General features: G+C 41.6%; 1 protein-coding gene and 2 long non-coding RNA genes across 4 annotated transcripts; 1 reads left to right on the top strand and 2 right to left on the bottom strand.

The window, feature by feature from the left end:
• Positions 1–13,396: 13,396 nt before the first annotated feature.
• On the bottom strand, positions 13,397–14,053 carry LOC134201682 (uncharacterized). The gene is made up of 2 exons (XR_009977023.1): positions 13,954–14,053; positions 13,397–13,545 (listed from the first exon to the last, which is right to left on the bottom strand). It is a non-coding gene; the product is annotated as an uncharacterized LOC134201682 (long non-coding RNA).
• A 28,980-nt stretch (positions 14,054–43,033) lies between these two features.
• On the bottom strand, positions 43,034–46,299 carry LOC134201666 (uncharacterized). 2 transcript variants are annotated; one of them, XM_062676912.1, is made up of 2 exons: positions 46,120–46,299; positions 43,034–43,974 (listed from the first exon to the last, which is right to left on the bottom strand). In XM_062676912.1, exon 2 carries the CDS (start codon positions 43,850–43,852, stop codon positions 43,049–43,051), a length of 804 nt encoding a protein of 267 aa, XP_062532896.1. In that variant the 5' UTR covers positions 43,853–43,974; positions 46,120–46,299; the 3' UTR covers positions 43,034–43,048. The 2 variants fall into 2 exon arrangements, with proteins under 2 accessions (XP_062532896.1, XP_062532897.1); XM_062676913.1 differs by having other exon boundaries at positions 43,034–43,970.
• A 22,397-nt stretch (positions 46,300–68,696) lies between these two features.
• On the top strand, positions 68,697–70,928 carry LOC134201776 (uncharacterized). Its single transcript, XR_009977036.1, has 2 exons — positions 68,697–68,791; positions 70,466–70,928. It is a non-coding gene; the product is annotated as an uncharacterized LOC134201776 (long non-coding RNA).
• The last annotated feature ends 1,161 nt before the right edge of the window (positions 70,929–72,089 follow it).

The following is a 72,089-nucleotide window of genomic DNA, read 5'->3' as shown; positions in this document are numbered from 1 at the left end:
ACTGACGCTGAAAAATACAATAAAGCTATCGAAATTCTAGAACGCAACGAAAATAAGTTAACATCTGTAATTAATGATAATGTTAGTTTCAATAAGGAGTGGATGAGCCAGCATACAACTTTGCTTACTAAAATAACAGAAAATCAAATTATGATTAATAACAGCTTCCAGTTAATATTGGAAAGTAATGCTCATGCCGACAGTAATCTTTTAAAATACGCGAAATTCGCTCAACTACTAGCTATTATTAGCGAGAACGCCGAGGACTTATTTGTAGAGTTAAGTAGAATAGAGAATGTTCTAGCTTTTATTCGTGCATCAAGCACTCATCATAGCATGTTAGGTATAGAAAACTTAAGGATTATGATTAATAAGCTTATATTAGTATACGGTCAGGAACAGGTGCTACAGGCAGAATTAAGGGAGTACTACGACGTGATAAAATCAGGATACTATTATGCAGGAAATAAAATAATCATTATATTCAAATTTCCTATTATCTCTCCTAGCAAATTTGAATTTTATAAGCTTTCACTTGTCCCAAATAGAAACTTAAAGACATATGTCCCACCTTACCCATTCCTAGCAACCAATGGTGTAACTTTCATGTACGTAGAATCAGAATGTCCGAAATTCAACCAAGAACATATATGCGAAGAAAAGATAAAACACATATCTAGAGGAGACCCAGATTGCGTCGAGAGCATCGTCAGCCACCAAACCCTGGATAATTCATGCCGACCTACCAAAGTAACTTTCGACAAGGAAGCGGTGGAACAGCTAGATGATCAGCACTATACACTCATCTTTCCCAAAACCACGAAGACAGAGCTTCAGTGTGAACGACAGCAGTTCATCAACCTCCATGGGAGTTACCTCGCCACCATACCACATAAATGCCTTTTGCGCACTGCAGAATTCACTATAATCAATATCAACGACCGAGTGAAAGGACAGCCACTACTGATAACTGAGATACCTCACAACTATGACGCCATCGATACTAAAGAAATTCAACACATAAAACTCAACTCCATCAATTTAAAAAGTCTACAGTCTATACAAGACAAAATTATAATGCAGCAGCCAATCCAAATGGACCACACGGATACAGCAATATACCATACAACCATTCCCTTGTACGGAGCTCTGGCCGTAGCAATCGTTATTATTTCTTCATTCATCCTGAAACGATACAAATTGAAACCGAAACCAATAAAGAAGATTCCTCCATCTCAAGTAATGACAGCTCGAAGCCATGAATCTGAAGATCTTGAAAATTCAGAACATCAAGATCCAAGGACAGCAACATTTGACCTCAAGGTGCTCAAATAGTCGCTGAGCTGAGGGGGGAGGTGTTATATACCCTAACTCTATGTAATATTCCGATATGCAATAGGAATTTTACCACATATATACATTGGCGTACGTGACTGTCGTGAAAGCTGAGACAGCATTTCAACACCCTAGAAACCGTGCATTGACGTAAATGGCACATTGACGCACATGAGTGCGGGGACGCCGATTCAGCACCTTTACCTCATGGAGCCTCGAAGCCAGCCACGGGGCCCGCACTTCTGAACTCACATCGTCGGAAGACAGACCAGTAGCAATAATTAAGTTTAAGTTTCATTGTAATCAATTTTATTTTAATAAACTTTAGAGTCAGTTTCGGTTTTTTTTAAGACCTTAGGCTGCGATCTCCGTAATTAACATGTCAATGTTCCGATTTGTTTATTGTTATGGGTTGTATTTGCTATTACTTATTATTATCATTATTAATCAATATTTTAATTGTTTTTCAAATCATTACAACGCAATGATTTGTGGCTTATCTTTTGAGTTTATATACGTTAATGATTATACTTCTACTGTGCGGAGTTATTGTGGTGTTCTCTGGTCTGGGTGGGTGTCTGGATTGAATTTGAATACTGATACCATTGCTTCTTTATCAGATTTTGATAGTTTGGTCTTGCTAGGCGTTTTGAATGAAAACTTTTTAAACAGTAATAGCTTTAAAACTGATAAATTAAAGGATTTTTTCCAGATACACCCACACATTCTGCGCACATTGTGCATGTCTCGTTGTGATTGCCTTACTTTTATAAATGGTACGTAACCGGAAAGTAGTGTTTGGTCTATTGAATGCAGGCTCTTTGTCTACAAATCGGGACGAATTTCTTTTGGCCATGGCTCGCCATTCTGTTGACGTTATGGCTATAAACGAAACTTGGCTTAGATTTGGGGAGGAGGGCCGTGCACCTTGTGTGCCAGGCTACAGGCTCAAGCATGTTCCTCGACCAGTTAGTATAAGGGGTGGTCGTGGTGGCGGGGTGGCCTTTTATCTCAGAGCTGATATAAGTGCTCGGGTGTGTATGCACCCCGGACATTTGGATGTTGAACAGTTGTGGATAACAGTGAATTTTTGCGGGAAAAAGCTATTAATAGGCACTGCATATCGCCCCTCTTGGTCTGATCTGGAAAATTTCCTAGAGGGATTGACCGAAAGTATTGGTGCTATGGCTCCTTATGACAATATAGTGCTTCTCGGAGATTTTAATGTAAACCTATTGGACTGTAATTGTTCTAGAACAAAAAAAAAAAAATGAATTTCTAAGCCACTTCAGTTTCTCGCAAATAGTAAGGACTGCAACACACTTTATGAGCGGTAGTAGTACTCTGTTGGATGTTATTTGTACTGACATTGGCATTAATGATGTCGGGGTTGATTATATTCCCGAGCTTGGCCACCATGCTTTTGTCACATGTGAGACTTTGATCCGAAAGGAAAGACCAATGTCTAGAATGATAACTTCGCGTCAATTTAAAAATATCTTGGAGGAGTTCTTTACTCAGGATCTAAATATAATACCCTGGTCGAACATCGCCCTCCTGGATGACATTGAAATCTGATGTGATTCCGTCACATCAGGAGAAAGCATTGCCTGAACACCTTAATGATGCTAATGCTATCAATGATGCTTTTCTGGATGTACCCGGGGTCTGTAGTTCTGACGTTTCAGGATACTCATTCTTTGAGTATTCTAACACATCTCCAAAGTTTACGCTTAAAACTGTCAACCAGGATACGGTTCTTAAGATTATTAACAGCATTAAATCCAACGCTCAGGGCACTGACGGGATAAGCGGTGAGATGATATCGCTCTCACTGCCTTCAACATTGAAGGCGATTACTAGCATTATCAATAAGTCCATTGATACAAATACGTTTCCTGCTCAGTGGCGATGTTCTGTGGTTAGCCCTATTCCGAAAGTCACGCACCCTCAAGCTTTTAAAGATCTTAGGCCTATTAGTGTGTTGCCTTTTCTGTCCAAGGTCTTGGAGAAGGTAGTTTATTCACAGGTAGCGGCATATATCGAATCAAATAACATTCTTCCAGTGTTTCAATCGGGTTTCAGAAAAAGCCGAGGAACGGCCGCTGCTCTTACTGACATTGTGGGTAATATTCTCGAGGCTCGGGACAGGAGCCAGGGTACGATACTGACGCTGCTGGATTTCTCACGGGCTTTTGATACAATTAACACTGCCTTAATCTTAGCAAAATTAACTCACTATGGGTTCTCTGATAATGCTGTGCAATGGTTTAGCAGTTATATGTCGAGTAGAACGCAATTTGTACAGATACGGAAAGAAGATGGAACTAAACTAACCTCTACTTCTAAGCCGATTACTAGAGGCGTTCCCCAAGGTTCTGTCCTGGGACCATTGTTGTTTATTTTGTACAGTGCAGATATCACTCAGTGTTTCAAGAATTGTAAATACCATGTTTATGCTGACGATGTACAATTATACCACTCTTTTGATGTTGGAGATCTTCTGTCAGTTGGAGATTCTGCTGTCAGTTTTATCAATCAGGATCTGCAGAGGATTATCTCTCGGTCTGAACAGAATTCCTTAGTATTGAACCCCTCTAAGTCTAAATACATGATACTAGGCAGTAAATCTCAGATAGCAAAGATTTTATCACTGGATCCTAAGGCGACTGTTTCGGGTAAGGAAATTGATCGGGTGGAGCTAGCATGCAGTTTGGGTTTGACAATTGATCCCGAATTGCGATTCGAGGCCCATATTACAAAGAATTTAAGAACTTGTTTTTACAGACTGAAGATTCTGTACTCGTTTAGACAGTACGTCAGTGTACCTGGGGTAGCAAGGGGGCGTGTAAATAGCCCTCCTGCGGCGGGAGCATATAAAGCGGGGTTGTAGAAAGGCGTGTAAATAGCCGTCCTAAGCGGTATGTGACAAATGTTTGTCACTTATAATTAGCGGAGCGGTAAAACTATATAGCGGTAAACAAAAGCTAGTAATCAAACTAAAGATATAAATTAAATACACATAAGCGAGCGGGCGGGCGAATGATTACACGGAAGCAGCAATAAAATGGCAATAAATTAAAAGAACTTGCACTCACCTGTAGACCTTGCCAGTGACTGTGGTGCGGGCTTCGGCGATGGAAGCACGCGGGCGGCGGGAGGGGGGCGAAGCTCACGTAGCTTTTCGTAAGCACAAGCACTACATGCACTACGGTACATGTGCCGCCATCTAGGCAGCTAGCGGTGAAGCGTTATCGATCGGGAGCTAACACCACGCTTTGGATTAAATTACGCTCGCGGTAATTAGTAACTGACAAACTCCAAAGGTGGCGCCATCCCAATAATTCATTAGCATCCCATTACTAAATCCGCGCGTGACCATCCTGCCCGCCTTGAAAGTTCGCAGGACTTTCAACAAATATATAAAGATACTAAGATAGGAAGCATAAAGCTTAAATAGCGGGAAGTTATTTGAAAAGAAACAAATTTTAATCAATAATAAGCCATCATGAATGTTTACGAGTAGAGTTGAAGCGGTTGATGACATGCGGTACTCTAATTTATTCTAGCGGTAGCGGATATAATTTTACAACTGGACGTTTAAGAAATCCAGATTTCGTTTTTACCAAAGCAACGCGTATAATGTTATCGACACCTGGATACACCTCTTGTATAACGCCAAGTGGCCAGCGGAGCGGTGGAATGTCATCTTGATGAATAAGAACTACTGTCCCAACCTTCACGGGGTTATCTGATGTACACCACTTCTGTCTGACTTGCAACGTATGCAGGTACTCTAATCTCCATTTCCTCCAATATGAATTAACCAAACCATCTAACAACGCTTTGCGATTAGTTAGACTCATCTGATTTGCGGACAATTCAGACGCGGGTAAATACTGCAAAGGAGTGGACAACAAAAAATGTGCGGGTGTGAGAATTTCGGGGTTGGGATCTGCGGATAAAAGACATAAAGGTCTGGAATTCATAAGACATTCTATTTGATTCAACACAGTTAACATCTCTTCGTAAGTGAGAATTTGTGCGCCTATTACTCTATTTAAATGGGTTTTAACGGATTTAATGTTTGATTCCCATAAACCTCCAAAATGTGGAGCCCGAGGCGGGATCATCTTCCAAATGATTCGGTATTTAGTTAATTCATCATTCCATGCGGATATAAAATTATTTGAAACTAGAAGTTTGTACATTTCATCTAACTGAGCCTTTGCGCCAACAAAATTAGTGCCATTATCTGAATACATGAAAGAAACTGGACCTCGACGAGATATAAAACGTTTGAAAGCGGCAAGAAATGAGTCCGTTGACAAATCCGAGGCTAACTCAATATGTATAGCCTTTGTCGTTAAGCATACGAACAGGCAAATGTAAGCCTTTTGTGAATGATGACCACGTTTGCGTACAAGCGTTATCTTAAATGGGCCCGCGTAATCTACTCCAGTGTGACAGAAAGCTTTGGCCTCCATTACACGGCTTGACGGAAGGTCAGCCATCATGGGAGTTGGGTGTGAAGGTGATACTCGAAAACATGATTTACACATATGCACTCTTTTTCTTATAACGTTTCTAGCGGACAATATCCAAAAGCGTTGACGAATAATGGACATCAAAAGGTCCGGACCAGTGTGCAAGTTTGTATTATGAAAATAATCAACAATAATATTTATTATGTGATCGTGTTTTGGCAATAAAGCGGGGTGTTGCGTTTCAAACGGTAAATCAGAGTTCGAAAGTCTACCCTGAATACGCAAAATTCCATCTTCGTCAATAAATGGACTAAGTTTACGAATATTTTTCGAAGGTAAATCTAATTTTCTAATGCTGGCAATATCATGACCAAAATATTTAGCTTGAAGAGCTCGAATAATAGCTTTCTCAGCAGTATTTAAATCGAATGCGGTTACAAACTTGTTTCGCGGTAATTTTCTTATAAATCGAAGTACATAAACAACACAGCGAAGAAGTTTTGACCATGACGAAATTCTCAACCCAAGTTGATATATTGGGGAATCTTCGACAACAGTTAAAGCGGTAAGTGTTACAGATTTTTTCATTTCAGGTATGTCACTTCCAGATTTACAAGGTACAAAAGGTTCAATAGGCCATTGTGAAATAGGATAGCAGGCCCAAGAAGGACCCTGCCACCAAAGCGAGTTATTAATAATTTGTGACGGTAAAAGACCTCGTGACACACAATCGCTAGGATTTTCCTTACCATTAATATGAAAAAAGCGGTCAGGTGATAAATTCTCCTGAATTTGAGCGATGCGGTTTCCTACAAATATTGACCATCTATGCGGGGAAGATTTAATCCAAGAAAGAGCAATTGTAGAATCTGAGAAAGCGTATATAGCGGTGATAGGATGTAAAGAATTATAAGCGTTATAAATAAGTTTAACTAATTTTGATAAAACAAGAGCGGCACAAAGCTCAAGGCGAGCTAATGTAGTTATCTTAACCGGAGAAACCTTTGATTTTGAGCACAATAATCTTAAAGTAATATTTCCTGTGGGATCTGTAATGTGTAAATAAACAACGCAACCGTAAGCGTTCAAGCTTGCATCACAAAATGCAACAATATTTACTTCACAGTCTTTGGAAACTCCAATATGGCGCGGTATTGCTATAGTTGAAAGCAATGGAAGCTCTTTCACAAGTGAAGAGTAGCGGTAAATAATTGTATCTGGAGGTGTATCATCCCAGTCTATTTTAGAATTCCAGAGTTCCTTAATAAGCAATTTAGCGAACAGTATAACTGGAGCAACTAAACCAAGCACGTCGAACAAGCGTGCGACTAAAGATAATATTGTTCTTTTAGTGCACTTTTCATTAGTGTTTGAGCTCGTCATAAAAAATGAGTCATTAGCGGGAAGCCATGCAAGGCCTAAAACTTTCATGGTATTATTAGCATCATCAGAGAAGCTTACAGAAGAGCGGTGCGTTTCTGGAAGGCTATTAAGAAAGGCAGTGGAGTTACTTGCCCATTTTGTTAAATTAAAACCTCCTGATTTAAAGAGTGAAATTAGTTGTTTCGATAGTTTGATAGCTGAAATATCTTCGTGTAGGGATGTGACGAGATCATCCATATATAATTGAGACTCAGCTACACTAGCGGCTTCTGGATAACGATAACATTCTTCTGATGCTAATTGACGTATAGTACGCATTGCTAAATAAGGTGATGATTTTAAACCAAAGGGCAGACAGTTAAAAGCGAAAATGCGAAGTTTATCATTTTTAAAGCGGTACAATATTTTTAAATATTTATGGTGGTCTGTGGTCACCCTAATGCGTAAGTACATTTGTTCCACATCAGCGCACAATGCCACAGGGAATAAACGAAAGCGGAGTAAAAGCAAAAATAAGTCTGCCTGTAAATTTGGACCAGTATGCAAGACGTCATTAAGTGACAGTCCACTAGATGTTTTAGCACTAGCATCAAGAACTACACGTAGTTTAGTGGTAGTCTTGCTTGGGCGGATAACTGCATGGTGCGGTATATAATAACCGTTATCGGTTTCCTTAGCGGTGTCGTTAATTTCAGTTAAATAACCTTTACTAATGTAATCCTGTATAACGATATCGTAATCATCGCGGAGTGAGGGTAATTGAACAAACTTACGTTCGAGCGAAAGAAAACGGCGGTGAGCAACAGTATAAGACTTGCCCAGGTCGGCGGGATTTCTACTAAATGGTAACTCAACCGTATATCGGCCATCATTATCGCGGGTAATTGTAGAAATATATTTGTTTTCACACTCGGCTTCCTCAGGGCTAAGATGACGCTCATGAGGAATCTCCTCTAATTCCCAAAATTTATGTAAAAATGACTCAAGGTCTTTATGCGTTATAGATGAGAAAGTTTTATTTAAAGTGAATGCAGAATGAATTTTAGTATTTTCGAAAGCGGGTGGATTATCAATATAAACTGTACTAGATAGTCACAAAGAGGTATTATTATCATTTATAACAGAAAAATTATCATGTTGCGGTTTCATAATGCCGGTGTAACTCACTTCAGGTACGTCACCCATAAGAACATAACCGAAGGTTGTTTCCACGGCAGGTGGCGCTAGTGAGCCAGTATCTATACGATTACCTAAGTATATATATGGAAATAACTGAGCACCTAACACCATATCAATCACACCTGGAACGTTCCAATTTGAATGGGCAAGCGGTAAATTACGTATATGATTCATATTTGAGGAATTTATAAAATAAGCGGGTAATTTATCTGTAATACAGTCTACTACTAAAGCGTGAATATAATATTTATTAGGAGAAAATCTAGATTCAATATTTAAATAAACATATCCGTGAATCGGGCGAGCGGTTAATCCAATACCTCTAATATAAGAATTATTTAAAGGTATAATCGGTAATTTAAGTAATTTACAACAATTGACAGTTATTAAATTATTTTGGGAACCATTATCTATTAAAGATCTAACTATTTTACGTTCCCCTTTATTCGAGTGAGCGTATATTTGAGCGGTTGATAATAAAATATTACTATTCGATTTTATTTCCGAACTGTGAGTCAACGTGGTAGCGGTCGTATTATTTTGTTGTTGTATCGCTTTGTTAGGGTGTGAACAAGTATTCGAAGCGGCATCATGATGATCGTAACACTGAACAACAGGTTGAGATTGAACCTGGGACCGACCGTAATCGGACCGCGCGGCATCACTCGGAATTCCATGTACCTGCGACCGACTGACCTGCCTGTCCATGTCAGCGTAGTCATTCGATGGACTGGGTACGCTTTTCCTATTTCGATTCGCCCGTTTATTACCAAAACACAATAAAGTATGATGATATTTCTTACAATTATTGCATGTTAACTTTGATTGACATGCTTTTAATGTATGCGATAAGCTTAAACAATTTATGCAACCCTTGTTCGATTTAATAAAATCATAACGTGCTTGCGGTGAAATCATATTTTTAAATTCATTACAACGATATAACTGCGTGTGGTGCGAGCTCGAGCAAAGATCGCACGTAGATAAGGATCTACCTGTGCACGAAACCGGTTTGTTAACCCTTTCAGTGCGGACTGGGTCATTATAACTATTAGAAATAAAAGATTTATGATTTTTAGATTTCTCTATGTTACATTTCGGTGCAGAGCGTTCTAATATTTTAATCTGATCCTGTATGAATTTAATAAACATTTCAGTTGTGGGTATTTCAATACCACGAACCGATGCTTCAAAAGAATGTAACGTTTGAGCATCCAACCTTCTCAGTGAGCATTGTAATAAAATAAAATCAGTTAAATTGAGTAAATTTAATTGTTTTAAAGCGGCAATCGAAGATGAAATTTTTTCAATGAACATATTTAAACTATTTGCGGTAGGTGAACAATTTTTTAAATCTAATATATTATTCAGATAATGACATCCTAAAGCTCGTTTATCCTGATATTTACTAATTAGATTCGACCAAATAATATTATAAGTTTCACCTGTGGGTATTATACCAGCGGTTAACTTTAATGCACTATGTGTTAATTTGTCCATTAAATACTGCACACGTTGCGCATCAGACAGTTGCGGGTTATCGTGAATGTTAGCTTTAAAAGCCTGGTAAAATGTTTCCCATCCTTCAAGAGAGCGTCCGTCAAAGGAAGGAAGTGAAATTGTTGGCAATGTTACATTTATGGCGGCGGTAGTTCTCATTACATTTGACGAATTACCAACTTTAATTTTGTTACGAGCGCGTCTTACGTAATTATATAACGTGTCAAAAGACGATAAAGCTGCGTATTCAGGCTCAACTTCGGGGTTTTGCTTTAAATTTAAATCATTGATATCATCCAAATTGCTTTCAAATCTAAAACGCATGTCATCAATCGATTCTGATTCGGCAAGAAAAGTTTCGATTAATTCCGAATCAAACTCCGAAATATTTTTTGATTTATTATATAAATCATTAATTTGTGCAAATACTAAATTATTCTTCGCGATAAGTTTCTTTAGTTGTCTATTTTCCATAATGAAGTTATGAAATAACTGACTAAAAAATAACACTAAATGAACTACGTTAATAAATATAATTCAATATGCGGTTACGAGTTATTATTAATAGCGATGAATGTAATTAACTTTTACATACAATACAATACTGTAACAAAATGGCGAATGGGGGTAATCATAAATTAATTCTAATTTTAATTAAAATTTAAGCTGGATCTAATCCAGGCTCGCAGGACCAAACTATGGGGTAGCAAGGGGGCGTGTAAATAGCCCTCCTGCGGCGGGAGCATATAAAGCGGGGTTGTAGAAAGGCGTGTAAATAGCCGTCCTAAGCGGTATGTGACAAATGTTTGTCACTTATAATTAGCGGAGCGGTAAAACTATATAGCGGTAAATAAAAGCTAGTAATCAAACTAAAGATATAAATTAAATACACATAAGCGAGCGGGCGGGCGAATGATTACACGGAAGCAGCAATAAAATGGCAATAAATTAAAAGAACTTGCACTCACCTGTAGACCTTGCCAGTGACTGTGGTGCGGGCTTCGGCGATGGAAGCACGCGGGCGGCGGGAGGGGGGCGAAGCTCACGTAGCTTTTCGTAAGCACAAGCACTACATGCACTACGGTACATGTGCCGCCATCTAGGCAGCTAGCGGTGAAGCGTTATCGATCGGGAGCTAACACCACGCTTTGGATTAAATTACGCTCGCGGTAATTAGTAACTGACAAACTCCAAAGGTGGCGCCATCCCAATAATTCATTAGCATCCCATTACTAAATCCGCGCGTGACCAGTACACATTAGGAAGTTGCGTATCGATAGTCTAGTTTTGTCGAAATTAAATTACTGTGATACTGTTTATGGTCCCTGTTTACTCTCGAGAACTGAAAAATTAATACAACGCATTCAAAATGCCTGTGCCAGGTATTGCTTTGACATTCCTGTGAGAGGACACATAACGCCCTATTTAAATGATCACAATATATTGAAAATGGCAGCTAGAAGAAGGTTGCACTTAGCAGTCTTACTGTTTGGAGTGATTTCGACACATGAACCTAGGTACTTGTATGAGAAGTTAGATTGGAGAAGCACTCAGTACAGGTATGGCTCACGAGCTGCTGTTAAGCCATTGTTGACGCCCAAATATAAAACAGCTGCTTTTCGGGGAGCGTTTAAATACGCAGCTACGCATTGCTGGAACGATCTCCCACCACCTATTCGTCACATTGTAACAAAGCATGGCTTTATTAATCGTTTAAAAACATTTCTTTTGGATTCACAAAAACTAATTTAATTTATAGTATTTATAGTAACTAGTTTAATTCTTGCTTGTGAAAACTTCCTTTTATTAAAGTTATTTTTATTTGTTTTTAATGTACACGTGTAAATGTTGTGTTGCTTGCCAGTATTAGTAATAGTATAATCGTGCTTTATTTTATTTTATTTTATTTGTTGTTTCGTTGTGGGCTGCCTACGGGGTGATGTTACTGTGTGCTTATTATGTTTTGTATTCGGGTTCACAATTTTATTTGATTTTTGTTTTGTTTTTTTTTCTTAAATTTTTATTATTTACTAGTTTTACTAATTTATACCATATTCTAAGTATGTACACACGTAATTAGCCTTCATTCCCGCAAAGAACCAGGGGGAAACGGGGGTGACTGAAAATCAGCGCTGTTCGATTTATCAACCTCGAACAGCAATAGCTGAGCCACCTCCTTTTGCCTTTTTCTCTTTTTTTTTTCTTTTCTTTTATTTGTATTCCATTTTATTTTCTGTGATGTGAAAGGCAATAAATGATTTTTATTATTATTATTATGGGTTATGGATATATTTTTTTCCTCAGCTAATGCTGGTAAGTGTGAACCTAGCACGGGCTTACGCCAAGTGAGTTGGTTCATTGTGTAGTGTTGTAGGGGTTTGAGTAGTGGATGTAAGGAATCGTCGCACTATGGAACAGGTGTCAATTTATTATTATTATTATTATTAATAATGATTACGTCCTAAAGGGTTTGGTTGGAGCATTAGTAACTCTAGGTAATTCAAATATTCCAATTAATTACGAGGCCATCAAAAATATTTTAATTAATAGTTTCAAACATGGACAAGTTTCTTTATTAGAATCTCACAATTTAATGTTGAAGGATTGTTAAACAAAAAACCCCTTTCAATACATTTTTTAGTTAATAATAATATAGATATCTGTTTATTAAATGAAAGGTGGTTAAAAGAGACATACACCATATTATGATTTTCTTCAAACAGTTTGCATAATTTTAAAAACTGATTTGGGTAATATTTCTATTTTATGTGCTTATGCCCCTCCAAATAATGAGTGTAGACACTTTAGAGGGAGAAGACTTAGAGAAATCATTAATGACACTCCAAGACCTATGATATTTGCTGGCGATTTAAATGCTCATAATATTGCTTTTGGTTGTTTTTCTAATACTACTCGAGGCAAAGACATTCTAGAAATTTTAGATCCACAGGATTTATGTATTATGAACACAGGTTCCCCAACCACTGTAGGCAGACCTAATTGTAATAAATCTGCCATTGACATTACTTGCGTTAGTCCAGTATTAGCTCCATTATGTATATGGAAAGTTCACGATGACCCTATGGGTAGCTACCACTATCCCACAGTGACTGATATTTACACTTCTGTCGAGAAGTATGCTATAGGTGAACCTTTAACCAAATATTTATATAAAAAGACAGACTGGAAAAAATATTATAGAGTCTGAACAAATTTTTGAAAACTTTTCCTTAATAGATTAGAATAGACCCATTAACTAAGTATAATAAATTTTGCGATAATTTAAAATTTTTGAAAGATATGTGCATACCTGTAGTTAATAGAACAATTTCTCAAATTATTCCAAAACCTGTTCCCTGGTGGGATGAACAATGTAAAGAAGCTGTTTATAATAGCAAGCTAGCTCTAAATTTGTATAGGCAAGATTCAACACTATATAATTATATTGAGTACAAAAAAGCTGATTCTAAAAAGAAAAAGTTAATATTAGAAAAAAAAAAGAATGGGTGGAGAAATCTTTGTCACTCCTTCAATAGATACACGCCAGTTGGTATTATATGGAATTTTATCCGTAGATTTAAACGTATTACATCTCAAAGTCGTTCTAAAAATGATGAATGGATTCCTTCTTTCTTAGATAAGTTTGCACCACTAATGCCTCCTGAAAAAGAAATAGATTTGAATCAACTAAATTATTATTTTAATCAAACTGGAACAGATAATGCTCAATTTCTATGCAATCCTTTTACATGGCAGGAGCTTCAATTAGCTCTCAAATCTAGAAAAGACTCTACATCTGGACTTGACGATTTTCCTTATGTGGTTATTCGCAATCTGCATCCTTCAGCTAAACAAATTCTTTTGAATATTTATAACTTATTATGGGATAGACAAATTATACCTGATTCATGGAAGACACAATGTGTCATTCCTATACTTAAGCCTGATAAACCAAGCACTGACTGTAATTCTTATAGACCTATATCTCTATCATCTTGCATTGGAAAATTGTTTGAATTTATGTTAAAAACGAGATTAAACTATTATGTAGAACACAATGATTTTTTACCTCAACAACAGTTTGGTTTCCGAAAAGGATGTAGTGCAGTAGAGAGTTTTACTAGCTTCATTGCAGACATCAGGAATTCCTTTTTCAGTCATTCAGCTACAGTTGGTGCTTTCCTTGATGTTCAAGCAGCATTTGACAATGTAACTCCATCAATTTTAATCCAAGTACTTAGTGAAATCAAAATTCCAGGTAAAATCTGTAAATGGGTATTTAATTTTCTATATGAAAGATCAATGTATGTAAGATATAATAACAACCTATTTGGTCCCAGGTATGTTTTTAAGGGCACAATGCAAGGTGCTACCATCTCACCTTTGTTGTATAATATTTATACCAGTCAAATTTCTAAATATTTATCTATGTCAAATATAAAGTTTCTTCAATTTGCTGATGATCTTTTAATATATACAATCAATAAGGATATTAATATTGCTGTTCATAACTTGAATATAGCTTTGTCAAATTTATATAACCTTTATAAATTGAAACTCAATCTGGATATCAGCTCCAGTAAAAATGGTGCTATGGTATTTACAAAAAAAGATTTTAAATGTAATAGCTCAGTTATGTACAATAATTGCCCTCTCCCTTGGGTTGATAAACATAAATTTTTAGGTGTGTGGCTTGATCCAAGACTAAAATTTGAAGATCATATTAAATATATAATCAAAAATGCTTCAAAGGGTCTCAATATCTTAAGATCACTGGTATCCATTGGGGTTCTGATCCTCAAACCCTTTCTATGCTCTACAAAAGTACTGTTCGTAGTCATTTCAATTATAGTGCATTAGCCTATATGAACACAAATGTAACTCTTTTGAGAAAACTAGACGTAATACGAAATAAAGCACTTCGAATCATTTCAGGAGCTATGTGTTCAACTCCAGTCATAGCAATGGAAACTGAAACATGTATTCAACCTTTATTTTTGCGACGTCTAGAAATTGCTAAATGGTTCTGTTTAAAAATATTAACAGCTGAAAATAAATTGATTTTGAATAGCATAGCTCCAGGTCAGGCTCTACAGAGAGCAGGCGAAAGTCATATAAAAACCGATCAACTTTTTGCTGGGTATTTACCAGATCTATTAATAATTACTGCACAAACAAATAGACTAACTGTAAATATGTATAAGTCTTTGATATGGCCTATATATTCTATACCATATGAAGTCATTAATAATGACATACTAATTTGTTCTCAAAAAACAGACTCACAGATAAAACTATTACAATATTTAGAAAATACAATTTTTTATACTTTATATACAGATGGTAGTAAAACTGACAATAGTGTAACATCTGCCTCAATTAAAATTAACTAAATGTTTTAAGATAAACAATAACTGCAGTATCTTTACAGCTGAATGCTATGCTATTTATCGGGCTCTGTTACATTTTGAGTTGTTAAACATAAATAACCTATTGATTTTGACTGATTCTATGAGTACAATAAATGCTCTAGAAAATAAATCTAGCAAATTTAACTTAAGCTATATTGTGTATGACATTAAGGAATTAATCTATAAATTGTATTGTAAACAAAGATTGGTAACGTTCAAATAGGTACCTTCACATTTCGGAATTACGGGCAATGAAAAAACTGACCGGGCTGCCACTGGAAATCCTGACATTGATCACTCCGCACTCCTCAAAGTTCCATATACAGATTTCCATGCTGAATTCTCCGTTTCACTGAAGCAACTTTGGTTGGAATACTGGAAAAAAGCAACTGAATTTAAGGCTAAATGGTATACCGGTATACAAAAGACGCCGCCCACCAAACCTTGGTATGCCAAAACCACACTAAGCTTTCGCAAGCAGATAACTGTAATTAACAGATTAAGATTTGAACATTGCTATGTGCCCACTCATTTGAAAAGATTGCGTATAGTTGAAGATGATAAATGCCCATATTGTGGGAATGGAAGTGCTGACATTGAACATATGTCCGGTCACCGTTCTCGTCGAACCCGACGAAGGGCTCGACGAGTAAATTAACTCTCAGACACAGCCCACTGAGTTTCTCGCCGGATCTTCTCAGTGGGTCGCGAAAATTATACACATGCATCAGTTTTGAATGTACCTTAAGTAATTCTGTGTAGCCCTATGTAAATACAAAACACGTGCTTGCAACAGTTTATTTATGTAAATTCAATTCTAAACATTGCTTCGTCGTCATGGTGACTTTTTCTCGACGTTTTTTTTAGGAAATTGCTGCGTTGTCGAAAATCTAGCACTGAGTTTTATTACAAACATTATTACCTCAGTTCTATTACTTAAACTTCCTCAAACTCATGTTTAACGTCCGAATACTCAACCGCGACTTAAATATTATGTTGAACTTAATTACGCAATTCCTACTTTAATGTACTGGCTAAGTGGGCCGTGCAAATTAATATTTGACACTGCAACACACATGGTCTGCGCGTATCGGGTGCTCTTTTCCTACATTCACATCTTCAATTGATTTAAAATTGCTTGTATTTTTACTTCTGTGCTATTTTCATGACACGTGTATATTAAGTCTACTAGTTACATTTTAGGAAATAAAACACAATGGGTAATAAAATGAAATGAACTGAAATTCATTTATTTGTTATATGTAGACAATTAAATAACTCTTAAATGACAAGTCAATACACATAACACAATACACATAGTACTTGATCTCTATTTACAAAATATTGGTTATATTATTATTATTAAGTTCAGTTAATTTTCTGTAGTCTTATAATATAATATTTCCTCTATTTTATGTAAATTCTTTTTTTTCAACGAAATACATAATTTATTTTAATCAATATCTAAGTGGACCATGAGTATCATTAAAATTTCGCAATTTAAATTTCAATTCAATTAAACATCGCCATTTTTCTTTAATAAATCTAAAATCGACTTTATATTTACAATCACTATTTCGCGACTTTTAAGTTTTTGTTTCAAAACATCTAGTCGTAATTTTGCTTTTCTCGGGGTATTTTTTATTTCTTGCGTTTGAGTACTTGATTCCTCTTGTTTGACCTTTATATAGGACATTTTCCAGAAATTCCAACGTCATATTTACTAGAAGATCCTCCTCGTTCGCTTAACGTCAGGCAAATGATATATATGCTTGCGTGCGACGCTATTCAATACAATAAAAAAAAGTTCAAAAAATACCACGTGGTGGCTCTTGTAATATGAAAAATACATTGCAAAAGTATAGTTTTTCACGATTGTTTTTTCAAATTTAGTATATGACATAGATTAAGTACAATTTACAAGACAAATGGTATTAAATATTATAATGAGAAAAAATATCTCACATTTTAAAAATATATGCTCACACTAGTAAAAATTTATCAATGAATGTGACATATGGAAGGATATTCCACAAACTGGAGATGATTCTCGCTTACAACCACTTACAATACAAGTGTTCACCATGATTACACGGAAACTTTCACGATTTTCGAAAAAAAACAAGCCACAAGCTGTATCAGTGCCCTTTCTTTTAACTTGGAACTACAAACGTAAATAGACGCCATTTTTCTTTTGATCCATTCATAGCTCTTTTTCAGTGATGCCAACAATTAATCTGGGTTCCCACCAAATTCAACATGTAAACCATCAGAAATCTACGTACCTACCATTAAATTTTCCATTAAACAGAGTTCTTACTATTATAGAACAATAATTATTTTGTTAATGAGTTTTATTAATATATGATGTTCTATTAAAAATCAATATATATCATATAATCAATACTTCTTATATAATTTATTTTAATAAATTGTCATCATCAGAAATTAATTTCACCATAACTTTGTACGTTTCTTTTGAACCAATTTAATTTTTGACGTTGATTTTCCTAAATTGTCGCAACATTTTCTAGTTAAGTATAAGTCACATCGTTTAAATAATATTATTTAGATATATTATTGTCATAAAATGTTTAAAATCCTGTAAAGTGGATTGATTTTAACCTTTTCTATAATTTTCAACAACGCCCAAGCTACTAAAAAAATCCACTAACCACTAAAAGCCATTTTTGATAACTAAGACAGGGGTCCAAATTACGAGATTTTGTGTGAAAATCCTCTAAGCTAGCAACACTGCTTTTTGTTTGTAAAATGTGCGAGAGGGACACCACCACTTAATAATCATTCTCTTTTCAGACCGTTTTTCCTTACATCTTTTGCTATTTAAAAATAAACTTTAAGCCATAGAGATAAAGTATATTTTTAGTGTTTATGTCAAACGAAGTAAGCACTCCAGTTAGAATAGTAACTCCATGGTATTAGCATCGTCGTCAGTAGTAGTAGTAAGGTTTTTCTCGAAGAGAAAGGCAATGGAACTAAGCCATACAGCCAATTCTTAAGTTTAATATTTTCATATATAAGTTTATGTTTCAAGGCAAAAAAGCCAATTCTTTAGTATTCTTCATTTATAAATATTTTTCAAATCCGTGTAAATGTCTATTCAGATAAAAAAAAAAATCCAATTTGTTTCGGTTGAGAGTTGTCGCAATCGTGTTTCTTGGGAAATCTGACTATAAAGTCAAATTTGTGTTCTCCATTATAAGACGTCTCCGAAAGTAGAGTTAATGTATTCATATACTGCTCTAAAACTTGCAGGGCACTTAAGCAATTCTTGAAGAGAAGGCGGGATGCTATAAACTGCAAGAGGTTTATAAACCTCTTGCAGTTTATCGATAAATAGGATGCGATGAATATTAAAAGCTGGACATGTGAAAAAAATATGATGTAAAGTTTGTTCTTCATTTAGGGAGCATTTATTACAATTTGGTGACGAAGTTATTTTCATTCGGTAAAGGTGAGCGTTAAATTTGCAATGACCAAATCTCAGTCTACAAATCTGTGTGTAGAACTTCCTTTTACACAAATATTTGCTCCTAGCGAACCAGGGTTTAATACCGATTTCATTATTTATTTCAGCATACCATTTACCTTTGGTTTCATTTAGATGCTGTCTGTTTTCGAGCCAATCTTTATTAATTTGTTGACGAATATCAGGAATTAGGTCTTGCCATGGAATTTAAATATTTTTAATCTGGCCACCCAAGTTATTTATTGATTTTGCAAAATTATCAACTTTTTCATTGCCCACCACTCCACAATGTGCTGGAGTCCATGTGAATTCAACAGTGATATTTTGGTTACGCAAATCCGTCCAAAGTTTTTTAATATGATAGATGACATCGAGGGATGAAAGGCTATTTGGTTTAAGCGACATCTAAGGTGATATTGAGTTATATACATATACGGAATCAGCGAAGTTTTCTCCGTCGAATGATGCCGGATTTATTAAAATCAGAGCACTTTTTTGGCGTTTGAAACAATACTATTTTTGGGTTGTTTCCAAAGTGGCAGTGTATTATCCAACGTTGATTTTGAATTTTTTTTTTAGTAATGTACTTAAACCATACAATGATATTAAGAGACGAGACATAAACCAGTTACCTTTTCTCAGAAAAATAATCCAATAAGAGTTAAAGCGTGTTTCCTGTTTCAATTTTTTATTAAGCAGTAACTTAAATCATTTTGACTTCTACCAATTACATGGTGTGATGTCTCTTAAACCATTTGTCCGTCACCCAAATACGTCATGGAGTGTCGCTTAAGCTCTTTCAGCTGCATCTATTTTCCATGCAGGGTGCTACTTAAATCAAGTAGTTCTTTTGTTTCAGATATTTTGCTTAGCCGTTAAAACATTTTGGTCCTATTATTTTATTAAATGCATGTCGCTTAATACAGACAATAAAATGAAGTAATGCAATGTGAAACATTTTTTCGGTATAAATAAAAATACGGGTCGGTCTTTCAATCATTAAATTTTAATATGATACATTTCATTCATGTCGCATGATACCATATTTATTTCATCTCCCGGGAGTTAAAAATCGTGATCTTTCAACCGGACTGCCGCGCAGGCGCTTCAGTCGAACTCCAGAGTGCATCGAGGAGTAACGTGAAGAAATATGAAACCGAATCCTTGCTTAGAAAAAAACTGTCCCTACAAGTGTCAAGAAATAACCTCAGAAAAAAGGAGTGCCATATTTAAACATTTTTGGGAATTATCTCCGGAAAGAAAAAAGCAGTGGATGATATCTATGTCCTCTAAGCAATCCATAAAAAGGAAGAGATCCAAAGACTCTAATTACAGGAATAACACATTCTGTTATTTCATAAATGATGGAGAGGGTCGGTGACAAGTTTGTTTAAAGTTCCTCATGAATACTCTTGATGTCACTCAAAGATACATTTATTATACATTAACAACACAGGAACTTGGTATGGCGAAAGAAGATGGAAGAGGAAAATGCATTCCCCCCAACAAAACATCTAACGCAATCAAAGAATCAGTAAAATCTTTTATCAAAAGGTTACCTGCAATACCATCGCACTACTGCCGAAAGGATAGCACAAAACTATATCTGCCTGTTGAATTTAAAAATATAAATAATTTATACCGCTGTTATAAAGAAGACCTCATTAGTAAAGGAGTCGATGTTGTAAGTGAAAAAGTATTCCGTCAAATATTCACTACTGATTTTAACATTGGGTTTCATGTGCCTAAGAAGGATAAATGCATAAAATGCCTACGTTTTGAAGGACAGAAGCCAGAGGATTGTGCCGAATTTCAAGATCATTTAGAGGAAAAGAAGGCATCAAAGAAGCGGTTAGAATGTCATCGACAGTTAGGTAAAGAAAATCCTTCCATTCTGTGCACATCTTTTGACCTCCAGAAAGTTCTCAATACGCCTCATGGCAATAACATGTTACTATTTTATTCTAGAAAGTATGCTGTTTATAATTTATGTTTTTATGAAAGCATCACAAGGAATGGTTTTTGTTTTATCTGGGGAGAATCTGAAGTAAAGAGGGGCGCAAATGAAATTACTACTATTATACAGAAATACATAGAGAATGTGGATTCTCGAGGTACCATTACATCTTTGATCTTGTATTCAGATTCTTGCCCTGGACAAAACAAAAATAAAATAGTCCTTGCAACAATACATAATGCTTTGTTGCAATCGAACAATTTACAAGCAATTCAAATGAATTACCTTCTCCCTGGCCACACGGAAATGTCGGTAGACAGCATACACTCTACAATCGAACAATCCGTAAGAAATATTACTGTATGGGCCCCTTCGCAATGGGCTACAATAAGGCAGCTAGCAAGAAAAGAACCAGCACCTTATAATGTTGAAAATCTGACACACGAGGATTTCTTAAATTTTGATGATATGTCTGAAAAATATTTTAAGGGTAACCTTTTAGGTAAAATTAGTAAAACCCGTACAGCAACATTTAAAAAATCTCATCCAAATCAAATGAAAGTAAAATTTTCAATGAAAGATAATGCATCCGAAGAGATTATACAAATTATTGCGAAACCTAGAGCTATCAATCGTAGATATAATTCAAGTTTGCCGATTACCAAAGCCAAATACATGGACCTAAAGAAATTGTGTGACACTAGGGTTATACCCAAGATATTTCATAAAGAATACATAAATCTACAACACTGCAATTCCAAAGATGTTCTACTGGATACTGATGTAGAAGATACAGTCGAAGAAAATGATTATTAAATACGTTCTTTCTTATTGCATTATGATTATTATCAAGCATTGGCTGTATTTTATAATTACTACAAGTTTTGTTTATTGATTTGATATTTTTTATTTTGTTTTTATTAGTTTAAGTTATAATTAAACAATATTGGTTGTGATTAATTATACTCTTAGTAAGTTTTATGACAGCCGATCTCAAGTAATACTGAATAAATAATACCTAATTATAGTTGATTTTCCTACATTCAGACTGAATTTACTTGATTAATATCACATCAGTAAAAGTAATAATACTTTATAATGTACAAAATACTAATACGTATTAATACTTTAACTGATGTGATAATAATCAAGTAAAATCAGTCTGAATGTAGGAAAATCATGTATAATGAATTAATTATAGTTGATTTTCCTACACTCAGATTGATTTTACTTGATTATTATACGAAATATGAATACTTTAACTGATGTTGTTAATTAATATGTTGTATATTAATCAAGTAAAATCAGTCTGAATGTAGGAAAATCAACTATAATTATTTATTATATTATTATAATTATAGATGATTTTCCTACAGTCAGACTGATTTTACTTGATTATTATACAAAATATTAATAGTTTAACTGATGTTGTTGATTAAGACTAAAAAATAAATAAATATAATTGATGTTCCCACATTGAGACTGCTCTACTTAATTATTTTTCTAAATAAATACTTTAACTGTTGTTGTGTTTTGTGTATTTCTTTATTTATTCAATATAAGCACCTGAGATTTTCAGTGATTGCGATATATTTAGGTTGTTTTAACAGCCACTGATAGTATTAGACGTAAAAAAATGTAACATCAAACGGTAAATTTTCAATATTATATGTCACATAAGTAAATTCGCCTGTCAGTCATTTTAATCTAAATTGGTAGTTGAGATAAATAGCTTGCTACTGTTAATTTTGGGCTAAGTCACTTCATGCTTTTTGGCTTACTCTGAAAATATATTGCAGCGTCGCTTTTTTTTTTTCCCTGTAGTCAATTGTGGTTATGAAGTCACTTAAATCTTTATTCCATACTCTGAAAAATAAGGGCTTAAGGCAATTTGTATTAAGCGACGTTTATCTTTGTAATTAAAGGTCCGTTTTATTCGGTATTAGCATCAACAACTTGATGTTTTTAATTGAATTTCAATTAAGTTTACTCCATTCAAATTGCTGAAGAAGTTTTTTTGTTATGATATTTTTTCCAAAATTTTAAACTTTAAATGGCTCTCGTGTAAAGTTGCAAAAATGTCGCTTAAACCAAATAGCCTTTCACCCCTCGACATGGTTTATTCTATTGCTAAAGCAATTATTTTGAAGGTTGGAAAGAACTGACATACTGTCACTGACGATAAGCCACTTATTCTGTTTTCTGGCACATATGTCTTCTTTTATATATTTCAAGGCATGCAATATAGCAAGTGCTTTTGCTGTGAAAATGCTGGATGAAGGTGGTAAACCAAATCCATATCCAACCTTAATATTGTTGTGATAATAGGCTAGTGATACTCCTTGATCTGATTTTGAGGCGTCAGTATAAATACAGTGAAAATCGGGCCATTCGGTTATGTGTTGATCAAAGTCTTCTTTAGATTTAAGGTCATTATTTATAGATATACGCATAGCACAGAATTTACTCTCAAATGTATCTTCATAACAAGCCCATTTATCAACTGCTTTGTAAATGTTATATTGCTCAACAAACGCCATAAAATTCGATAAGTGAAGAAGAATGAAAGGGTATTTTGGGGAATTAATGGAAGAAGGAATAGTTTGGGAATGCTGAAGTTTTCGCAGTAGTGCATGATGTGAAATAGCGAAGAGCTTAAGAAGAAATTAAAATTTAAAAAATTTGAATCTTAGATGTAATGGTGGGACGTTACATTCTACTTGCATAGATATTATTGGTGTGGTTTTCATGGCACCAGTTATTAACCGCAAACTGTTGTTTTGGATAATTTCAAGCTTTTTAATAAGAATGGAATTTGATGCGTAACAAAAATAGCTGTACTCAAAATGAGATCGGACTATAGATTTGTACAACATAAGTAAAATTTTAGGGTCAGCACCCCATGATGTCCTTGCAAGAGGCTTAAGAATATTGAAAGCTTTAGAAGCTCTGTCTGACAAGTCATAAACATGCTTATTCCAAGATAAATTCTTGGTAAATATTACACCAAGAAATTTAAATTCATCTACCATAGGGATTAAGTTATCATTATAATATAAGTTAGCACATAAATTTCTAGATCTACTAAAAACCACTACTTTCGATTTACTCAAACTTATATCCAATTGTAAGTAATTAAAGTAAACTTTTAACTTTTTTAAAGCTGTGTTTAATTTGTTTTCTGCTATTTCCATGTTAGATTCTGAGCAGTACACAGCTAAATCTTCAGCATATTGTAAGTTTGTGACTTCTGGACCAAGAACAATATTTAATTTATGAATATACAGAATAAACATTAATGGACTAAGTATTCCACCTTGACAAACTCCCAAGTAAGAGGGTTTTGGACCATAAATTATTATTAAATTTAACATATACTTGTCGGCCGTGTAAAAAATAAAAAATCCAAGCAATTATTTTAACAGGTATGCCAAGAGTCTATAGCTCTCTAGTGAGAACTTTATGGTCAACATTATTAAATGCTCCAACAATATCAAGTAAAACACAGACAAGGAATCTGTTATATGCAAATGCACTATGAATATCTAAGTAAAGATTATTCATACTTTCAGCAGCAGAAAAACCTCTACGGAAACCAAATTGATTTGAAGGTAATAATTTATTTGATTCTATATAGAACTCTAATCTTTGTTTTAACATTTGCTCAAAAAGTTTACCAAAACAAGATGTCAGGGCTCTAGGTCGGTATGAATTGTGATTTGTGTTATCTTTGCCTGGTTTTAATATTGGTACAAGGCAATCAGTTTTCCACTCCGGTGGGATCAGAGATGCATTCCAAAGTAGGTTTAATATGAGAATTAACATTTTTTTCACGTCAACTGAGAGATTCTTTAGCATTTTGTATGAAATATTATCCAAACCAAAGGCCGTATCGCGTCTAGAGTTGAGAGCACTATGTAGTTCAGGTAAAGTAAAACTTTTAGTAAGAAATTCATTGTGTGTATGTGTGTTTGATACATGGATATTGAAATTGACCTGTGACTGGGGGTTTGATGAAAATTTATTTAAAAAATCTTGTATCCAACTGCTATTTGTAGAGCTTTTAATATTATTGTTGTGATAGGTTTTGTTAAATTTTCTTATTGTTTTCCAGATGGTCGATAATGGCGTTTGTCTATTGAGTAACTCACAAAAAGCTGTCCAAGAAGCTTCTCTTTCTTTATTAAGTGTAAGTTTTTTAAGTGCTTGTTGTTTTTTAAATGAGATATAGTTTTCCATAGAAGGATCTGATTTGAATTGCAAATAAACCTTGCGACACTGTTCTATGGCAGCAGTACAGGTCTGATTCCACCAAGGTAGACATATCCTTTTTTTGTGATTTGTGTTGTGTGATAAGGTTATGTTTTTTGGTTTCATGTTAGCATCATTGACACTTTCCAATAAAATATTACAAAAAATTGTGTATGAAAGAATGGGATCGGAAAAATCGAAAGTGTGATCTAAAATTTTGGAGTCAACAATTTGTTTATACTTGAACCAGTCAACATTTATGTAGCTTGGTTTGGAAAAATTACCCTGACTTGCTTTGTTATTTGTATTTTCAGAATAGCTGAACAAGATGCTAGTGACAGTTGGCAAGTGATAGCTGCCCATTGGATCATTGTGAACAGACCAGTTGCAACGAAGTGATAGTGATGATGAAACAATTGTGAGATCTAATGCATTGGGACGCCATTTGTGGTGACAGCCACAGTGGTGGCTTGTCCATCATTGAGTATACAAAGATCACTATCTTCAATAATATTATGTAGTGTTGTACCACGACCATTATTCGAAGTGCAACCCCACATCGTATGATGAGCATTAAAATCACCTGCCAATAGCAAGGGCTTTGGAAGAAAATAATCAAATTATTGATATGTGTATAAGTAAAATTTTGCGAGGCAGCTGAAGTAGGAATATAGAAGCTAACAATAGAGATTTCTTCATTGTTGAACTGTAATCTAATAGCTATTTTCTGCAAAGAATCATCATGTAATGTATTTAATCTAATATAGTTTAAATTATTTTTTATAAGTATAGCAACACCATTATGGTTGCTACCAATATCTAATCTTTCTATTTTGTATCCTTTGATATTAAACTTTTTTTCGGGTTTTAACCATGTTTCAGAAGTTAAAGCAATATGTATATCATTATTGTAAAGGAAATATGTAAAAGCATGTTTATTGCTAGATAGACTTTGAGCATTCCACTGAATTATGTTCAAGTGGTCCATAAAAAAATTAAGTGGTTTTAAGTTTTTGTTTGTACTGAAAGTATCTAATAGAATGCTTTTGATGCCTGCAGAAGTAACAGGCGTTTCGTCAGACTTGTTGAGAGATATTATTTTGATAATAGAAGAAATAAGTAAGTTTACAAAGTCATCGCACTGTAGGAGGTTTTTTATATTATCAGTTGGTTTAGACTTGTTTAATGTTGGAAAAGACTTCTCATTGAATAAATCGGTGTATGCAACTTTTTGGTATTTAGTTTTATTTTCTTCAATTTTTTTTTTCTTAATAGGGCAATCTGAAGAAATTGCTATGTGATTGCCACTGCAGTGAACACAAATGGCTTCCTTGGGATCTTTAGGGCAGTCTCTGTATAGGTGTTCTTCACCGCAGATGGTGCATTTTTGCGAATTCTTACAAAATTTGCCGATATGACCGTAGCGTAGACAACGCAGGCATTGGCTAACTGGTGGAATGTATAGGCTTACCTCGAAGTACCATGAATCTATACCAACACTGTCTGGTAATGTAGGGCAGGCGAAAGTTAAGGCAACTGTTTGGGTGGGCAGCAAACACGATTTGCCGTCCTCATCGCGGCCTCGACGCATAAGTCGACGCACGGAAACCACATCTCTGGAACTTGATAATCCATTATATATGTTTTTGTTCGACATATAAGTGGGAACATTTCGGATTACACCAGTAGTTTCAGTGAGTAAAGCGGGAATTGATGCTTTTAGGTGCAGGTCCTTTAATGTTTTGGCATTATATAGGGCACTATTAGCTAACCCTGGCCGCTCGAATATAGCTCCGATTTTGTATTTGTTTATTCTTTTAAATCTTTTTATGCCCTTGTTGCCTCGTTTCAACGAAGCGCCAAGGGACATGAGGTCTCTGTCGCCTATTGGCCTGGTTTCGGAACTTTCATATATTACAATATATTCAAAATTACCACCATCTTCATCATTTTAAGCTAGATATATCACTAACACGATTTATTCGCTTATTCCTTCGATTTTGTAAAGTTTTGGCATCTTCATTCAGTTCTTGGCGACTTCTAATATTAGAGTTATTAATAAGTGATTTCAGTCTTTTTATTGTCATTTTCTGCTTTACATTTATCTTCTGCAGAGATTTTATAATGCTTGTCAACCTTATTCTTTTTTTCAATTCTCTATACCGTATCTTCCTTTGTGCTTTTTGTAAATCTTCTTTTGTAAATAAACCGATGGGATCTACAACATGATTGTTGGTTAATTCGGGAAAGCTTTCAGGCACTGGAACATGAATTATATTCAGTACTTTTGTTTTTTCTTCTTTGTCTAAAGTAAGACTTTGTCTATATTTCTTCGAATTTTGTTTCCACTTTTTTCGTATTTGACTCTTTTCGCGAGGACTTTTTTCTGTGATAGATGTTTGTTTTTTTTCTGATTTACGTTTTTGGTATTTTGCACGTTGTTTCTCTTTTTCTAGTGCCCATAACTCTGGGTCATTTTTTATTTCTGCGTACTTACGTCTTTTACATAGCCTTTGTTGGGCTAAGCGCTCTGCTTTTGTTTTAACCATTGCCTGCGTAATAAAATTTATCTATTTAGTATCAACATATCGATGTATAATAATAACTTGGAAAAAATTAAATCTTACAGTCTACTATTAACGAATAAGATTCTTCTATTCATTATTATTAAAAACAATAAACAAATTAGGAACATTCCTCTAGATGTACCAGTTTATTTTGCGTAAATCATTAGCCTCAACCATGCATCATTAAACACAACAGAAATATCATTCCCCTCTACACAAATCATTCACCTCATCCAAAATTACACGGTAAATGATGTTGCGATAAATGATGTATTGTTACGAAACATGTCACAGCCTGTTCAGATTTAGACACAAAATAATTGAAATTAACTAATTCTGTAATACAACCTATGCTATTATTCATAATTGCTTAAGATTTAAATAAAGAAAATTTACTTACCAAAAGAAATGTAGTCGTTTAATGATGAGATTTGTTGACAAATTAAAATTAAAATTACTTTTTATCTTCTTTTACCTAGTCTACATGTACGCACGTTCAAATCTCGATCACGACTGAAGGGCGCGAGGCGAGGAATCGTTATGGACGCGTTCGAATATTTGTAGAGTAATTTGGTCAGACAAATTTCATAAAACAAAAAAAAACGTGGAAGGTAATGATGAAAAACTTGTAACAAAACTTTAAATGGTTAAATAATAACGTTAGATTGTGAGTTATGGTTTGAAAAATGTATTTCTACTTAGCTTAAGCAATAATTATTACGTATGAAAATTAATAAAGCAAAATTTAGGAAGGTATTTAGAGTTTTTTTGAAATATTAATGAATAAACTGTGAAATAACAGCGCGGTGAATGATTTTTGGGCATTATTTTTAAACATATAAAAATTAAATATCATTTTTGTGTTATTTTGTTCCATACAAGCTTTAAGCAAATGTATAAAGTTTTTTTCAAAGTACGTTTCGAGTAACGAAGCTGTTACTCTGAGACTGAATGTTGAATAACATTGATAATTTGCTATTTTGAAAATTCACCCATCTGAGTCGTCGACACTTGCCACATCTTGATGTAGGTCGTCGGCTTTGCGCTTTTTGCGCTTGCCCCTCATGTTGAAGCTCACCTATAAATAGTGAGATTATATGCCTGGTTACAATTTCCTGGTAAAAACAATTTGTGAAAATTTTCTTTCAAAAAATTCCGCCTAATAGGTTTGACTTCCCGCCAAAAAAAAAAAACGCATCGTCGTCAGGTTTGAGCAAATATATTAAGTGTATAATCTATGGGTTTGAGCCCCGTGAGCCACTAAGGGTGAGACCGATATATTAGTATTCATTATGATATTCATAATACAGCTTGTATTCGTGTATTGGTAATCCGCCGAATTCTGATATGCTAATACTAATATTCCGTATTCACTTATTCATAATATTAGCCAACTCACATCAGTCGGGTTGTATCTATCCACAGAACACTGTTACTTCTAGCGAAGTATCTATCACACGAAAATATACTGGCATACGCCGTATGTGTCTCGCGGATATCTGTCTATCACATTCATAACAATACTGCATGCGCTAAGAGTGAGGTATAAACTATATGTTTGAATACTGTGCAATGAAAATAAGTACATATCACTATGAGTTTAAGGGCTATTTTGTATTGCACTTTTAACATGTCAAAGATGCTAGTGGGAATTTTTTAATGCATTACTTTTTAATGTTTGAAAAAATGCACTATTTTGCCTTGAGTAGAATCTTTAGTTGAATCAACAAATGAAGGTTCAAATCATAACATTAAAAAGTAATGCATTTAAAAATTCCCACTAGCATCTTTGACATGTTAAAAGTGCAATACAAAAATACAAAATAGTCCTTAAACTCATAGTGATATGTACTTATTTTCATTGCTCAGTATATAAACATATAGTTTATCTCACTCACTCTTAGCGCATGCAGTATTGTTATGAATGTGATAGACAGATATCCGCGAGACACGTACGGCGTATGCCAGTATATTCTCGTGTGATAGATACTTCGCTAGAAATAACAGTGTTCTGTGGATAGATACAACCCGACCGATCTGAATTGGCTAATATTATGAATAAGTGAATACGGAATATTAGCATATCAGAATTCGACGGATTACCGATACACGAATACAAGCTGTATTACGAATACCATAATGAATACTAATATATCGGTCTCACCCTTACGTGTGAGAGGATTTTTTCAAAATCTCGTAAACTCATTTCTCACCGACGCGACGTACCAGTCTTTCGGTAGAAAAAGTAAAAAAGCTGATGTTTTTATGCACCAATAAGAAATAAATAATATTACTAACTTGTTGTTTAAATTAATGTACAATGTTAACCAAATTCTGATTTAATAATAATATTAATTTTAATGTACATAATATTACTTGATACACTGAAATGCCTTCAACTGTTCCAGATATTTTAGCAAACTCGCTCTTCTACAAGCCTCTTCTTAAATATATAACAAATACCATAGGTGAACTTTAAAGTTATACTATAATGAAGTGAAATTGTGACCTTACTACGGGCTCATAAGGACTCGCATCCAGGGCCGTAAAACAATCTATAAAAAAAAAAAGATGATTGAGCGACTCGTCCTTTTTGGCGGGAAAAGGAGAGCCGCGTATTTCAAATTTTAATTTTTTATTTTAAATTAAATTGTCTTTTTCAAGAGAGAGTACTTATAGAAGAGAAAAATGTCTTCAGAGAGTGATGGTGATGAAGACGGGTCTACAAAGTCACCCGTAGACTTCAAAAAGAGGCGATTATATACTTCTATAAAATCGAACGATTTCGATAAGTATAAACTTTACGCTAAACCAGATTATTAGCGATCCTATCTGGATAACAGCAATAAAGAAGAGTTCCCCGTTTACGTGCAGGGAATTAAACCGGAAGATAAGATCGGTAATAAAAATCCTTTGCAATTGTCAAAAATTTTCAAAAACGTGAAGGACATCAAGGAATGTCGTCAAATTAATGCGGTCAAAATTATGCTGGCTTTCAAACAAGCTGCAGCTGCCAATGATTTTCTGAGTCACGTGAGCTTACGTGACAATAATAAGAAAGCTTTTGTACCAGCCTCTTCGGTGGAGTGAGTGGGTAAAATTCGTTTTATCCCGAAGGAATGCAGTATCGCGGATTTATACCACAAACTAATGGCAGACTCTGAAATTGTTGGTGTTAGACGTTTTATGAAAAGAACTGGTGATGGTCTGGAACCCCTCACTACTATAAGCGTTACCTTTGTAGGAACTGTTCTCCCACAGTATGTTTATTTAGACAACTGGCGTTACAGAATTTTCACTTACATTCCTCCTCTCATGCAATGTTTTAAATGCATGAGATTTAGACACAGTGCCAAAGTACGTCGAAACGATCAGGTATGTTCAAAGTGTTCAGGTGGTCATTCCTATAAGAAATGCTCAGCTGAATTTTTGAAGTGTGTTAACTGTGGAGACCACTTGGCAGTATCCAGGTTTTGTCCTCAAAAATCAGCTCAGATTAAAAAACATGAGAATAATTATTCATCTAAAATGTATTCAACTGTATTAATGTCAAGTGATTTTCCTCCGTTACCTAATGATATATCAGTTGTAAAGCTAGCTCGCAATAAATTAGCTCCATCTACTGTCCAACCTAAGAAACAAAAGTTATCACAAAATTCTTCACATAGCTCAACTGCAGTCCAGTCCGCTCCATAGAGGTCTGCTCCTTCATGGGCAACTCTCATTTTTATTTTTGCTTTAGTTAGAGCCCAGGTCAGCAGGCGTCGCTGCTGTCGATTATTAGTCTCCCTACCCCCCACCAGCACCAGGTGGCTTTTTTAGTAATTTTAATATTTTTTATAATTAACTCTATGAAAAAATCTTATCGTTTAGAATCGCTGAAATTCCCGGTAGTACTTATGAAATATTAAAGAACGTTTGATTGTGTTCAGCATTCTAATCGATACAGTTTTTAAAATAAAAAGCTGTAATTCTCTGTAAGCTATTTAATTTCCCTATATTACAAACAATTTACTGTTAAAAGATAGTATGAACGTACAATTTTATAAAATTTCGAATAACAATAACTCCTCTAGATTAATCCTATTAGCGTACTTAATAACATTAAATCGAAAGTGCGGGCAATTAAACCGACAATGTGCGGGCTTTGCTGCTGAGGCGTCGGCTAAAACGAAGCATGCCAAGTACGATGCTCTGAAATCTACATACCTGTTTGTTCCAGTGGCAGTGGAAACGACGGGTGTGTGGAGTTCGGAGGCCAAAAAGTTTATTGCCGAAATTGGCCACCGCCTCAGAGGGCAAGGCCACGATCCTCGGTCTGGGTCGTACCTGGTTCAGAGATTATCCATTGCCATACAGCGTGGCAATGCTGCTAGCGTAATGGGTACTTTCGGGCCGGGTGCGATCCAGAGTGGCTTGTTTGACTAGCCGATGCCTACGCGCGCATTGCTGTTAGCGTGGACCTTTATGTTACTTAACTTTATTTCTGTAATCTGACGAAGTATGTTGCGGATAATAACATGTACTTTTAGGTTAGGAATCTTGTGTTCTTTTTTTTTATAATAAATAAATTGATTTAATCGAAAAATCGAAAGTTATCTAAAAGTTAAATAAGTCTAGATCAGTGATTATCAAACTTATTTCTTTTACCGCCCTCTTTGAAAATCAATTATTTTTCAGCGCCCCCCATTTTTTATACACCCCTAAAACTTTAAAACCACAATGATATAATTCATTAATTTAATTAATAAATGTTTATTAATTTTAGTAATAGTAGTACCACGTAGTACATAATTATGTATTTGTAGATGCTATTATTGTTTCTTCATATTATTATATGTCCATACATTGCTACAGAGCGTGTATTTACAAATTTGTAAAGTAAAAATGAATTCTTCTCATCAATATGTTTGTTTAAATTCAGAATCACCAAAATAAATAGCTAGTTCACTGTACTATTACTATGCTAATTTATTAGAACGAAATTATTTTTATTGAATATCTTTCTCATTAATATAAGATTCTCATCATAAGATAATTAAAAAATTATTAGCTAGAAATGGATCCTCCGAAAAGGACCTCAGAACGCGAATCAGTATGGCAAAGAGAGCTATGTCCCAAATGGACCGTGTTTGGGCGGATAGAAGCATCTCGAGGAATACCAAAAAGCAGCTCGTCACCTCCCTCGTCTTTTCCATTTTTCTCTACGGCGCAGAGACTTGGACCCTCAAGAAAGCCGATCGCCAACGCATCAACGCGTTTGAGATGTGGTGCTGGAGGAAAATGCTCGGGATTCGTTGGACTGAACACAGAACCAACGAATCCATTCTTACCGAGCTCAAGATTCCAATGCGCCTCAACACTACATGCGCGCGGAGAAGTTTCGAGATCTTTGGAGATATTGCCAGAAAGAGAGGTGAAAATCTGGAAAAGCTGCTGGTAACAGGCAAGGTATGCGGGAGAAGGCACAGAGGCAGAAATCCAATGCGCTGGTCGGACCAAATACGCTCCACTCTCAATATCTCAGTCCACGTTGCTATCCACACAGCCGAGGACAGGCAGGAATGGCGCAAGATGATGCAGGAGAAAGTTATTAGAGGAGGCCACGACCCTCAGCACTGAGGATTATCGACGCAAGAAGGAAGGAAACTACGAAAAAAAAATTTTTTTTTTTATTGCTTAAATGGGTGAACGAGCTCACAGCCCACCTGGAGTTAAGTGGTTACTGGAGCCCATAGACATCTACAACGTAAATGCACCACCCACCTTGAGATACAAGTTCTAAGGTCTCAAGTATAGTTACAACGGCTGCCCCACCCTTCAAACCGAAACGCATTACTGCTTCACGGCAGAAATAGGCAGGGTGGTGGTACCCACCCGCGCGGACTCACAAGAGGTCCTACCACCAGTAATTACGCAAATTATAATTTTGCGGGTTGGATTTTTATTACACGATGTTATTCCTACACCGTGGAAGTCAATCGTGAACATTTGTTGAGTACATATTTCATTAGAAAAATTGGTACCCGCCTGGGATTCCAACACCGGTGCATCGCTTCAACACGAATGCACCGGACGTCTTATCCGTTAGGCCACGACGACTACGAAAAATAAATTAATATAATTTCGTATTATAGACAAATATGGGTAATTTTTCATAGAATTTTAGTTTATAATTTAGAACTGGTTCAAATAAAAACCGCCGCCTAAGTCAGCGTTTTTATTATTTGTAATAATTAATATCTTACTAATATTATAAAGAGGGAAGATTTGTTTGTTTGTTTGTATTCAATAGGCTCCGAAACTACTAAGCCGATTTGAAAAATTCTTCCACTGTTTGGAAGCTTCACTATTCCTGAGTGACATAGGCTATAATCTTTTTTGAAAAAAATTAGGTATCCTTACTACAATTCCAATAATTTAACACAAGGCCGCAATAAGTGTTATTTTATTTAAAAAAATGCCCCTGGTAAGACACGGAGTGCCCCCCTACCTTCGCCGACTGGTGGCTTCCTACTTGGAGGACAGATCGGTCACGTGTACTGGACACGGTGGGATTGTGCACAGGCTCCCGGTCGTGCGCGATGTTCCGCAGGGGTCGCTGCTCGGCCCCCTTTTGTGGAATATCGGGTATGACTGGGTACTGAGAGGTGCCCTCCTCCCGGGCCTAAGCGTAATCTGTTACGCAGACGACACGCTGGTCGTGTCCCGGGGGGGGGTTTTGCTGAGTTTGCTCATCTTGCCACCGTTGGGGTGGCGCATGTCGTCGGCAAAATCAGGAGATTGGGCCTCGACGTGACACTCAGTAAATCCGAGGCCATGTGGTTCCACAGGCCCCGGAGAGTGCCACCTGTCGATGCCCATATCGGGGTTGGAGGCGTCCGTATCGGGTCGGGGTGCAGTTGAAGTACCTCGGCCTCGTTCTGGACAGTCGTTGGACCTTCCGTGTTCACTTTCAGAACCTGGTCCCTCGTTTGTTGGGGGTGGCCGGCGCGTTAAGCCGGTTTCTTCCCAACATCGGGGGGCCTGACCAGGTGACGCGCCGTCTCTATACGGGGGTGGTGCGGTCAATGGCCTTATACGCGTGGGGCCAGTCACTGGCCGTGGGGGTAACGAAGTTGCTGCAACGGCCGCAACGCACCATCGCGGTCAGGATTATCCGTGTTTATCGCACCATCTCTTTCGAGGCGGCGTGTGTACTGGCTGGGACGCCGCCTTGGGTCCTGGCGGCAGAGGCGCTTGCCGCTGATTATCAGTAGCGGGCTAACCTTCGTGCCCCCAGACACCGCCGTCGCCGCCGCCTGCGGCGCGACGAGCCCGTCGCGTTCGCGGAGGAGGAGACTCGGCTGCACCGCGAATATCGCGCTGCGAAGAACGCCCTGCGGCTGGCCATCAGGCGGGCCAAGGAGCAGAACATGGAGAGACTCTTGGAGGCGCTCGAAGCGGATCCGTGGGGGAGCCCATACAAACTGGTACGCGGCAAGTTACGCCCGTGGCCCCCCTCTATGACTGAGCGTCTCCAGCCTTAGCAGCTGCGGGACATCGTTTCAGCGTTGTTCCCGCAGGAGCGGGAGGGTTTTGTCCCTGTCTGACACCGTCGACGGCCAAGCTCCTGCTGAGGTGCCCCGTATTACCGAGGCAGAGCTCCGGGTGGCCGTTGTCAAGATGACTGCAAAAGACACGGCCCCCGGCCCGGACGGAGTCCACGGCCGGGTATTGGCCTTGGCCCTCGGTGCCCTGGGGGATCGGCTCCTGGAGCTATATAATGGCTGCTTGGAGTCAGGATGGTTTCCGTCGCTCTGGCGGACGGGTAGACTTGTGTTGTTGAGGAAGGAGGGGTGCCCGGTGGATACAGCCGCCGGGTATCGTCCTATCGTACTGCTGGACGAGGCGGGAAAATTGCGGGAACGTATTCTGGCTGCCCGCATCTCCTGGTGGGGCCTGATCTGTCGGCGGAGCAGTATGGCTTCCGGGAGGGCCGTTCGACCGTGGATGCAATTCTTCGCGTGCGGTCCCTCTCGGACGAGGCCATTTCTCGGGATGGGGTGGCGCTGGCGGTGTCTCTTGACATCGCCAACGCATTTAACACCCTGCCCTGGACCGTGATACGGGGGGCACTGGAGAGGCATGGAGTGCCCCTCTACCTCCGCCGGCTGGTTGGGTCCTATTTGGGGTCCAGGTCGGTCGTATGTAACGGGTACGGTGGGACCCTTCATCGTTTTCCGGTCGTGCGTGGTGTTCCGCAGGGGTCGGTTCTCGGCCCCCTCTTGTGGAATATCGGGTACGACTGGGTGCTGAGAGGCGCCCTCCTCCCGGGCCTCCGCGTTATTTGTTACGCGGACGACACGTTGGTCGTGGCCCGGGGGGGTGATTATAGGGAGTCTGCCCGTCTCGCCACAGCGGGAGTGGCCCTCGACGTCGGAAGGATAAAGAGGCTGGATCTCGACGTGGCGCTCAGTAAATCCGAGGCTCTGTGGTTTCACGGGCCGCGGAGGGCGCCACCCGTTGACGCCCACAACGTGGTTGGAGGCGTCCGGATAGGGGTCGGGGTGCAGTTGAAGTACCTCGGCCTCGTGTTGGACAGCCGGTGGGCTTTTCGTGCTCACTTTGCGGAGCTGGTCCCCCGATTGATGAGGACGGCCGGTTCTTTGAGCCGGCTGCTCCCGAATATTGGGGGACCGGATCAGGTTGTGCGCCGCCTCTACACGGGGGTGGTGCGATCGATGGCCCTGTACGGTGCACCTGTATGGGCTGAGCCGCGCAACCGGGCCACTATGGCTCGGTTCCTGCGCCGGCCGCAGCGCACCGTTGCCATCAGGGTCATCCGCGGATATCGCACCGTCTTCTTCGAGGCGGCGTGTATGTTGGCGGGGACGCCGCCATGGGAGCTGGAGGCGGAGTCGCTCGCTGTCGACTATCGGTGGCGCAGCGAGCTTCGTGCTCGGGGCGTGGCGCGTCTCCCCGAAAGTGAGCTGCGGGCGCGGAAGGCCCATTCTCAGCGGTCCGTGCTCGAGTCGTGGTCGAGGCGATTGGCCAACCCCACGTGGGGGCTACGGACCGTCGAGGCGGTTTACCCAGTCTTTGATGACTGGGTTAATCGTGGCGAAAGACGTCTCACCTTTCGTCTGGTGCAGGTGCTGACCGGGCACGGATGCTTCGGGAAGTACCTGCGCCGGATAGGGGCTGAGCCAACGACGAGGTGTCACCATTGTGGACACGACCTGGACACGGCGGAGCATACGCTCGCTGTCTGCCCCGCTTGGGAGGTGCAGCGCCGTGTCCTGGTCGCAAAGATAGGACCTGACTTGTCGCTGCCTGGCGTCGTGGCATCGATGCTTGGCGGCGATGAGTCCTGGAAGGCTATGCTCGACTTCTGCGAGTGCACCATCTCGCAGAAGGAGGCGGCGGGGCGAGTGAGGCAAAGCTCTCCTCACTACGCAGAAACCCGCCGCCGCCGAGCAGGGGGTCGGGACCGGGGTCGTATCCGTGACCTGGCCCCCTAAGAGCTAGGGGTCCCACCCGTTTTGTGCGGGGAGAGACCCAGACGTGGGGTGGCGTGCTTTGCACGCTCACCCGCAGTAGGAAACCGGGTGATGGTAGACCGCGTTCCCCCGACCGCTCTGGGAGAAGGTGTAACGCGGAGCCATCAAGGCGGGCTCTCGGCCCGCTGAACGAGGGAACCGGTGGTCGTGTCGCTGGCGGCCGCCGGTCCGGCGTCCGTGGGACGGTGGGATGGATGTAATGTGCTCTGCGTCAGCCCTGTCCCGCCGTCTCAATAGCCCCGACTGGGCTCCGGCCCGGTCCGAGGTAGGGCGCCGGTTGTGAGCGGCAGGAGTTTTTAGTGAGGTTCAACTCCCACCAACTCCACCTGCCGCGCGGGTGGGGATCCGGCGATTTTCTCCTGTGGAAAAAAAAAAAAAACCTTCGTGCCCGGGGCGTGGCACGTCCCAGCCCCAGTGTGGTCAGAGCGCAGAGGGCCCAATCTCGGCGGTCCGTGCTGGAGTCATGGTCCAGGCGGCTGGCCGATCCTTCGGCTGGTCGTAGGACCGTCGAGGCGATTCGCCCGGTTCTTGTGCATTGGGTGAATTGTGACAGAGGACGCCTCACTTTCCGGCTCACGCAGGTACTCACTGGGCATGGTTGCTTCGGTGAGTTCCTACACCGGATCGGAGCCGAGCCGACGGCAGAGTGCCACCATTGTGGTTGCGACTTGGACACGGCAGAGCATACGCTCGTCGCCTGCACCGAATGGGAGGGGTGGCGGCGTGTCCTCGTCGCAAAAATGGGAAACGACTTGTCGTTGCCGAGTGTTCTGGCATCGATGCTCGGTGACGACGAATCGTGGAAGGCGAATCTCGACTTCTGCGAGTGCACCACCTCGCAAAAGGAGGCAGTGGGGCGCGTGAGAGATGCACAGGCCCGCCCCCGTTGAGCGGGGTCCAGGGAGGCGGATCTCGCCCAAGCCCTGGCCCTCAAGGGTTTCGGGTCTCCCTCACATGTCGGCCTGGGGACCGGCGAAGGGGGCCTAAGAAGACGACGTGCAAGCTGCTCTGCATACGTTTTACGTATGAGTATAGTTATAGTTTTATTTCCTACTAGCGACCCGCCCTCGCTTCGCTTCGGAAACATTAAAACACACATGAAACAAAAAAAAAAAAAAAAAATTAAAAAAAGTAGCCTATGTTCATCAGGGACAATGTCGGCTTCTAATGGAAAAAGAATTTTTCAAATCGGTCCAGTAGTTTCGGAGCCTATTCGAAACAAACAAACAAACAAATCTTTCCTCTTTATAATATTAGTATAGAGTATAGATCTAATTTATTTCTATTCTGACGTTTCTGACGCTTTAGCTTTGGTAATACTAGATGAAACAAACAGCAGATTGAAAGAAAATAATCTTAAAGTTAATTACATTCATTGCAAACCATTAGTTTGAATTTTGTTACAAAAGAAACTGATGTTCGTTACATGCAAATGAATTATAAACATACACATGCAAACATAAAATGTAAATTTATCTTTTAATCCAATTAAATGTACATTAATATGACATCTAAGAAAGGGTTTCGAAAATTTTTATTGCCCTCAACAGCAGACGAGCACGCAGCCCGGCTCGTGATAAGTGGTCACCAGTGCTTATAAACTTCAGCAGTGCCATAGGGGTCGCTGTCTATCACTAGTTTTAATAAATTATTAATGTTCGATTCGAACCCAGCGACCTCGTGGCAGCCTAGGGCTACGGAAACCAGCACGAGGTGCGCGTCGAACATGTGCCGCGATTCGCGGCGCCGTATGTACTATTTTAACAAAATATCATGCAATCACTCACCGGAACCGATGCCTTCGTCTTCTCACGCCGTATCACTTAGGGAGAAGGGTATAGGGCAGGAATGGATAAGGATTAGCGATGATACACAACTTTAGCGTAGACCGTCAATATACAGGTACCGTCCCGTTCGAGAAGCAAGACAAAGTGACAGATGTCAAATCGCGACGGCACCGTCAAATCGCGACCCGTGTTGCCGTGGTAAGAATTCAAAAACTAACGGATTGGTTTCGAACAGTCACCCGCCCGGACAGGTCCCCTACCTGTCCCTAATCAACTGGCAGCCGGGACAACGTTGTGACCGCTCGTTTGAGAACCGAGTCCCCGACCAGAACCTCTGCAGACCGAGGGGTCCCATCCTTACCGGGAAACAGATTAACAATGCGCCCCCTACGCCAACGCAGTGGCGGCAGGTTAGCATCCTTAACCAACACAAGGTCACCGACGTGAGGGGGACTGGTTCTATCCGTCCACTTAAAGCGCTGCTGGAGCAGATGTAAATACTCAAGGGACCAACGTTTCCAAAAATCTTGGGACATCTGCTGCAACATCTGGTATCGCCTCAACCGTCCAGGCTTGATATCCGAGAGGGGATACTCCGGCAACGCATTGAGTGGCTGTCCTATCAAGAAATGGCCTGGAGTTAACGACTCCAAGTCATTCGGGTCTGAACTGAGCGGGCACAACGGCCGTGAATTAAGTACCGCTTCAATTTTACAAAATACCGTGGTTAACTCCTCAAAGGTGAGCGAGGTTTGCCCTATCACGCGCATCAAGTGAGTCTTAGCCGATTTTACTACTGCCTCGAAAATTCCACCCCAGTGGGGGCATCCTGGAGGACTGAAGGTCCACCGAATACCGCGACGAGAGAGGGCCGTTTCAATATCCACCTGGTTATTGTTCAAGAAATTTACTACATCCCGCAAGTAACGGTCCGCACCTACAAAATTCGTTCCGTTATCGGAGCGTATCAATTCGGGTAAACCTCGACGGGACACAAATCTATCCAAGCTCGCAATAAAGGCTTCAGTTGTAAGGTCGGCAACAACTTCAAGATGTACAGCTTTGGTTGAAAGACAGACAAAGACGCACAGATAAGCCTTAATTAACCTAACATTCCGCAAACGTGAAGCCTTGATCATGAAGGGCCCAGCGAAGTCCGTACCAACTCCAGAAAATGGCCTGATCTTCTTCACTCTGTCTGGGGGCAGATCTCCCATCTGAGGCTGCATCGTAGAAGCCTTAAGCCGATAACAGGGTAAACACCGGAACAGGACGCTCCGAACCGTACGACGCCCCGACAGAATCCAAAATTCCCTCTGGAGGGATGCCAACAGCGCATTGCAACCGGAATGCGAATTTGCGATGTGGCGATCCATCACCAACAGGTCAACTAACTGGCTCTTCTTGGGAAGTAAAAGAGGATGGCGCGCCGAATAAGGTAAATTGGAGCTACTTAATCTACCTCCCACTCGAATCAACCCCTGGCCGTCTACAAAGGGGCTAAGACGAGCGATAGCTCCACGAAGCTTAGGGCGCTCAGTCCTTAGCGCCTTCTATTCTGGATGAAAGCTGGTGGCTTGCACAACTTCAATTAATTTCAGCAGCGCCTTCTTCCGCTCGATGGGACACACAACAGGTGTCATATTGCGTTGAGACACCGACAAACGACAATTCCGAATAAACCTCAAAATCCAGGCGGTAACCTTAACCAGCTTGTCCAAGGAGCTATAACGGTTGATGAGCAGATCCAAATCCAACCCCTGAATCACTCCTCGATCCTCGAACTGCGCCGGTGCAGCCACGAGACCTGGAGGAACTCCTATGCGAGAGGGAGGCCACTGAGAAGCCTTCATGGTGAGCCACTGGGGACCCCACCATAACTGATGATCAACTATTTCCGATGCTAAGCATCCCCGAGAAGCGCAGTCCGCCGGATTGAGCTCACCAGGCACGTGTCTCCATGTTAGAGGGACCTCAGAACCTTGAATCTGGGAGACACGGTTGGCCACGAAAACTTCAAGTGTATGAACCGAAGCCTTCAACCAGCACAACACTATCTGGCTGCCTGTCCAAGCATAGACAGTGTTTTCTAAATCAATAACCGACCGTAAACTAGTAGCTGTATGGTTTAACAACCTAGTCAACAGAGCGGCACCAGACAACTCGAGCTTCGGAATCGTCATGCGTGTCCGAAGCGGAGCGGCCTTACTCTTAGCTAACACCTACCGTATATCAACCCTTCCAGTTGAAGAAACCGTTCGCAAGTATACCGCAGCTGCGAATCCGCGTTCCGAGGCATCCGAAAACCCGTGGAGAGACGCCTTGTATTTGCCCGCAGGAACCAGCTTCCGAGGTATTGACACCTGGTTAATATCAGGAAGAGACGAGAAAAAGTTCAACCAATCCTTCAATAGGTCACCAGCAATCCCCTCGTCCCATGACAGGTTAGCAGACCACAGTCGCTGCATGAAGCACTTTAAGAGAAAAGTGACAGGAGCGATCCAACCGTTTGGATCGAAGGTTCGAGCAATTGTGGAAAGCACCGTTCACTTAGACCATACCTTTGGATTTTCCAACTCCACCCGATAGGTAAATTCGTCTTGAATCGGACGATATTGAATCCCTAGGACCGACAGCATGTTAGGGTTATCGACATTCTCGAAAAGATGGGGATCCTGTTGATACTCCGTTGGCAAACCAGTCAGCAACTCAGGACAGTTAGACAGCCATTTTCTCAACTCGTACCCGCCCCTGCTCAAAAGGCGGATCAGTTCATCCTTGCGTGATAAGGCCTCTTCGACACTGTCGGCGCCCGTACATACGTCATCGACATATAGGTCCCGTTCCAAAATGTCCGCAGCACGAGGGTAGTGCAACCGTTCCCTCACTGCCAGCTCCCGCAAAGAACGAACCGCCAAATATGGACTCGACCGCAACCCATAAGTGTTCGTGTTCAGTTCATAAATTTTTATGGGCTCATCTGAGCTTTCACGCCAGAGAATGAGTTGATACCGCCTATCCTCCGGATGAATCACCGTTTGCCTGAACATCATACGGATGTCTGCCACGAAAACGATCTGGTGCCTGCGGAAGCTCGTCAGTATGTCTGAAATGTCCCGGTTCAGCTTTGGACCCGAATGGAGACACTGATTTAACGAGACGCCGGAGGAGGTCGTGACCGAACCGTCAAACACGACCCTAATTTTACCGTTAGGAGTTTTCAAAACCGCATGATGAGGCAGGAAACAGTGCTCCGTAGCACTCCAATCTACCTTGGAAACCGACATGTGACCTAAGGATTCATACTCCCGCATAAACTCTACATATTTCTGCCGGAACACCGCGTCGCGCCTCATGCGTCTCTCCATTGACAAAAGTCTAGTCTCTGCTGCCTTCCTCGAACTGCCTAGCAGTGGGCGATTCGCCCGAAAAGGAAGTCTTAACAAGAACCGGCCCGAATAGAGACGACCCGTATTATTCTGGTAAAACAGCTCACATTCCTCCTCATCCGGGTTAACTCGATAAGCTGTAGGAGGTTCTTCTAGTTCCCAAAACCGTTGGACTACTTCCGAAAGCGTAGACCCGACCAGAAAATTGTCCGATTTCCTCGCAGCGACCGGCCGGAACGCAGGACCCAACAATACATGACCTAATTTTGTGTCCATTGCAACCAAACCCTCCGCATGAAGAACGCGCTTCCCAGTCAGGAGCAGCTTCCCTAGTACATCCGCCCCAAGTAGTACGTCTACTGGCCCCGGTGTGTCAAACTTGGGGTCCGCTAGCCGTAAGTCTGAAGTCAATGACCGTATGTAACTGTTTACCTTCACCTGAGGGTGACGACCTATCACCTAGGCATCACCAAAGCTGAGACTCTAAACTGTAAGCGAGGGTTAGGATTCGATGAGAAAATAAATGAAGTGTGACCGATCACGTCCGAAATTCTAACATTGCCCACTCCACGAATAGAATAAGAAGACTTGTAAATAGGATTGCCCAACCGTACTGCAAGGTTGCTCGACATAATACTGCCCTGTGCGCCGGAATCCAACCGAGCTCGAGCAAACACAGTGTTGCCATCCGAATCCAACACCCGAACAGAAGCGGTAGGAAGTAAAACAGCTTCTGGGGATGGGGCAACACTGCAGTGAGCGGCAATTTCCTAGCGGGGGCCCGGGTCCCCGCTATCCCGGTCGGCGCGCGGCGGAAGGTCGTAGCGTGCCAGCGGATCCCACGCTCCCACATAAGGCCCTCGTTTCCCGTCCCGCCTCATATACCTCCGCGTACGATGGCCAAACGGGCCAAACACTGGAGGGAGTCGCTCCAGCGTCGGCCGCTCCCTCAGCGGAGGGGAAAACCGTACTTCTGAGGGAGGGGGAGACGAGTGAGCAGGGCTTCTCGATCCAGCAGGCGAACACGGCCCCGCACGGGGGGACAACGTGGCCACCCCGGCGTAGCTAGTGGGCATCCGCTGGCACCCGCCCGCAGTACCTAACCCGGCGCCTCCCTGCGAAGCCTCTTTCCGAGGGTCCACGACGCCGAATTGGCGAGGGCTACGACCGGTGCGCTCACCGGTCGGCGAGGCTGGATGACTGCGTCCGGATGACCTCGGAGTGGCGGCAGACTCCAGACACAGGAGGGCATGGTGCCGACCGTCGCAATTAGGGCACAATTGTGGCTGTGGACAGACGCTCGCCGTGTGCGGCCCAAAACAAAAAAAGCACCATCGCCGCTGGGCAACGATGTTGCGTCTACCCCTGATGCGCGTCGACCGGAACCTCGGACAGGCGGCTACGTCGTGCCCGCTCTCATGACAGAAGGCACACCGTGGGCCTCCCACCGCTGCCATGAGCGCAGTCAGTCGTTGAGACGGCCCCCTCTTATCCCCTCTCCCTCCCCTCTGAGCAACCGAAACGGCGTGGCCGGAAGCCGGCACACGCGACCCAGAGGAGGAGGGCGGTGGCATAATCTCGTGTCGGCGACTTTCGGCTTCTAAAAACGCCAGCAGACTGGCCAGGGTAGGCAGTTCGTCCCTACCTGCGTTGTCCTGCTGCTCGAATCGAGTGAGCACCTCAACCGGCAGCCTACCTGCAACGATATAAAAGAGCAGATATGACCATTGGTCTACTGGTAGACCCAAATTGCCCAAGGCCTTAGTGGCCACCGTAACTGGATTCAGTACCTCGGCTCTGATATCGGAAGCCCGAGAAAGTTTGGGTATCGCAAACAGCTTGGCGAGCTGAGCGTCTACCAACCGTCGTTGATTTTGATATCGGTCGAACAGGATCTGGCGTGCGACCGCATAATTGTCGTTGGTGATAGGCAAGTGTGCCACCAATTCACCAGGTTCACCTCGCAGAGCACCCCGAAGCTGAGCCATCTTATAAGAGGCAGTCAAGTCCGATCGACCATGGACCAGGCTGTCAAACAAATTTATAAAGCCGACCCACTCGTTCAGCTCACCGTGGAAGATCGGCAGGTCGATGGAGGGGAGGCGTGATATGACGCCTGACGAAGTTCCCGAACCTCCATTACCACCGGATGACGACTGCTTCTTAACATCGGCCACCCGTTGCAGAATGGCATCAGCGTACTCCTGACACTGGTCCACGTCAAGACCGATGGCATGGATCACCTCCTTCTCCACTTCGGACCCCAAAGCAACGAGGTCAGACAACCGATCGTACACTACCTCCAACCGTTCGTGCACCTGAGACGCCCTATCGAGCAATGCCGCATCCCTATCCATTCTGTCAACCAAAGCATGAGCTGATGCGAACCATCGGAGCTCACTAGTCACCTTCCCGCGAATGTAGGACACCGACATGTTACTTGCAGTTTACAACCAGACCAAAAAAAAATTCAAAAAAAAATAAAAAAAAAAATTCAAAAAAAATCAAAAAAAAAAAAATTCAAATAACAAAAAAAATAACAAAGGAATTATTTAAAGGAGTGTACGAGTGAGCCCACCAAAATATTCCTACTCCTAAGTATTTAGGTAACCTAGACCTCACCACTGTACCAAGGACACCCCAACAAATAAGAACAAACTTAAAATTAAAAGTTATAAGATAGAAAATTGCTGATACCAGATTTTGAGTTGCAAACTAAACTCAAGCACACCTGGCCTCTAGACTATAACTAGAAGCTAGTCACCAAGCAGGACCCAATCAACAATTTACTATCACAAAGTATTCACACCGTTTAACGGGTAAGTCAAATAACAAATTAAAATTAAAAATTAATTATATAATAGCAAATTGCTGATAAAAATTTGTGAATTAATTTTCAAACACTGATGGCCTCAGGACTATACCAAAGCCAGTCACCAAGCAGGGCCCACAGTCAGCAATCCACTACCACAAATTCAAACAAGTAATTTAAATTTAGAACAAATTAAAACAAATAACAAAAAATATATATAATAGCAAATTGCTGGTATAAGTTTTGAAATGACACTCATACACCGTTGGCCTCTGGACTATAACTAAGCTAGTCTCCAAACAGGGCCCAACCAGCAATCTACTACTACAAGTTCAACAAGTACTCCAGTTATATTGAATTACAAATGTGTTGCAGCTCAATTATACTAAAATAAAAGTAGGAAGTGAGCTACAATCATACACAAATTAATAATAAATTATAAACCCAAACTGTAATAACATTCAGATTGTTACACACAATTATGCTTAAATAGATGTGGTAATCTACTGCTATGATGAGCAGAATTAACATAAATCTGTAGTAATAGTATGAAAATAGCTGACCACTGTAGCAGCTGTGTGCTAGGTCATAAACTCAGCCAGCACAGCTGTCCAACTCACGTACAATTAGTCAGCTATGCGCAGTGGAAGCTAATAAATCAGTCTTACTATTACTAACTATTACTACTCACTAATTTTCTTAACCAGGTGGATAGAAACACACTAAACGACCTGACCTAGGTCAGCAGAATGATAGTTTAAACAGAACCGAACCCTATGCCTACACTACTTCTGCTGACTAGTAACAAAATTAAGTGAGGTTAGACGTAAAAATTTTTACAATTCGTGGTAATTACTATAGATTACACAAATCTAACCACGCTCTGCTACCAGAAATTGTTCGATTCGAACCCAGCGACCTCGTGGCAGCCTAGGGCTACGGAAACCAGCACGAGGTGCGCGTCGAACATGTGCCGCGATTCGCGGCGCCGTATGTACTATTTTAACAAAATATCATGCAATCACTCACCGGAACCGATGCCTTCGTCTTCTCACGCCGTATCACTTAGGGAGAAGGGTATAGGGCAGGAATGGATAAGGATTAGCGATGATACACAACTTTAGCGTAGACCGTCAATATACAGGTACCGTCCCGTTCGAGAAGCAAGACAAAGTGACAGATGTCAAATCGCGACGGCACCGTCAAATCGCGACCCATGTTGCCGTGGTAAGAATTCAAAAACTAACGGATTGGTTTCGAACAATTAATATACTCAGTCACACGCATATTGATTTCACAGAATGAAAATGTAAGAAACGTAATCATGTTTGGGCATTTTCATTTATATCTGTTCATACAGAAAACACAACTTAGCAGATATATTCCACAGTTAATCTAAATAATTGCCAATAATGCTTTTGAAGACCATTGACTTTTGACCCACCATTAATTAAAATCATCTTCTCGTAGAATTTACAAAAGGTTATTTACAAAAATTTATATCAGTATTTTCATATATTACTACTAACTTACTAATTACAACAACTATTCAAATGTAATACTATAACTATAAGAACTAAACAACCTATTTAAAAACAAAATTGGTATCAATTTAGTTCATATGAACTATTTCAATTATTAATTTATAAATTATAAACATATTTTAAAAAAATTAAGATCCCTTGTGAGTTCACATTCCTTGCTGAATCAGTTCAAGTATGTAACAAATATTGAAAAGATACGACCATGAAAAATTGAGTGTTAATGTAATCATACTTACATAACCTTCTGCTTCAAATATAGTGCATCAATCTTAATTTTCATGTTTCAGACATTTTATGTGCTCCTTATAATTTTTCCATAAAATTTGGTCATTATCGAACATTTGTCTACAAAAAATGTAAATATATATATATATATATATTATGAATCAGAAGAAAAACCATTTAAAAAAATAACAATTAGCACAAGTTTAAAAGATACTTTTTTTTTTTTTTTTCCTACCTAAGCTGAGAGCCTTGAGAGCATAGACCTATATAGTAGGGACACGACAAATTGTTCTATACGTACAATTGCTTATATAAATAGCACCCATTTTGAAGGCACACACATAAACATATATCTATCTCGTTCTTACTCAGCACTTTAACTCGCAGGAAAACAATATAACAGTATTTCAGTGCGTACATAAAATGAAACATGAATATACGTAAATGTCTCCGTCTCCGTCTAATGAGGCCGAAAATCCGCCATGTTAAGCGCGCCAAATGTCATTGTCACGTCAGTTCGGCCGTCTGTTTTGGGTTGTACATTATTTATTGACTTTGATATCGATTTAATATGATTGCTTATATAAAATTTCTAATTTTATCATGCTTAAAACATACAAAAATAATAATTAAAACATATTTTATAGGATCTCAAGAAGGTCGATGCCCCAAAACTATTATCTATATATATTTAAATTCATTATGGAGCCCTCATCCGAAACATAGATTATACACTTAATAATATATTTGAATCCGAAATATCGGACCCCATTTTTCGGTCGGAATCTATTCATCATGACACTAATCATAAATACCTCTTTAAAATATGTCATCAAAACATATTTAGACATTCTGTTTAGATATTTCGGGAAAAAGGCTACCGACAAAATCTCTTCGATAACATTCAGCATGCTAGAAATGGGCTGATGGCACTGTACAATGCCATATCTTTATGTTTTGCGGCAAACGACAACTTTATAAAATCGGTGTAGCAAATTTTAAAAATCGTCACATCGTTTACTTGGAAAATTTGAAGCACGAACTCGTCTTAGATTTTTTTTTTTTTTTTTTTATTGCTTATATGTGTGGACGAGCTCACAGCCCTCCTGGTGTTAAGTCGTTACTGGAGCCCATAGACATCTACAACGTAAATGCGCCACACACCTTGAGATATAGTTCTAAGGTCTCAGTATAGTCACAACGGCTGCCCCACCCTTCGAACCGAAACGCATTACTGCTTCACGGCAGAAATAGGCGGGGCGGTGGTACCTACCCGTGCGGACTCACAAGAGGTCCTACCACCAGTATTTCACATAATATCTATATCACATCATCTTTGCACATAACAATATACTTAATTCCTATTAAAGTAAAAATTCTACAAATACATTCATACTCAACAATATTTAAAATAAAATAAGCCAAGAACGTTTATCGATAAAACCTACTAACATTAAAATCTTCTGGGCAGCACTAAAACCGCCATGTTTTGTGGCCAGATGACGTCACAGTAGCACGAATTTTTTGTTGACGTTTCATTTCCATATGTTTCCTACTTCAGTGCTTGAGAGGCTATTTCAGCGTAACCCTAACGTTTGAATGTTTCGAGCAAAGGCGTTGCTATTTATAGGCACTGTACCCTCAACATTATTATAAAATTCGTGTTTCCTAAATTAACACTTAAAGTCTTTGAACGATGTTCTCTCGACTAATGTCAACCGACAAATGCGCGGGTGACGGAGCTGCGCGCCGGTTTTATACCCTTTTTGTAGGGTATTCCTTACTATATTTATATTGGGTAGAAGGATGAACGTGGTCACAGGCCACTTGGTGTAACTTGGTTATCAAACACCAGAAAACAAAATGTGAATGCCATCATCTAACTTTGGATGTGAGATCAATTGTGCTGTATTTTATTTAAATAGGAAACCATGACTGCTTCCCGACAGAAATAAGCAAGATGGTGATACACATCGGTATAACTTTACAATATGCCCTACCTCAACCATTTATATTCCAGTCAGTAGTTGCAGTATTCTTGTATAGTAAAAATATTCTATTTCATTTTACCACCAAGAAATCAAAATGATTTATAATTATACTAACCAAGTTAATTTAACAAAATCATTTATTTTCTATATTTTTTGTTATAATAATCTAAGGTTTGTACTTTCACAAGGTCATTCTTATCAAATTTCGAAATTTTCCCATGCAAAATACGATTTACACCAGTACACCAGCTATATATTATTAATCTAATTTGGAGATTATTAATAAAATTAATTAATTTGGTTTTGTGTTCCTTACATGTAATAAAACTATAATCACAAGAGAGGTTAAGCGCAACAGCAGTTTTATGCTTTAAAAAGGATGATTCGGGAGAAAAAGGTTTTTTTTTTTTTTTTTTTATGATTGAAGTATTACTGGTGGCCCGGAGGCCTTTCCAGTTTCACCAGGACAGGTAGGGCGAGCAAAGGCTCAGCCAGGAGGGGTGGGATTTGCTAACAGCTGCCCGAGCGCCTCCGAAGGAGACCTAACAACTCAAGAGTAGCTGCTTCGCAAATGAATCTACTACCGGATCGGAATCGCGACCCGCTGAGAAGATCCGGCGAGAAACTCAGCGAGCTGATTCATGGGTTAGGTTGCACGGCGAACTCTTTGTCAAGTTCGACGAGTACGGTTACCGAGGTCCCTAAGCCTGCTCCTAGAGCTGAAGGCGTCTAGTGCAAAGGTTATTGGATCTGATGGATCCGTAAGGACGTGTCTAGGGCGTCGACGGTGACTGGCTCCTGCATGATCAGGATTCGGGGAGTAGTCAGCGGCGGCTACGATAAGGCGATTATCATGACGCATAGCCTTATCGAAGTACCGTTCCGACGCTGACTTCATGTATTTCTGTATAGATTCGAGGCCCAGGTCGTCGTGTAGGTCAACGTTCCTCACGAACCACGGAGCTCCGACGGCTAACCTGCAAAAGCGGGATTGTAGAGATTGAAGGGTGTCTATGTGTGTGCGGGCCGCGTGAGCGAACACCACACTCGCGTAAGTCATGACGGGCCTTATGCAAGTTTTGTAAAGTGTCACCTTGTTCCGAAGGGACATTTTACTCCGCTTACAGATCATGGGGTAGAGTCTACCGAGAATAAACGCGGCACGGTCACGGACTGATTTTATATGCGGGCGGAATGTCATCGATGCATCCAGGGTAACGCCCAGGTACTTGACCTTCCTGGCCCAGGGTATGGATTGACTAAAGAGAGTAATCGGGGGTGTGAGATTCCTCCTCCTAATACGGGAGGAAATCCGTGTGGAGCTTCCCCTCTGAAATAGCACCGCAGTACTTTTCGCTGGGTTGATGTCTATGCGCCATTTTCGGAACCACTGTCCTAGGGCTAGGGCTGCGCTCTGAAGTTTCTTCGCGATTAGGGACTTGTTTCTACTGGAATAGTAAACAGTCGTGTCGTCGGCGAATAAAGCTAAATGGGTCGGCGGCGACCGGGGAATATCGTTAACGAATAAGCTAAATAGGAGGGGTGAAAGGACAGAGCCTTGCGGGACTCCAGCTGTGAGAGGTCGTGGGGAGGAGCGGGTTCCCTCTACTCGATATCGAAAAGAGCGGTTCGACAAGAAGTCCCGTATGATGAGCACGAGACTATCCGGCACACCCATGTTGAATAGTTTGAAAATCAAACCGTTGTGCCAGACTTTGTCGAACGCTTTTGCGACGTCGAAGAAGAGAGCTCCCGTGTATAACGGTTTTGGTCGATTAAGCCCCACAAGAATGTGCTCCGTGAGGCGGTGCACCTGTTGAACGCATGAGTGATTTGTACGGAATCCGAATTGTTCATCGATGAGAATGCCCTTGGATGAGACAAAGTCTCTGAGGCGTTTGTAGAGCAGACGCTCATACAGTTTGCCTAGAGACATGAGGAGGCTAATCGGGCGGTAGCTCGTCGGATGATTTTTTGGTTTACCGGGTTTATGTATGCCGATAACGTCCGCTTCTTTCCACACCGCGGGAAAGATACAGTTCGCCATAGCGGCATTGAAAATAGATGCCAACATCACGATGAGTTGGACGGGTAGAAGTTTAATAACGCGGTTGGATATACCGTCGGAACCGGGAGCCTTGCGAGGACGTAGGTCTTTGATCAAGTCTTTAACTTCCATCGGGGTGACGGGTGGTAACGCATCCGAGGGTGGCAAGGAGACTCTGCGTTGTACCTCACTATCTACTAATTCTACATGAACAGGGTCCACGCATTGAGTGCTGGGCGTGCACTGGGTTTGCAATGTATCGGCCAGCAACTCTGCTTTTTCGTCATCATCAAACGCCGCTAGTCGGCCTGAGGGGCCTACGAGGGGGGGCATAGTTACTACCGTATCCGATTTGAGAGTACGAGCTAAGCGGTAGTAAGATCTTTGGGAGGGCGCGAGTCCTTCTAAGAAATCAGACCATCTGTCATCTCGGACTTCGGCGATGCGAGATTTTACGTCGCGTTGCAGGGCACGCATTCGAATACGAGATTCCGCGGTAGGATACCTGTCGTAGGCGCGTATCGAGGCGTTCTTAGCTCTAAGGAGTTCCCTAATATCATCGGACAATTTGAAGCGGTGAAGGAAGTCCTCCGCTACAACTTGTTTCGATGATCTATCTAATGTTGAGGTGATGTGTGACGTTAAGATGTCTATGGCTTCAACGGTATCCTGAGGAGACGGGGTAGAGTCCGGGTTAAACGGGAGCGATGGTGGATCAGATTCAGCCAGGCTGATGCCCAGCGTGTGCCAATCCACCACAGTCCTCGTGACGGGAACGGAGTCGGGAGCGCGACCGAGCTTCATAACGACGGGACGGTGGTCTGAATCTAACTCTGAAACTACTTCGATCGAGTGTAAGCTCAGAGTTACGTTTTTTAATAACGCTATGTCGAGTATATCCGGGCGATGCGCGATATTTAGCGGGTAGTGAGTCGGTGTTAGCGGAGCGACGATATCGAAGGCGAGATCATCGACTAACGCGTCAAGCCGCCTGCCATTCGGGGTTGTGGTGTGTGAGTTCCACCTGATGTGTTTACAATTTAGGTCGCCCGCCAGAATGACAGAGCTCCCCATGCCGAGCAGCGCCTCGATATCACTGCTTAGAACGATCTTATCCGGTGGAAGATAAACGGACGCGATAACGATCGGCGCGTGTCCCGTCAGTGAGATTCGGCACACTGTTGCTTCGATATTAGCGAGCGCGGGAGGATCGAGCGGGATGCAATGCAGGGCTCTTCTATAGTAAATGACGGTACCACCACCACGAGCAGAGAGCCTGTCGTTCCTGACCATGTTATAGTTCGCGATTTTAGGGTCACGGCGCGCGGGCTTAAGTAGGGTCTCCTGCACTAAAAAGATATCAATTTGATGGTCACGCAAAAAGTCAGAAACCTGATCACGTTGATTTGCGAGACCGTAAGCGTTAAAAAATCCTATCGTTACGGATAGGGGCTTTATTCTACTTATATACGCCATTGATTGCCGGCGGAGTGAGGGGAGGACGTACGTATTTAATGACGCGTATACGTCGGCGTATTCTTGCACAACGGCGATAAAGTGTTGTGCAGTGGAGGCAGCGCGAATGGCGTCGCCCAAAGCGTTAACGCGCTCAAAGTTGATCGACTGAAAGAAGTCGATCGCTAAAGCGAGATTGTCGGACGCGGTCGGAGGGCAAGTCGCGGGAGAGGGACGAGTTGCGGGGGCGGGACGAATCGCGGAGGAGGGAGTTGTAACCGTGTTCGTGTACGGCAGCGGTTTCGCCCAAGCCGAGACACTGGGCACCGGCGCCGGAACGAACGCTGGCTTAGCCTGCGACACAGAGGGCGATTTATTTTCGGGGCTCGGGGGCATCCGCGGTAATTTGCGGGGTGACCCTGTGTACGACACAGGACGCAGCTAGACGGTTCCGTCGCGGTTTTTTGATCGCGAGTGCAGAGGGCCGTGGCGTGATCTCCTAAACACTTGACGCATCGGGGGCGCGCGTGACAGTTACGGGAAGAATGCCCGTATAATTGGCAGTTATGGCACTGGCTAGGTGTGCCTTTCTTGTGTGGGGTTTCGACGGTGATTCCGGAAAGGCTACAGACCGTTCGGATGTTGAATATTTGCTTACCCTCGGGGGTAGGCTGGAGGGCGACGAGAACCATGTTATATGGCTCCCTTCCGCGACCTGTGTGCATGCGGTGTACGGAGTTAACCGGTAGGCCTTGTTCGAGAAGGTCGGCCTTGACTAGCTCGGCATCCAACTCTTTAGGGATGCCACGTATGACGGCACGGAGTTCGCGCTCCTCCTGGAGCGTATACGTGTGGAAACTTATACGCTCCTTACGGAGGTAAGAAGAGAGGGCCCTATGGTCGTCGGGTGTTCGAACCTTAATTTGAATGCCGTTCGCGAGGTTACGGGCATTCGTGAAGTTGATATTTTTGGCCTTAAGGGCCAGGGAAACTTGATCCCAAGCTGCCTTCTCTTGGAGGATTACCGGGGGAGGGGTCTGGGTTTTATTTTGTGCCATCGGACGCGGCGACGAAGTGGCACGGGCTGGAGGCGCAACGGGAGTCTGAGGGCGGGGGCGCGACGCGTTCGCGGCTTTGCTAATTTTAGCAGGCGCGGGAGCTCGAGACTCCGCGGCACGCTTCTTACCCTTTTGTACCAGGGTGAATCCATCCGTCGATGAGGCGGGAGCGAGGTCGACCTCCATCTCCGAGTCGGAGGACGAGGAGGCGGGCGCAGGTGACCTACGAGCAGGTGTTTTGGAGGGCACGACGGAGGCTGCGGATGATCGCGCTGCTGGAACGGTGGCCACGGCGGACGACGCAGCAGTTTTACTCGCCAGTATAGGCGACGCGGGAACGGCAGGCACGACGGAGGCTGCGGTGCTCGATGCAGAAGCTTTGCACGCAGGTACAGGCGACGCAAGAGCAGCGAGCTCGGCGGAGTCCACGAGAGGGCTCGCGGTGTGATCGGCCTTGAAGGCCAGAAACTCTGAGGCGAGCTGTGGGTGGCGAAGTCGTATACATGTACATTACAAATACATGAAAAAAAAAAAAAAGGGCCCAAGGATTTTAGGACCCACCCACTAAACGACTCCCCTGCACTCTTACACCCGACGTCCGTTCCCCTCCGAGGTCAGAACCCGGATGAGGTAGGGGGGCTACCGCGGTCAACACTACAACCAGACGGCGCGGCTCACCCCAAGGACGCCCAGCCGACGGAGCCTTCGAGGCGAATCGAAGGCTCTGAAACGTCGGCCGTCTCGGTACGGCAGCCCGTCGGGCCGCCCAGACGGTGCCGCTGGTGTCCCGGAATACCCCGCTGGACCAGAACCAGCCTGCCGGGTCGGGACGCGATACACCGTCGACCGGTCGCTCTATTCACTCCACGGCAGCGCGCTAGAGTGCTGGTAGCGCGCCGCGCGGCCTCACCCCCTCAGGTCGCCCCTTGACCTTCACCGGGGGGAGGCCGCCACCTACAGGGGCCGGGACGTACGGGCGTATTCCCGCCTCCGGCCCCCGGCTCGGCGGCGACGGATAGGTGCGGAGAGGGATGAGCTCTCCCTCTCTCGTTCCGCCGCCTCCTTCTGCGAGATGGTGCACTCGCAGAAGTCGAGCATCGCCTTCCAGGACTCATCGCTGCCGAGCATCGTAGCCACGACAGTCGGCAGCGACAAGTCCGGTCCTATTTGCGAGACAAGGACACGGCGTTGCTCCACCCATGCGGGGCAATGTGCGAGCGTATGCTCGACCGTGTCCTCGTCGCAGTCACAGTGGTGACACTCCATCGTCGGTTCCCTCCGGGCAACGCGATGCAGGTACCGGCCGAAGCACCCATGGCCGGTAAGCATTTGCGTCAACCGGAAGGTGAGACGCCCTTGGTCACGGTTCGCCCATTTCGCGAGGACCGGGCGCACCGCCTCGACGGTCCGGAGACCGGCCGACGGGTCCGCCAAGCGGCGAGACCACGCCTCCAACACAGACCGCCGAGATTGGAGCCTCCGCGCTCTAATTGCTCCTTCTCCGGGACGTGGTTCCCCCCTGTCGCGAAGGTCACAACGCCACGCATAATCGGCAGCGAGCGCCTCCGCCTCCAGGTCCCAGGGAGGCGTCCCGGCGAGAACGCACGCCGCCTCGAAGGAGACGGTGCGGTATCCACGAATCGCCCTGACTGCGATTGCACGCTGCGGGCGTCGCAGCGCCACGACGTTTCTGCGAGTCAAGGCGCGGCACCACACGGGGGCTCCGTATAATGAAAATCCTTGGGCCCGCGGTCTGCTCACAACACCATGCAGATCGTTGAGTCTCACATACCCCGCGCGCCCCTTTTGCGCGGGGACCTCGTAGGAGGTTCGGCCCTCTACCCGAAAAAAAAAAAAAAAAAAGGTACGCCATTTTGAAAACTAAAAACTACTAGAAAGTTGCCAATTCAAAATAAAATATTTCTAAAATTTGGTTTTAGTAGCAGTTTATTTCCATGATACTGTTTATTTTTCTAACAGAAATATCATTTAATGTAATACAAGACATGTTGGATTTTTGTTAAAAATAAAAAATTTTGATAAGTACGGTTTATGTTTCTATCAATTTTTTTTTGTTTCTGAAATAATTCCAACTTCTACTGTTTCGGCGTAACTTTAATTTTATTAGATCTTTGATGTGGGAGTTCAAAATGAAACGGCTGCGTGATAATGAACAGTGTTGTAATGTAAAAAATAAAAAAATATCCTAATATAATAAAACAAAAATGTTGCCACTTTATGAACAATGATTGTTAAATAACGACACGACATACCCCCAGGCGTTGAAGGGACTGCTTCAACCAACAGCGTCAGGATCGGGCAGCGGGCAGATCTTGCTGAATGAGCGTCGCACCATTCCAGCAGCGGTTTTAATGGTGGCCACTCTGGTAACTCCATCAGTGCCAGGATGCACTTCGACGATACGACCCAATCTCCATTTTAGTGGCGGCAAATTCTCCTCCTTTATCAGCACAAGGGAGTCAAGTTTCAGTGACCCCTTGCTTGCACGCCATTTCGTTCTAATCTGAAGCTCGGATATGTATTCCTTGCTCCAACGTGACCAAAAATGCTGGCGGAGCTGCTCAATACGATGAAATCTCGTTAACGTGTTCGTGGAGCGATCTCGGAGCTCAGGCGACGGTAGGGAAACGAGTGGTCGCCCAATCAGGAAATGTCCAGGGGTGAGCGGCGTCAGATCCTCTGGACTCGAGGACAGTGGAGTGAATGGGCTGGAATTCAGCAGTGCTTCGATCTGGACCAGTGTGGTATTTAATTCTTCGTACGTTAAATTACATTGTCCCAACACTCTAACTTTTTTTTATTGCTTAGATGTGTGGACGAGCTCACAGCCCACCTGGTGTTAAGTGGTTACTGGAGCCCATAGACATCTACAACGTAAATGCGTCACACACCTTGAGATATAGTTCTAAGGTCTCAGTATAGTCACAACCGCTGCCCCACCCTTCAAACGGAAACGCCTTACTGCTTCACGGCAGAAATAAGCGGGGTGGTGGTACCTACCCGTGCGGACTCACAAGAGGTCCTACCACCAGTAATTACGCAAATTATAATTTTGCGGGTTTGATTTTTATTGCACGATGTTATTCCTTCACCGTGGAAGTCAATCGTGAACATTTGTTGAGTACGTATTTCATTAGAAAAATTGGTACCCGCCAGCGAGATTCGAACACCGGTGCATCGCTCGATACGAATGCACCGGACGTCTTATCCTTTAGGCCACGACGACTTCTGAAACTAAATGATATTTAGTGTGGTGTCAGGCCAGCAAAGTGTGGCGAATAAGCCGGAATAAAATGAAAATACACGCCATCACTAGCCATAGTATCAGTCAAACCATCACAACTCGCCTTGATAAATTTCGAAATTTTGTTATACGCGCCCACGAACGAGGTACCATTGTCAGAATAAATATTTGTCGGTTTTCCCCTACGCGAAATAAATCTCCGTAAAGCCAGAATAAAAGTATTGCTCGTTAAGTCACCCACTAATTCTAAATGTATCGCTTTGGTGGCGTAACATACAAAAATGCCAATGTAAACTTTTGTTACCTTACATCCACGACCTTGCCGCGTAACGGCCTGTACAGGACCTGCATAATCGAGTGCAACGTTCTCAAACGGAAACCCCCCAGGTGTCACTCTGTGTTGCGGCAGATTCCCCATGATCGGCGTAACGATTTGACCTCTAATTCTGGAACATATATCACATTGACGGTAACAAAATCTAGCTAAATTACGACCTCCAATTGGCCAATAACTTTCACGGATCGAAGCGAGAAGTAGCTGAGGGCCTGCATGAAGTAACTTAACATGCTGATAATAAAATAACAATTTAGTAAACCTATGAGTGGGCTGCAGAAGAATAGGATGCTTTTTATTTTCAGAAAAGTTAGAATTTTGTATGCGCCCTCCTACGCGAAGCAATTTATTTGCATCAAGAAAAACATTGAATTTAAGAAGAGGGCTCTTACCAGGTAAGTTTTTATTATTAATTATTAATTTATATTCCGGAAATGACTCATCTTGTGATATTTTAATTATTAAAGGGGAAAGCCCATTTTAGGCCCAAAGCGGACAATAGATTATAGAAAAAATACTCATTCCGATAGAGGCACCCGTCACGTGCGGACGTGCCCATCGACCACTCGATCGCCCGGCCTTTGTTCGCCCGGCTTTTGTTAGCCCGGCCATTGTTCGCGCGGCCTGTGTTTTTTTATTTTTTATTTATTTATTTAGACACACCAACAGCAATACACACAAAACATTCAAGCTTAAAATTAACATGTATAAAATTAAGTACTGGTATGTAAGCCAGTTACAGGCATGTACAGCAATCTCTTATAACACACTATGACATGTTACAGCAATATATATATATTTGAAAACAACATGAAAACAAGAGCCAACTACACACACTACTAACTTTACAGATTACTAAATAAGAAATAATGCACATATTTATATAGTAAAAAATTATAAACAAAAATTATAAAACTATAAAAAAATTTAAAAAGTCGAGCGCGGCAATGCAAAAAATATAAATACATAGAACAGACTGCGCAATGTAATCAGAATGACATTCTCTCATCAACTATAAGCAAAGGAACTTGGATACTAGTTTGTTTTTGAGACCAGGACACGTGTCGTTAAAAATGTCAATGCCGTCAATTAATGCACATATTTGGTTAAATTCACTGCAAATCTTTGATAAAGGGGAATATTTAAGGAGGTTTGTTCTACTTGCGGGAATATGGAAAATTTCAGTAATAGGATGCCGTGGGCAGTGGTATGGAACGCTAAAGTTGATTTTCTGAAGTAAGTGGCTACAATCTATGCTTCCGGAAATTAGTTTTTTTAGGAACATGACATTAATTATTCTACGACGGTTGCCGAGCGATATCATTTTAAAATGTTTAAGACGTAGATCATATGTGGTACGGTAAGATATGCTAGAAGAATGGAATGCCAAGTGCCTAGTGAATGCACGCTGTACGCTCTCAATACGCTGGGTAATGGGGACCCCAAACTACTGATGCGAACTCAAGTTGACTGCGAACCAGCGAGTTATATAATATTATTTTAGTGTTTGAGGACATAAATCCCTTAGTATTTCTTTTTAGGAATCCCAGCATTCTGGCAGCTTTAATAAAAATTGTATCAATATGTGCTTTGAATGTTAATTTGTTATCCATCATCACGCCCAAATCTCGAATTTCATTGACTTGCTGCAGAATGTCACCATTCAGTACATAACAGGATGTCATAGGGATTAGCTTTTTAGAGAATTTTAAGTAATAGGACTTTTTTGTATTTAATGTCATTCCATTTAAATTACACCATACATTTATTCTATCTAGATCACATTGTATAAGTTCTGAGTCTGTTGGTAAAGTAACTGTTCTGTATATTTTTAAATCGTCAGCAAAAAGACAAAATTGACTGTCGCGTATTTCTGAAGTTATATCATTAATAAAAGCCGAAAACAATACAGGACCGAGATGGGAGCCTTGTGGTACGCCTGAAATGGTTATGTAGTCCTGTGATTTATGACCATTCACCACTACAAACTGGAGTCTTTTTGCAAGATACGAACGAAACCATTCCAACAACGACCCACCAATCCCAAAGCCTCGTAATTTATTTATTAAACGAGAATGACAGACCTTATCGAAGGCACTGGAAAAGTCCATATAAATTGTATCTACTTCCAGACCTCTATCAATTTCTCGGCAGAGGTAAGACGTAAATGAGACTAAATTAGTTTCAACAGAGTGGCCTTTTCTAAACCCGTGTTGATGTTCAGAAATAAAGTTATTTAGATGCTGTGTAATAAAAGGACAGACAAGTGACTCGAAGAGCTTTGGAATGCATGAAAGTATGGAAATTGGTCTGTAGTTACTAACATTGCTTGTGGCGCCTTTCTTAAATACTGGGACTACTTTAGAGCTCTTCCAAATGTCTGGAAATACTCCATCATTCAAGGATCTGTTGAAGATAATTGACAAAGGTAAAGCCAAAGCAGAGCCGCAACGTCTAACAAAAACCGGGGGAATATCATCTGGTCCAGCACCTTTATACATGTCTAGCTTTTTAATTGCGCGTTGAATGTCACGTTCTGATATGTTAATACGACTTAAAGGAGTTGTATTAAAAGAAAAGTCTACATAATCAGCTAGGGAATCTCTGTTAAACACTGACGAAAAGCAACTTGCGAACATCTGTGCGATTTGCGGTCCGGTAGATGCGATCTGGTTTCCCTGATACATACATTCCCTCATACATTCGTGGCACATCTGCCGACCAAGTGTTTTTTCTGGAAGTTTTTATTTGTTTTGTTTCTTTTTGTTATTTCTGTGTTCGTGGTACATCTGCCGACAAACCGTTTTCCAGGAAGTGTTTATTTGTTTTGTTTCTTTTTGTTATTTCTGTTTTGTTGTGTTTTTTCTTTGTCCTGTAGTAATCACGCCGCATCGCCACCTGTATTCAATAGAACCGCTCAGTTCCGAGAAGTTGGGGCCTCGCCGCAAGGCGAGTGTATTCAAAGTCCCGGGGCAGCCCCACCTGGGCACGTATCCATAATGGACGCTGTATTCGCGGAATTTCTCCGGCTTCGCTACCCAAAGCTCACTTCCGAGTTTCTGGCCTTCAAGGCCGACCACACAGCAAGCCCTCTCGTGGACTCCGCCGACCTCGCTGCTCCTGCGTCGCCTGTACCTGCGTGCAAAGCTTCTGCATCGAGCACCGCAGCCTCCGTCGTGCCTGCCGTTCCCGCGTCGCCTATACTGGCGAGTAAAACTGCTGCGTCGTCCGCCGTGGCCACCGTTCCAGCTGTGCGATCATCCGCGGCCTCCGTCGCGCCCTCCAAAACACCTGCTCGTAGGTCACCTGCGCCCGCCTCCTCGTCCTCCGACTCTGACTCGGAGATGGAGGTCGACCTCGCCCCCGCCTCATCGACGGATGGATTTACCCTGGTACAAAAGGGTAAGAAGCGTGCCGCCGAGTCTCGAGCTCCCGCGGCCGCTAAAATTAGCAAAGCCGCGAACGCGTCGCGCCCCCGCCCCCAGACTCCCGTTGCGCCTCCAGCCCGTGCCAGTCCGTCGCCGCGTCCGGTGGCACAAAATAAAACCCAGTCCCCTCCTCCGGTAATCCTTCAAGAGAAGGCAGTTTGGGATCGAGTTTCCCTGGCCCTTAAGGCCAAAAATATCAATTTCACGAATGCCCGTAACCTCGCGAACGGCATCCAAATAAAGGTGCATTCATCTGATGACCATAGGGCCTTCACCTCTTACCTCCGTAAGGAGCGTATAAGCTTCCACACTTATACGCTTCAGGAGGAGCGCGAACTCCGCGTTGTAATACGCGGAATCCCTAAAGAGTTAGATGTAGAGCTCGTAAAAGTCGACCTGTTAGAACAAGGCCTACCAGTGAATTCTGTGCACCGTATGCACACCGGTCGCGGTAGGGAGCCATATAATATGGTTCTAGTCGCTCTCCAGCCTACCCCCGAGGGTAAGAAAATCTTTAACACACAGACCGTCTGTAGGCTCTCTGGTATCGCTGTCGAAGCCCCCCATAAAAAAGGCACTCCTAGCCAGTGCCATAGCTGTCAATTGTACGGGCGCTCTTCCCGTTACTGTCACGCGCGCCCCCGATGCGTCAAATGTTTAGGCGATCACGCCACGGCCCTATGCACTCGCGATCAAAAAACCGCGACGGAACCGCCTAGCTGCGTCCTGTGTCGAACACAGGGTCACCCCGCAAATTACCGCGGATGCCCCCGAGCCCCGAAAATAAATCGTCGCTCCGCTAACCCCGACTCACTACCCGCTAAATATCGCGCATCGCCCGGATATACTCGACATAGCGTTATTAAAAAACGTAACTCTGCGCATACACTCGACCGAAGTAGTTTCAGAGTTAGATTCAGACCACCGTCCCGTCGTTATGAAGCTCGGTCGTGCTCCCGATTCTGTTCCCGTCACGAGGACTGTGGTGGATTGGCACACGCTGGGCATCAGCCTGGCTGAATCTGATCCACCATCGCTCCCGTTTAACCCGGACTCTACCCCGTCTCCTCAGGATACCGCTGAAGCCATAGACATCTTAACGTCACACATCACCTCGACATTAGATAGGTCATCGAAACAAGTTGTAGCGGAGGACTTCCTTCACCGCTTCAAATTGTCCGACGATATTAGGGAACTCCTTAGAGCTAAGAACGCCTCGATACGCGCCTACGACAGGTATCCTACCGCGGAAAATCGTATTCGAATGCGTGCCCTACAACGCGACGTAAAGTCTCGCATCGCCGAAGTCCGAGATGCCAGATGGTCTGATTTCTTAGAAGGACTCGCGCCCTCCCAAAGGTCTTACTACCGCTTAGCTCGTACTCTCAAATCGGATACGGTAGTAACTATGCCCCCCCTCGTAGGCCCCTCAGGCCGACTCGCGGCGTTCGATGATGACGAAAAAGCAGAGCTGCTGGCCGATACATTGCAAACCCAGTGCACGCCCAGCACTCAATCAGTGGACCCTGTTCATGTAGAATTAGTAGACAGTGAGGTAGAACGCAGAGCCTCCTTGCCACCCTCGGATGCGTTACCACCCGTCACCCCGATAGAAGTTAAAGACTTGATCAAAGACCTACGTCCTCGCAAGGCTCCCGGTTCCGACGGTATATCTAACCGCGTTATTAAACTTCTACCCGTCCAACTCATCGTGATGTTGGCATCTATTTTCAATGCCGCTATGGCGAACTGTATCTTTCCCGCGGTGTGGAAAGAAGCGGACGTTATCGGCATACATAAACCCGGTAAACCAAAAAATCATCCGACGAGCTACCGCCCGATTAGCCTCCTCATGTCTCTAGGCAAACTGTATGAGCGTCTGCTCTACAAACGCCTCAGAGACTTCGTCTCATCCAAGGGCATTCTCATCGATGAACAATTCGGATTCCGTACAAATCACTCATGCGTTCAACAGGTGCACCGCCTCACGGAGCACATTCTTGTGGGGCTTAATCGACCAAAACCATTATACACGGGAGCTCTCTTCTTCGACGTCGCAAAAGCGTTCGACAAAGTCTGGCACAATGGTTTGATTTTCAAACTATTCAACATGGGCGTGCCGGATAGTCTCGTGCTCATCATACGGGACTTCTTATCGAACCGCTCTTTTCGATATCGAGTCGAGGGAACCCGCTCCTCCCCACGACCTCTCACAGCTGGAGTCCCGCAAGGCTCTGTCCTCTCACCCCTCCTATTTAGCTTATTCGTTAACGATATTCCCCGGTCGCCGCCGACCCATTTAGCTTTATTCGCCGACGACACGACTGTTTACTATTCCAGTAGAAACAAGTCCCTAATCGCGAAGAAGCTTCAGAGCGTAGCCCTAGCCCTAGGACAGTGGTTCCGAAAATGGCGCATAGACATCAACACAGCGAAAAGTACTGCAGTGCTATTTCAGAGGGGAAGCTCCACACGGATTTCCTCCCGGATTAGGAGGAGGAATCTCACACCCCCGATTACTCTCTTTAGACAACCCATACCCTGGGCCAGGAAGGTCAAGTACCTGGGCGTTACCCTGGATGCATCGATGACATTCCGCCCGCATATAAAATCAGTCCGTGACCGTGCCGCGTTTATTCTCGGTAGACTCTACCCCATGATCTGTAAGCGGAGTAAAATGTCCCTTCGGAACAAGGTGACACTTTACAAAACTTGCATAAGGCCCGTCATGACTTACGCGAGTGTGGTGTTCGCTCACGCGGCCCGCACACACATAGACACCCTCCAATCTCTACAATCCCGCTTTTGCAGGTTAGCCGTCGGAGCTCCGTGGTTCGTGAGGAACGTTGACCTACACGACGACCTGGGCCTCGAATCTATCCAGAAATACATGAAGTCAGCGTCGGAACGGTACTTCGATAAGGCTATGCGTCATGATAATCGCCTTATCGTTGCCGCCGCTGACTACTCCCCGAATCCTGATCATGCAGGAGCCAGTCACCGTCGACGCCCTAGACACGTCCTTACGGATCCATCAGATCCTATAACCTTTGCATTAGATGCCTTCAGCTCTAATACTAGAGGCAGGCTTAGGGACCCCGGTAACCGTACTCGTCGAACTCGACAAAGAGTTCGCCGTGCAACCTAACCCATGCATCAGCCCGCTGAGTTTCTCGCCGGATCTTCTCAGCGGGTCGCGATTCCGATCCGGTAGTAGATTCATTCGCGAAACAATTGCTCTTGAGTTGTTAGGTCTCCTTCGGAGGCGCTCGGGCAGTTGTTAGGAAATCCCACCCCTCTTGGCTGAGCCTTTGCTCGCCCACCTGTCCTGGTGAAACTGGAAAGGCCTGCGGGCCACCAGTAAACTTTCAATCATAAAAAAAAAAAAAAAAAAACTTAGTGCATTAATTTTGTCATCAATAAATATGCATTTACTTTATTGCAAATAAGCGCCACTACAGTTTACAATAAGTAGTTTAAAAAAAGTAACTCTATTGAAAAAACAAGGATTTTTACTTTTGCGGGAAAAATATTGCCATCTTCAAAACCTTTTACGTATAAAGTAAATATTTTGAGTATATAAATAAAACATATAAATAAATCATTTTAAGTATTATCATTAATCAATCGATTTTAATGAATTTTATGCACATAAAATAACATCATAGACATACCCATTGGACTTTAACTTGTAACTATACTTGAGACCTTAGAACTTATATATAATTAGAACTTATATCTCAAGGTGGGTGGCGCATATACGTTGTAGATGTATGTGGGCTCCAGTAACCACTTAGCAACACCAGGGTGGCTGTGAGCTCGTCCACCCATCTAAGCAATAAAAAAAACTTTACTAGTATTGTTATTTAAATATATACAACTAAAATAAAATCATAAAAAATAATGTGTACTCGTAAAACAAAATTTATATATAAATCAATTATCGGTTATTTAAAAAAATAATCGATATATGAATTTCATGTAATTATTTTTCTTTATACTGACAACACTGAATTTAATCTGACTGACTGACACTTCGCTTGCTGCTTGTGGTGTTGTGCTTGCGTACAAAATAGATGTGTTTTGATTTTTCTTCGATTTATTTTACTTTTATCAATAACGTTTCATACTACGACTAAAAACATTGTGAATTGTGGTTTTACCCTGACCGAGATTTAAAACCGTGTATATGCTCTCCTTTGCTATTTTTAGATGATACTAATTGTGTATGAAGATGAAGAAAATATAGATATTTAAAGAATTAAGTGTGTTTTTTATACCCTATTGGATAAAAATACATTAGGAACATCTTAAACATTAAGAAAAGAAAAGTTCTTGAAGTATCTCACAATCCGACACTTATTTATGTAGAAAATTAACCTCAAAACAAGTTTTTATTTTTATTATATCTATACTAATATTATAAAGAGGAAAGATTTGTTTGTTTGTTTGTTTCGAATAGGCTTTGAAACTACTGAACCGATTTGAAAAATTCTTTCACTATTTAGGAGCTCCAGTATTTCCGAGTGACAAAGGCTATAATATTTTTTGAAAAAAGTTAGGGATCCTTACTAAAACTCCAATAATGTAACCCAAGGTGTAAGAAAATCAACTACTTATCTATACTAATATTATAAAGAGGAAAGATTTGTTTGTTTGTTTGTTTTGAATAGGCTTTGAAACTACTGAACCGATTTGAAAAATTCTTTCACTGTTTAGGAGCTACAGTATTTCCGAGTGACATAGGCTATAATATTTTTTGAAAGAAGTTAGGGATCCTTACTAAAACTCCAATAATGTAACCCAAGGTGTAAAAAAATCACCTAAAATATTCTTTACATCGCATGCCTTGCGAAAACTATTTACGATAGAATAAAGTAATCTATACTATAATATTATAAAGAGGAAAGATTTGTTTGTTTGTTTGTTTCGAATAGGCTTCCAAACTACTGAACCGATTTGAAAAATTCTTTCACTGTTTAGGAGCTACAGTATTTCCGAGTGACATAGGTTATAATATTTTTGGAAAAAAGTTAGGGATCCTTACTAAACTCCAATAATGTAACCCAAGGTGTAAAAAAAATCACCTAAAATATTCTTTACATCGCATGCCCTGCGAAAACTATTGATGAAAGAATAAAGTAATCTATACTTCTATACTAATATTATAAAGAGGAAAGATTTGTTTGTTTGTTTGTTTGTTTCGAATAGGCTTCCAAACTACTGAACCGATTTGAAAAACTCTTTCACTGTTTAGGAGCTACAGTATTTCCGAGTGACATAGGCTATAATATTTTCTGAAAAAAGTTAGGGATCCTTACTAAAACTCCAATAATGTAACCCAAGGTGTAAAAAAATCACCTAAAATATTCTTTACATCGCGTGCCCTGCGAAAAAAGTTAGGGATCCTTACTAAATCTCCAATAATGTAACCCAAGGTGTAAAAAAATCACCTAAAATATTCTTTACATCGCGTGCCCTGCGAAAACTATTGATGAAAGAATAAAGTAATCTATACTTCTATACTAATATTATAAAGAGGAAAGATTTGTTTGCTTGTTTGTTTCGAATAGGCTTCCAAACTACTGAACCGATTTGAAAAATTCTTTCACTGTTTAGGAGCTCCAGTATTTCCAAGTGACATAGGCTATCTTATTTTCTGAAAAAGTTAGGGATCCTTACTAAAACTCCAATAATGTAACCCAAGGTGTAAAAAAATCACCTAAAATATTCTTTACATCGCATGCCCTGCGAAAACTATTGATGAAAGAATAAAGTAATCTATACTTCTATACTAATATTATAAAGAGGAAAGATTTGTTTGTTTGTTTGTTTGTTTCGAATAGGCTTCCAAACTACTGAACCGATTTGAAAAACTCTTTCACTGTTTAGGAGCTACAGTATTTCCGAGTGACATAGGCTATAATATTTTCTGAAAAAAGTTAGGGATCCTTACTAAAACTCCAATAATGTAACCTAAGGTGTAAAAAAATCACCTAAAATATTCTTTACATCGCGTGCCCTGCGAAAAAAGTTAGGGATCTTTACTAAATCTCCAATAATGTAACCCAAGGTGTAAAAAAATCACCTAAAATATTCTTTACATCGCGTGCCCTGCGAAAACTATTGATGAAAGAATAAAGTAATCTACACTTCTATACTATCTATACTTAATATTATAAAGAGGAAAGATTTGTTTGTTTGTTTGTTTCGAATAGGCTTCCAAACTACTGAACCGATTTGAAAAATTCTTTCACTGTTTAGGAGCTACAGTATTTCCGAGTGACATAGGCTATAATATTTTTTGAAAAAAGTTAGGGATCCTTACTAAAACTCCAATAATGTAACCCAAGGTGTAAAAAAATCACCTAAAATATTCTTTACATCGCGTGCCCTGCGAAAACTATTGATGAAAGAATAAAGTAATCTACACTTCTATACTATCTATACTAATATTATAAAGAGGAAAGATTTGTTTGTTTGTTTGTTTCGAATAGGCTTCCAAACTACTGAACCGATTTGAAAAATTCTTTCACTGTTTAGGAGCTACAGTATTTCCGAGTGACATAGGCTATAATATTTTTTGAAAAAAGTTAGGGATCCTTACTAAAACTCCAATAATGTAACCCAAGGTGTAAAAAATCACCTAAAATATTCTTTACATCGCGTGCCCTGCGAAAAAAAGTTAGGGATCCTTACTAAAACTCCAATAATGTAACCCAAGGTGTAAAAAAATCACCTAAAATATTCTTTACATCGCGTGCCCTGCGAAAACTATTGATGAAAGAATAAAGTAATCTATACTTCTTACTTCTATACTATATAATCTATACTAATACTAATACTAATACTAATACTAATACTAATAATATTATAAAGAGGAAAGATTTGTTTGTTTGTTTGTTTCGAATAGGCTCCGAAACTACTGGACCGATTTGAAAAATTCTTTTTCCATTAGAAGCCGACATTGTACCTGATGAACATAGGCTCCTTTTTTTATTTTTTTTTTGGTTTCATGTGTGTTTTAATGTTTCCGAAGCGAAGCGAGGACGGGTCGCTAGTTTTTTATAATAGTGGCGTCAATTTCAATATATTTTTTAGATATCCAATACATTTAAGATTTTTTTTTTTTTATTGCTTAGATGGATGGACGAGCTCACAGCCCACCTGGTGTTAAGTGGTTACTGGAGCCCATAGACATCTACAACGTAAATGCGCCACCCACCTCGAGATATAAGGTCTCAGTATAGTTACAACGGCTACCCCACCCTTCGAACCGAAACGCATTACTGCTTCACGGCGGAAATAGGCGGGGTGGTGGTACCTACCCGTGCGGACTCACAAGAGGTCCTACCACCAGTGATTACGCAAATTATAATTTTGCGGGTTTGGTTTTTATTACACGATGTTATTCCTTCACCGTGGAAGTCAATCGTGAACATTTGTCGAGTACGTATTTCATTAGAAAAATTGGTACCCGCCTGCGGGATTCGAACACCGGTGCATCGCTTCAACACGAATGCACCGGACGTCTTATCCTTTAGGCCACGACGACTTCAAGAATTTGAATCAGTACATTTTTATAGTAACATTTGATGTCCATCTTGGGCCTAGCACACTATGGAGAGTGGGCATTCCCCTTTAATGCGGAGTTTAGTTCAACAGCACTAATGGGACCGCGAACAGGCTGCTTCCTACAAATTTTGATAAATCTAACACCGGCCACTCACATGCGCACGAATACGCAAACCCGCAAGTGAGGGACGACATTTGCGAATGACTATGCGAAGTTTTCGCTACATTCGTGGTTTTCCACCGGTCACTCACATGCGCACGAATACGCAACCCGCAAGTGTAGGACGACATTTGCGAATGATTATGCGAAGTTTTCTCTGCATTCGTGGTTTTCCAAGCTGTGTCGGTTTTTTAACAGACATCAAAGCGCGCGAACCTCGAACCTTCGCGTAGTCTCCCACACATGCGCTTGCCTAGTTGCGCCGACGATTGCGAAGGTAACGGACGTATACTATACGCCATTTTTATAGTTCGTGACGTCTACTGTGTAGCGTATCTTCATCAAAATAAATCCCATAAAAATAGCATGGCTGTTAATGATGTCTGGGAAAGAATTAAAAACTCTTTTTCTCTTCAATGTTCTATTGACGAATTAAAAAGGTGGAGAAATTCGTGAGACATTCAGATGACTGAAGTTAGCCCCTCAAAAAGAAAGTTACATACTACTACTACTACAGTACAGATATAATCCTATATATTTACAAACAATAAGTTTGTTGCGTACCTAGAAATTGCTAACATTATTTCATATTTCCAGATGTCCAGCCACTTGAAAATAGGTGTATATAGCCGGATATCTGCTTCACACAGTGTGCAGTCAGGCGGGAGCTCCGACTCCTGGACGTCCATAAGTCGAGTGGGCCAGACGGCATCCCCGCAGTGGTTCTGAAAAAGTGCGCCCCTAAGCTGACGCCTGCGCTAACGCGTTTGTATCGCCTCTCTTATTGCACTAACAGGGTTCCATCTTCATGGAAGACCGCCCACGTCCACCCTATCCCCAAGAAGGGTGACCGGTCGGACCCATCGAGCTATAGGCCTATCGCGATAGCTTCCTTGCTTTCCAAGGTGATGGAGCGAATAATAAACACACAACTCCTGAAGTATCTTGAAGATCGCCAGCTGATCAGTGACCGACAGTACGGTTTCCGTCACGGTCGTTCAGCTGGCGATCTTCTTGTATACCTTACTCACAGGTGGGCTGAAGCCTTGGAGAGCAAGGGCGAGGCTCTTGCTGTGAGCCTTGATATCGCGAAGGCCTTCGACAGGGTCTGGCATAAGGCGCTTCTGTCGAAGCTACCATCTTACGGAATCCCCGAGGGTCTCTGCAAGTGGATCGCTAGCTTTCTGGATGGGCGGAGCATCACGGTCGTTGTAGACGGTGATTGTTCTGATACCATGACCATTAATGCTGGCGTTCCACAAGGTTCGGTGCTCTCCCCCACGCTTTTCATCCTGTATATCAATGACATGCTGTCTATTGATGGCATGCATTGCTATGCGGATGACAGCACGGGGGATGCGCGATATATCGGCCATCAGAGTCTTTCTCGGAGCGTGGTGCAAGAGAGACGATCAAAACTTGTGTCTGAAGTGGAGAACTCTCTGGGGCGAGTCTCCGACTGGGGTGAATCGAACGTAGTTCAATTCAACCCGTTGAAGACACAAGTTTGCGCGTTCACTGCGAAGAAGGACCCCTTTGTCATGGCGCCGCAATTCCAAGGAGTATCCCTGCAACCTTCCGCGAGCATCGGGATACTTGGGGTCGACATTTCGAGTGATGTCCAATTTCGGAGTCATTTGGAAGGCAAAGCCAAGTTGGCGTCCAAAATGCTGGGAGTCCTCAACAGAGCGAAGCGGTATTTCACGCCTGGACAAAGACTTTTGCTTTATAAAGCACAAGTCCGGCCTCGCGTGGAGTACTGTTCCCATCTCTGGGCCGGGGCTCCCAAATACCAGCTTCTTCCATTTGACTCCATACAGAGGAGGGCCGTTCGAGTCGTCGATAATCCCATTCTCGCGGATCGTTTGGAACCTTTGGGTCTGCGGAGGGACTTCGGTTCCCTCTGTATTTTGTACCGAATGTTCCATGGGGAGTGCTCTGAGGAATTGTTCGAGATGATACCGGCATCTCGTTTTTACCATCGCACCGCCCGCCACCGGAGTAGAGTTCATCCATACTACCTGGAGCCACTGCGGTCATCGACAGTGCGTTTCCAGAGGTCTTTTCTGCCACGTACCATCCGGCTATGGAATGAGCTCCCCTCCACGGTGTTTCCCGAGCGCTATGACATGTCCTTCTTTAAAAGAGGCTTGTGGAGAGTATTAAGCGATAGGCAGCTGCTTGGCTCTGCCCCTGGCATTGCTGAAGTCCATGGGCGACGGTAACCACTCACCATCGGGTGGGCCGTATGCTCGTCTGCCTACAAGGGCAATAAAAAAAAAAAAAAAAAAAGGTGTAGTAATGATAAAGCTATCCAAGTAGCTCCAGCACAGGAACACAAAGGCAAGGCAAGTGTGTATTGCCACATCACCCCTTAATATATCTGAAGCAAGTACAAGTAAACAATCAGAACCAGCAAAAAGAAAACTGTTGTTCCTGAGGACAAATTTGACAGTGATGAGTCGAATGCACCAGCAACAGAAGGATCAACTGTTGACTATGAGTTATCTCTCTATATCTCCACTCCATCAAAGACTTGTGCACTTCAGACTATAGCTCTCAAGAAGACTACAAAAGTTGAAAAAATGAATGTGTTAACAACTTTATCTAAAGTGAAAAATAAACCACGTTTATATATTGGTCTTCCACAAGAATTATATTTCATAATAGGCTTGATTGAGAAACATACAAATGTTTCTGAACAAAATATTATATTATGTTTGATGAGAATAAAATTAAATAGAACATTCTCTCAATTGGCTGATGATTTCGATATATATGTAAGTCAAGCAAGCAATATATTTTTCAACAAACTCCCAGAAATTGCAAATGTAATATCACCCCTTGTTGGGGTATAAAAAAAAATACAATTAATATGTATGCAGGAAGGATAATTGATGTCAACTTGGTGGAAAATAGAAAGTTTTTAGATAGTTTGCCACCCTACAAGACTCTTTAATTAAATAAGTAATCCATACTTATAAATAGGAATTTTTGTAAGTATTTTCACTCTTCATTCTAGTAAATAATAGACACGTACGTTGCGTTCACCGTTGATTGACACACTGAAGTGAATACTTACTTACAAAAATAACACCTCCACCCTTATTTACTACACATTATAAGCACAATTAATATATATATATATGTCGTGGATAACGACTTTTAGTAATATTAAGACGGTGGTTTTGATTATTATTTTAAATGATGAAAGGTTGTTTTGATAAATATCACAAAATGAAGGGTAGACCCCGTAACGCCACAGTATAAAATGGCGGTACGTGGACAGAGTCGTAGCATTCCGTGTCAGACAATCATTCCGTCCGTCTCAGTCAGTGAGTCTCTGTCAGTCAGTCAGTCAGTCAGTCGGTCTGTCGGTATGTGCAACGAAACTGTCGGTTTATCCTGTTATTGTGAAAGTTGTGTGTGTTGAGTTTCAATAATTATTATTCAAAAGGTTTTATTGACTTTTTATAAACTGAGTTCAACCAAATACGAGTGATGACGGAAACTACCGCTTAGCCATCCCTGGCGTGTTCCGACATCAGAAGTGAGATCAGGACTCTACTCTCACTGGCGTGACGTGTTTGAACATGTTCGAAGTACAGCGAAAAAACATGATGCAGATCAGAATACCAGTAACGGTATCTGAGATCACGGGTCGGAAATTCATCGGGAACAGACAGATGCCGATCCATGTGCTTGGTGCGCTACGGTTGATATGTACCTCGATGAACGTCTACTGGATGGTGCATAGCTCATTGTAGTCTTCAGCGAGGACCTGAAAGGCGGTGCCTTATCATGTTGTCGCGGATTTCACAAGTAAGTGTCACATGGAGGCATTTGCGACTTATTTCTCGCTCGTTATGCAAAATTCTTGCTGCGACGCTTATCAATTTAAGCAATGGTAAGCCACA

The sequence above is a fragment of the Bombyx mori genome, chromosome W (assembly GCF_030269925.1).
Source record: "Bombyx mori chromosome W, ASM3026992v2".
Taxonomy (NCBI): domain Eukaryota; kingdom Metazoa; phylum Arthropoda; class Insecta; order Lepidoptera; family Bombycidae; genus Bombyx; species Bombyx mori.
This window is presented reverse-complemented; position numbering and strand designations above follow the sequence as displayed.

Excerpts from the sequence above, each read along its gene's own strand:
- LOC134201666 (XM_062676912.1), bottom strand. The coding sequence starts at position 43,852 with ATGCCACCGCCCTCCTCCTCTGGGTCGCGTGTGCCGGCTTCCGGCCAC.